The sequence below is a fragment of the Portunus trituberculatus genome, chromosome 36, assembly GCF_017591435.1.
Source record: "Portunus trituberculatus isolate SZX2019 chromosome 36, ASM1759143v1, whole genome shotgun sequence".
Lineage (NCBI taxonomy): Eukaryota > Metazoa > Arthropoda > Malacostraca > Decapoda > Portunidae > Portunus > Portunus trituberculatus.
The window spans coordinates 7308055-7374093 of NC_059290.1; the positions used below are offsets into that span (position 1 = coordinate 7308055).

The 66039-nt window shown below is 41.6% G+C and overlaps 4 protein-coding genes and 2 long non-coding RNA genes across 12 annotated transcripts in view; 2 read left to right on the forward strand and 4 right to left on the reverse strand.

Moving 5' to 3' along the window:
• The window catches only part of LOC123513462 (probable ATP-dependent DNA helicase HFM1), a 236435-nt gene extending 230553 nt beyond the window's left edge, over positions 1 to 5882 (reverse strand). The window contains exons 1-9 of the mRNA XM_045270625.1: positions 5804 to 5882; positions 4556 to 4989; positions 2367 to 2449; positions 2047 to 2130; positions 1824 to 1961; positions 1466 to 1599; positions 847 to 945; positions 489 to 607; positions 106 to 192 (exon numbers count right to left, since the gene is read on the reverse strand). Of these exons, the coding sequence (XP_045126560.1) occupies positions 106 to 192; positions 489 to 607; positions 847 to 945; positions 1466 to 1599; positions 1824 to 1961; positions 2047 to 2130; positions 2367 to 2449; positions 4556 to 4935 (1124 nt within the window). The 5' untranslated portion in view covers positions 4936 to 4989; positions 5804 to 5882. The remainder of the gene's footprint in view (positions 1 to 105; positions 193 to 488; positions 608 to 846; positions 946 to 1465; positions 1600 to 1823; positions 1962 to 2046; positions 2131 to 2366; positions 2450 to 4555; positions 4990 to 5803) is intronic.
• Positions 5883 to 9001: 3119 nt separating this feature from the next.
• Positions 9002 to 56902, reverse strand: LOC123513562 (protein melted-like). 6 transcript variants are annotated; one of them, XM_045270797.1, is made up of 22 exons: positions 56766 to 56902; positions 55069 to 55130; positions 33001 to 33099; positions 28405 to 28565; positions 24883 to 25027; positions 24173 to 24347; positions 23826 to 23989; positions 23451 to 23630; positions 21864 to 21966; positions 21525 to 21678; positions 20558 to 20823; positions 19941 to 20237; positions 18845 to 19048; positions 18349 to 18480; positions 17823 to 17968; positions 17508 to 17643; positions 17164 to 17303; positions 16813 to 16941; positions 16507 to 16635; positions 16252 to 16377; positions 14920 to 15060; positions 9002 to 13460 (listed from the first exon to the last, which is right to left on the reverse strand). In XM_045270797.1, exons 3-22 carry the CDS (start codon positions 33046 to 33048, stop codon positions 13299 to 13301), a joined length of 3138 nt encoding a protein of 1045 aa, XP_045126732.1. In that variant the 5' UTR covers positions 33049 to 33099; positions 55069 to 55130; positions 56766 to 56902; the 3' UTR covers positions 9002 to 13298. The 6 variants fall into 6 exon arrangements, with proteins under 6 accessions (XP_045126732.1, XP_045126735.1, XP_045126731.1 ...); XM_045270800.1 differs by lacking the exons at positions 55069 to 55130; positions 56766 to 56902 and adding an exon at positions 39533 to 39584 and having other exon boundaries at positions 17823 to 17926; XM_045270796.1 differs by lacking the exons at positions 55069 to 55130; positions 56766 to 56902 and adding an exon at positions 39533 to 39584.
• LOC123513463 (lysine-rich arabinogalactan protein 19-like) lies at positions 48740 to 50874 on the reverse strand. Its single transcript, XM_045270626.1, has 2 exons — positions 50785 to 50874; positions 48740 to 49357 (listed from the first exon to the last, which is right to left on the reverse strand). The coding sequence occupies exons 1-2, from the start codon at positions 50872 to 50874 to the stop codon at positions 48740 to 48742; spliced, it is 708 nt and encodes a 235-aa protein (XP_045126561.1).
• On the forward strand, positions 51404 to 55211 carry LOC123513570. Its single transcript, XR_006677398.1, has 2 exons — positions 51404 to 51824; positions 55081 to 55211. It is a non-coding gene; the product is annotated as an uncharacterized LOC123513570 (long non-coding RNA).
• Positions 56006 to 60394, forward strand: LOC123513571. Its single transcript, XR_006677399.1, has 3 exons — positions 56006 to 56051; positions 56403 to 56579; positions 56823 to 60394. It is a non-coding gene; the product is annotated as an uncharacterized LOC123513571 (long non-coding RNA).
• Positions 60395 to 62385: 1991 nt separating this feature from the next.
• LOC123513568 (mitoferrin-1-like) overlaps positions 62386 to 66039 on the reverse strand; it is a 3709-nt gene continuing 55 nt past the window's right edge. Inside the window, exons 1-4 of one of the 2 annotated variants that reach the window (XM_045270819.1) lie at positions 65616 to 65763; positions 64220 to 64442; positions 63991 to 64047; positions 62386 to 63850 (exon numbers count right to left, since the gene is read on the reverse strand). In XM_045270819.1, the coding sequence (XP_045126754.1) occupies positions 63126 to 63850; positions 63991 to 64047; positions 64220 to 64436 (999 nt within the window). In that variant the 5' untranslated portion in view covers positions 64437 to 64442; positions 65616 to 65763 and the 3' untranslated portion in view covers positions 62386 to 63125. Of the gene's footprint in view, positions 63851 to 63990; positions 64048 to 64219; positions 64443 to 65615; positions 65764 to 65841 lie in introns of those variants that run through there. The other variant, XM_045270818.1, reaches the window with a different exon arrangement.

The window sequence follows — 66039 nt, forward strand, 5'->3', positions numbered from 1 at the left end:
GAGAGTAGAATGGTCTAGGTATCTACTTGGGGTTCTTTATCATTCTGTAACACCAATTTCCTGAAAATAAGAGTTAAAGCACAATAGAAGAATGCATTGTCTTACTTGTGAAAGACTGCAGGAGCAGGATCATCTGAAAGCCAGGCAGCCACATCCTCAACATTAGGAATTGTTGCTGACACTGCCACAAACCTTGGAGTTGCAGAATATGTGTTGGAAAATACAAAACAACCTGTCATCTATGCATGAATACCAATGCTAAACATGTTATAAGCAAAATTATAATCTATATTCTAAATGCCATTAGCCTCAGGTAACTCAATAAAATTAAAGTGTACAGTACATACAGCAATACATCACAACCCTAACATACATAGTAATGACATAAATATTTGGTGGATGCAGTACAGGTACAAGTCCTGACTAGGAGTAGTGTACTAATCATAGCAATGGTAGTAGTAACTGGTAGATGATGGCACACAACACACCTGAGCCTGGGTGATGCATCTGAGTTTCCATGTGAGGGCCTGGTGGCTCGGATGGTCTTCATGCGGGACACCACAGCCTCCAGGGTTGGCCCACGACCCTCATCACTCAGCACATGCACCTGCATGGCACCACCAAGAGCAACATGAAACACACTACATACACTGATGTCAACATGAGAGATAAATGATTACTGTGCTATGCATATCATATATAACAATAATGTTTTCAATTACATGTGTAATATGGATGACCAGCAACAATATTTTGTACACACAAGTTGTAATATACAAGAACATGAATAACAATTTTATTGTATGTTACTAAGTTCTAATTTATGTTTGGATACATGAGGCTTACTTCATCAATGAGGAGGAGAGACACTGCCTGCATGAGGGAGGCATGGTCCCTCCAGCGGCGGGTGAGAAAGTCCCACTTCTCCGGCGTGGTCAGTATCACCTGACAGAATACAACATGAATACAGTAATGCTGTCTGACACTAACATGGCAGATGTGACAAATACAATAAAGATCTTTTACAACAGTTCACTTCACTTCAATTCACAACCTTACATCTGACTGTCAGTATTGATTTCATTAGGGCTATTTACCTGGTGATCTGGCCCTCCTGACTGAATCTTGGCCATTCTCTTCTATTTCCAGAATATCCTCCTATTGCTTCTATACTTCTATGTAACTTTACCTCAAATTTTCTTCTGACTGTTGCTGTAATTGATGATCTCTGTTCTTCTAAATCTATCAACTGTGGTGTTCCTCAGGGTTTTTTCTCTTGCCCCAATGCCTTCTACTTTCTCTCACCCCCCATTCTATCCACCTCCCTTATGCAACAATTAGCCAATAAGAATATGTAGTTACTTAACTACTATACAGATAAACAACACAGGATACCCAGAGTGAGACATTAAAACAACTTATACAAACTGAGAACCATAGGAAATAGATATAATAACAAACACACCTGTGAGTTCTTGATGACAGTAATGTCATCATGCTCGGTGTCACCAGTGATCTCAGCACACGTAAGATTGAGCAGTGCCAGTCGCTGTCGCCAGTCCAAGTACCTCTCTGTCACCAGTGCCTTCATGGGTGCCACTAATCACATGCAAAAATGCACCAGTCACCAAAGAATGTCATACAGAATGCAATGATAATGGTATGAACAAATTACATCCAAGAAAAATGCAGTGAGTTAGAAAAACTAAACCACACCATACTAATCTCTGGAATCCCTATATATGATGCAAGGAACTTCCTACTAAGCATGAGACAAAGGTAAGTTTAAGCCATAGAGTATAGCAGTGATCCCTAATACTCACTGTACACCACCCTAGCTGGCTGGGGTGGAGGATCACTGGGATGATTACGGTCTCGAGTTATGAGGAGCCGCACCAAAGCTAGCTCCATCACCACAGTTTTTCCTGAGCCCGTGGGAGCTGACACCACCACTGAGCGATCTGAGGAGACAGGAAACATCATGAACTGTCCAGTCATGCAAAATACTTCACTGACACTCACAAAAATACAAAGCAAAGTTCTTACCAGACTCAAACACATCAGGAAACACTGTGGATTGGACAATGTTAAAGAAGGGAAACTGGGAGAAGAGGGACCTGTACTGGGCAGCTGACCATAATGTTAAGAAAAATGTGATGGAAAACTCCCTGGAAATCAATATATATATAAGGTAGGAATATATGTATGTGAAAGCATAAACAATGAAGAAAATCATCACATGTACAGCCCAGTTCACCACTTCTTGCAAATTTCACTCATTGCTATGTAAGCATCCCTTCCTAAACTATATCACTCATCTTCATCCCCCATCCCTCTTCCCATCCAAAGATACGTAAAAAGGATACGTATTTCTGCCACAGGCCTCAGCATGCCACTATCTGAAGTATTTCCCTGCTGGTTTCCTGAAGCAGAAGTCTCCCTGCCACTGCTGCAAAGGGATGCAAAAAGTAGAAAAAAAAGTTAAAATATGTACAAATATGTAGTTGCCTACTTGTTGAAGCAGCTTTCTACCTTCATTCTCTCTCTCTCTCTCTCTCTCTCTCTCTCTCTCTCTCTCTCTCTCTCTCTCTCTCTCTCTCTCTCTTAATTACTTCATTAAAATTGTAATGCAGGACAGCCTCTACTGTTTCACTGTTTGTTTGATCTGCTGCAGTCTCTGACAAGACAGCCAGACATTGCCCTACGGAATGAGCTCAGAGCTCATTGTTTCCGATCTTCGGATAGGCCTGAGACCAGGCACACACCACACACCGGGACAACAAGGTCACAACTCCTCGATTTACATCCCATACCTACTCACTGCTAGGTGAACAGGGCTACGTGAAAGGAGACACACCCAAATATCTCCACCCGGCCGGGGAATCGAACCCCGGTCCTCTGGCTAGTGAAGCCAGTGTGTGTGTGTGTGTGTGTGTATTTACCTAGTTGTATTTACCTAGTTGTAGTTTTACAGGGCCTGGGCTTTATGCTCGTGTGGTCCCGTCTCCATATCTACACTTATCCAATTTTTCTTTAAAACTATGTACACTCTTTGCTGATACCACTTCCTCACTCAAACTGTTCCAAGTCTCAACACATCTTTGCGGGAAACTAAATTTTTTAACATCTCTCAGACATCGTCCCTTCCTTAGTTTCTTACTATGCGATCTTGTGCTTCTAAAGTCATATTCTTCTCTCAGGATCAGTTTCTCATTATCCACTTCATCCATTCCGTTAATCAATTTATAAACTTGTATCAGATCCCCTCTCTCTCTTCTCTGCTCCAAGGTTGGTAGATCCATTGCCTTTAGTCTCTCCTCATATGCCATCCCTTTAAATTCTGGAACCATTCTTGTAGCCATTTTTTGTAGTCTCTCTAATTTTCTTATGTGTTTCTTTTTATGGGGAGTCCACACAACTCCTGCATATTCCAATCTAGGTCTTATTTTAGTACTTATCAATTTCTTCATCATTTCCTTGTCCATATAGTGAAATGCTACTCCAATATTCCTTAGCAAATTATATGTCTCTCTGAAAATTCTATCAATATGGCTAACCGGTTGATTATTTTCTTCCATTGTCACTCCCAAGTCCTTTTCCTTTTTTACTTTTTCTAGTTCTACTCCATCTCCCATCTTATAGATTCCCACTGGTCGTCTTTCACTTTTTCCCATTTCCATGACATGGCTTTTGTCCACATTGAATTCCATCTCCCATTTTTTGCTCCATTTCCAGATCTTGTTTAAGTCTTCCTGTAGTATTTCACAATCCTCTTTTTGTTTAATGACTCTGCACAGTTTCGCATCGTCCATAAACAGATTTATGTAGCTGTTCACTCCCTCTGGCATGTCATTTATATATACGAGAAAAAGTATTGGTGCCAATACTGACCCCTGTGGCACTCCGCTGTCTACTGTTCTCCACTTGGACTTCATATCTTTAACTATCGTCCTTATTTCTCTCCCCCTTAAGTAATTCTTCATCCATCTCAATGTGCTTCCTTTTAAGCCACCCTTCTCCTCTAACTTCCATAGTAATCTTTCATGTGGCACTTTATCAAAAGCCTTTTTTAGATCTAAATAAATACAGTCAACCCATCCCTCTCTCTCTTGTACTTTATCAACTATTCTAGAGTAGAAACTCAATAAATTTGTCACACATGACCGACCTTTTCTAAAACCAAATTGGCTATTTGATAATATTTTGTTGTCTTCAAGAAACTCGATCCATTGCTTCTTTATTACTTTTTCACATATCTTGCATATTACACTAGTTAGTGATACCGGCCTGTAATTTAAAGGTTCTTCCTTCCTTCCACTCTTATATATGGGAACCATATACATGTGTGTGTGTGTGTGTGTGTGTGTGTGTGTGTGTGTGTGTGTGTGTGTGTGTGTGTGTGTGTGTGTGTGTATGTGTGTGTGTGTGTATTGTCCTTGTATCCCTGATACTGTTTAATTTACAACATTGCTCTACAAACTTCAGTATGTACTTACTTTTACTGTGTAATGTACGTAATTTACAATTCCACATGCACTCACATGTGAGTCCATACCTGCTCAGACAAGATGCTGAAGTCAGCTGTACTTGGTGACCCTGTGTAGTGTGATTCACAGCCTGGTGCACCTGGTGATTCTGTGAGGCTCCTGTGTAGATCTGGTGGTCTGGAGTGGCCTGATGCTGCATGACTTGACCTGGGTGAACTTGATGACCATGAGCACCAAGTCCTTTCTGGTAAGTCTGGTGATCCCTTGCTTGCTCCTCTTGCTCATCAGCAGTGCACAGCTGGTCCTGGTGGTAGAAGTGGCCCTCTGTCTGGTGACCCTGGGTGAGGCTATGCTCTGGAGTGTAGTGACCATGTACCTGTTGATGGCTCTGTGGTGCATGGCTGAGCCGCTGGCCCCAAGGTTTCCTGCACACTTGCTGGTGCCCCATGGCTGCATGGCAGGTCTTGGGTGTCTGCCAGGATTGTGGAGCCTTGGACCACACCTGAGGACACACGAAAAGTTTCACTGGGCTGCTTTGGAAATGCATGCAACCAACAAAATTTACGATACTGAAAAGGAATTAAAGTATTCTTCTACATACAGAGAAAATGTACAGGTTGATTTGGATAAAGAACAGGCACACATGGGTATCTGCCAGCTATGACAACCTCAGTGGCACATAAAAGTAAACCTGCAAGCTACATGAAAAGCTACAATAAGCTGTTAGGCTTACACATGGCAGTCCCCGAATAAAATATAACTATTCACTTCCATCTATCATGTACATCTATAAATATATGTATATAATTTTCTTTTAAAGTTCCTTAATTACTTAACACTACAACCTCATAACATACCGAGTCTATTTCATTCATCCACAACTCTGACAACAAATTACGAGTACTATTCCTGACTCAGGTTCAGCTCTATTCTTTTCCCATCATGAGGCAGTGGCCACAATGGGACAAAAAAGGGGTGCCGCTGCCGCTTTAGTGTGCGGTCTGCCACAAATATTACTGACTGTATAGTGCGGCTGCTGCGGCATACCTTCCTGCAGGAAATTCGCTTTTCTCAAGTGATGGGTTTTTTTTCATAAAATGTATTTACGTTTTCCTGCATTTGGTTATTAATGGCAAATAGTGACAGTTCCTGTCGAGAAACTTTTGTTTTAATTATTCAAATAAAGGAGTAATTCCCCTACTCTAGGTAGACAGGGTTCTTTAAAGTTTTAATCACGTTTGGTTTTCTATACTTTCTTCACGACACAGCGTGTCTAGCGTATATAGTACAATGTCGAAACACACGTGTTACCTGACCTGAGTGGGCGGGAGCTGCGATGGCTGCTGCGAGAGGCTGTAGTCCTCCTCAGGCGGGGGAGCCACTTCGAAGGGAAACTCAAAAAAGGCACTTTAGGGAGAAGAGATCCATATTTACCTTTAGTATCACAAAGCAAACACAATGACAAACTAAATTTCAAATACAATCAAACATGAGAGAGAGAGAGAGAGAGAGAGAGAGAGAAAAAAAAACTTTACGAAGTAACTAAATAAATGTGGCTGTTTTACCTTTTTGTCTCCATGTTCAGGTTGCACCGGTAATCTCTGAAGGGAGGAAGAAATGTCACATGTGTAGCCTACCTGTACATATCACATTACCCATTATCGCTAAGACACTTAAAAGACATCAGCAGCCACAAAAATATTGACCTTGAAATGACACGAAACATTACTGTAGTACGCCATTGAAAATAAATTAAATAAATAAAAAAAAATAATATATGATAATGCATAAGAAAATGTAGTACGTATCAAAGAATAACAATTAAGTATATAGCTGTCTACTGGATACAAAAGCAATGCATATTATTATCATGCAGTGTTACTATCAATGGATATATAATTGTCTGCGGTGGGAGCGATCACCTCAGTCAGTGACAGTCACAATGCGCCAGTGACACAAGGCAGCGAGGTGACCTACGGCGCAGTGTGTGTCGCCATCACAAGCGTCACGTGTTGTCTGGCGTGGCGTAGTGTGACGGACTGACGGTGTCTGTCTGACACTATCGCAGGAGCTGAGGAGCAGCGCCTTGGGTTCTGATGTTCCTTTAACCTCGTTTTAACGCTTTTTTTTTTTTATATAAAATATGTTCGACTATTACGTTAAACTGCATTTAAACAGTCATATATCATACATCGCTTGCTATTTAACTACAATTTTTTTTTTATCAGATTAAATATAATTCAACATATTTCACTCAATTTTTTTTCTAACTACTGACGGACATGTGTTAATGTTATCCAATTAATGAATAATATGCAAATAAATATCCCAAATATAACTATCATTTTGTTGGCAAGAACATGATTCACGCAGTAGTGGTCTGAAGAATTAATGTCCATACTACATATTGCTGCCATTTATCAAATATGCTGGTAAATTTCTGCAACCCGGTGGTGGGCAGTAGACACATAAATTATGTCTAAGGTACTCTACCAGCCTTCTCGATCCATCATAATAGTAACCATTTGACAAACGAATCATTACTAACTTTTTTTAGACACTCTTTTGGCCGTTCTCTCTAGGGAGGCTTTTTATAAAAATTATATTGTCCTTGGGCAGTAGGGCACTTCTTACATAAAAGGAAAATAAAATCATTATAAATTGCATCACTAGGGGAAAAACGGCAATGGTGCAATTTAATGCAGCGCAATTATTGATCAACAAATCCTTTTCATCACTGCAAGCTCTCCTTAGTCATGGCCATATTTCATACCCCACGAGACTCATTTGGCACTTCATTGACACTTGATACACAACTAACGTTACCCAGTTATAATCTATTTCAAGTTTTATTGAAGGAGGTTATCCATAAATTCAATCTGTACGGGTTTTACTTATGTAGCCTTTCAAGCTTACAAATTATCACGTGGCTGTATGGACACATCAGATAGATTTCTGTATGAACAGCATTTAAAGTCACTTAAAATACAATTATAATACTTACTTATATATATATATATATATATATATATATATATATATATATATATATATATATATATATATATATATATATATATATATATATATATATATATATACCATGTGGGCTTTTCACGGAAATCTATGGGCTATAGGGGATACTTACTTGTGACTTATTCTGACTTACGATGTACACTTGGCGGACTAACACATGAATCTTCAGTGGTACAGTAGTACAGAACATGTGGTTCTTCCTGGAGACACTTCATTAACAAAGTGGTCAGTTCAGCAGCAAATACCCAAGACGACACATTTTCTGTATTGCCAGTTACACCTGCAAAGCACTACAGACTTTCTAGCTTATTTATGAAAACCTGTTGTGGTAAACATTACCATGGTAAATTCAAGTGTTGTAAGTTTTCCTGATTAAATTTTCACTCTTATTGACTCCTTCCAGAGAAATACAAATTTGGAGAATAGTTCTCCATGGCTTTATTTGGCACATTAATGAATCTATGTCTGTCATCATTCTTAATAGCACCGTGGTGCATCCTGGGCCATCATCACTGGTTACTTAGCTTGAGTTATCCTTGCTGCTGCTAATTAATGTTCATTCTACATTCGAGCTGGCTAACTTTCTTCTCCAGTGTCTATTGCAAGCTCTTCACATTGTTGCAACACAGACTCCACAAAGAAAGTTAATCAGTTCCTCCACACAACCACCACCACCAACACAATGAAATGCCAAAGCCACATTACCAATTAAACTCCAGGGAACGGCAATGGCAACTTTACAACACACAACTCCATGAAACAAGACCCATCAACACACAAACAGAAGCTACTGGGAACTTGTCAGACTTATGATGCTCCAGGAGACTATAAGAAAGAATAGACATGCAATATTGAAAGTACCATCACATTCAACAAAATATGGAACAACACACACACACACACACACACACACACACACTGCTTGTCTGGCCACTTAAGCATTTCTCACATCAGGTCATCATGATAGTCTACCCTCTCAGTCCACACAGTAAACTGTATTTATAGTGACAGGAGAATTAAGGTTGATTGACCCAGATTTTAGTGACTACTGATGACATTACCAGTTCAGCCACCAGTGATCACCAAGGCACATGTGACTGTGTTGTCACCTCATGTTTGTGAGTTAATGGATGAATTAGTTAATGGCCTCACAAGGTGGGCACCAAATATCATCAGCTAAATCAGCTAACTTATTATTGAGGTGCCCTAATTTAGCATATCACAGAAACAATGAGCAATGACTCTGAGGGCAGGATAAATTCTTAGCTATAAAAAGCAGAGGATTGAACCCCAGCCAAGATGTAAAGCATGGCAGTGAAGTGATCAGTTATCAAAACCATAACAATCATCATGTTCCTTGGCCAGCTTTGTGACCTCTACCTCTAATCACAGCATTATGATTCTGCCTCAGAGTGTTTCCTTTGGTATGTCTTCCACCATGAGAAACTCAACAACCCAGGTGAGTAAATTACATCAACTTCATGTCATATAATCTGTTATTCTCAATGATACCTTCGCACAGTCAACATAAATTCATGAGCACAGCATTAAAGCACTTTTGTCAAGTAACAATCAATTGCACAGGGAAACAATTTGTGGTTACGGCAAGTTTCCAGGAGATCTGATCCTTGAAGCTGCAATGTTTAAGCAATTCCATATAAGCAGAAGTTACACATAGCCTTCTTAGCGCTGAATATAGCAGCCATTATAATCATGGATATACACACACTAAACATGGTCACAATTCATTATACTGCTTGCCATACTATTTTTTTTCTTACCATAAAACCAAAAACAATAACATTCAAACTTAACTACATAGACAGAGAAGCTATACCTTATAAGCAATCTTTGGTAGTTAATGGAAGTGACAGTTATGGGATAAGGTAACACAGACAGGTCATTCTTACAGCCTTAAACACCACTCCACCACTCACACCACGCCACAAAGATCTGTCGTCACACTCCATGGAACTTTAAGCTGCCGTGCACCACAAGAGGGAGATCTACCGAGTATTGGTCCATCGTCATAACTTGGAAGACATTTCACCTTAAAAACATACATAGCAAGTATGAGTATACATAACAAAAATCTTACATGTACTTACACACAGATATACTCACAGACACTTTTACCATAACATACATGCGCACAGCACAAAAAAAAAAAAAGCACTAAGAGGCTGGTTTGTAAGTCAGCTGCACTACAGGATGGCTACAATCTTAGCAGGTCTGCTGTAAAAATATCACACTTCATATGCCTCAAAGAAAGTACATGTTGATAAGAATCTTATCTTACTTTTGTTAAGTTTCTAATTCCTCCAATGATGAAAACTCAAGATATTTCCACACTGACCTGGGAAGATTACATCACCTTTCAAGAACATGACAAGCAGCAGCAAATTTAAAAGCCCTTACTTAATCCACTCTGTAAATATGTCACAGGGTAGCAAAGTAACTCTGCAGAAGCTAGGACAACAAAAGAGACAACTTTCATCAGAATCTCTCTCTCTCTCTCTCTCTCTCTCTCTCTCTCTCACACACACACACACACACACACACACACACACACACACACACACACACACATTACAGAGCTGCATTACACTTCTTTAACCTTCACAACTTTTCAGGCACTGACCACACTGGCTGTTTTGCATCACTTCACCTTGGATAAATTTTGTCACAAACATAAATGAAGAATCAGATCATTCATAATAAATACTCTCAAGGTCTGGCTGTTGTTATATTCATCTTCATTCTCCTTTAAACATATTCACCCACTTTTCATCTAGCATAAGTAATGGCTCTTTGATTCAATATGTTTAAGTACACTTCCTATTGATCTATAGAAATTACAAACCGACACAGCAGAATGTCATGAAGTAAAGCTTTCACAATGCCTGCATGACAACCTCCACAACTACTACCTTCCCAATGATAAAATAATGGAATGGTATAAAACTTATGGGTATGTATGTAAATAAGTACTCAAGGCACATGACCAGTCAATTCTTTAAGTCTCTACAGTTTGTTTAAAGAGAAACATACACTGACACTTCATTATGAACTGATAATCTACAGTACACATGAATTACTAATCTTGTAAACAAGATGGTGTTACACTCCTCTTCTCACACAAGCTGAGTAATTATTCTACTTATAGAACCATTTCAATACAAATTCCTGGTATACATTTAGAATATTACCATTCAAAGTAAAAGATTCACCTTCTGAGGCACAAATCCAATGTCTTACAGTACTCACAAAATAGCAACACTTTTACATACTTGTACTTTACGACAGTTCTGATACTACTGATCCATGAATGGAACTCATTACTTCCATATTTTCTAACTAACAGCCCATTGCTAACATCACACAACTGACAAGTTACTCTTCTCTATCCATTCTTCACATGAGATTCAGGCACATTTTTCTTGTTCATTCTCTTAAGCTACTACAAATTGCTGAAAAATATCAATTTCACAAAGCAAATCAAGAAAGCAAAGAAAAATCAGCAGCAACATTGTCTCTTTATCAATTTCTTTATTTCTATAGCAATTTTAAATGTTTTATTAACAGCAATAAATTTTCAGAAGATCTTTATACAAAATAAGTATTACAAATAATAATTTAAGTAAAGATGATGGCAAGATGAACATATTAGGTCTAAATTAAAAATGAACATGAAATGGTTCAGGCACTAGAGAGCAGTTATGAAGGAGGAACACAAGAAAGAGAAGCAAATTGTGAGTAAAAAGTAATACAGTAGTTTTAAAGGTATAACAAAGATAAAGCTATGAGAATGAGATCCTAGCATAAGAACACAGAAACTTTAAAATCAGTTTCCTTTGTATACTTCCCTGTGATCATGAAAGCTGAAGATATGATACAATGAGTCAAGAAAAAGGTTTGGACAAAAACTAGCAGGAATGGGACTTGGAATGCATAAAAATGTAAATGGACAGCATTTGATACAGAGAAACTAGTTACTGAAGAAACTAAGCATCACTGACTGGACAGGTGGATCTGCCACATAACAAATGTTGATGAGCCTGTGAGTGACTAACACAAAGGACAGTGAAGGAGCTTCAGTTAATGACAACAAATGTTGGTAATTAGCTCTAATATATGTAGTGGGTTTTTTCCCCCTTTAATTTTTGTCTCCTTTGAAAACACTAGAAAACTGATGTGAAGGATGTGGGATGCACTGGTCATGAAAGGCAAGTGCTGGGCTGGTGACTGAGCCCTGACAAAAAACATTATACACAAGTCTGACACATCACCAATAAGCCCAAGATAGTCAACTGGCCTTGACTGTCCATCACTACACTCTGCTGCTAGAAAACATGAACACTTTACATATCATGCATAATGGATTCAGCTCAATATGTTACAGATGAACAAGTACCTACCACTAATTATTTTGAACGAGATTAATCTGGTTAATTATTATAAATAGCTGCACATGCTCTAGGAACACCTGTACCCTAGTAAGAATAGGAGGAAAGCTTGAACTCATCCACTAGATTCATATGACGTAGCTGCAACATTTGAACAGGATAACATTTTGCTACACCTTCATGACATAATGGCTGTAGCACTCTGGAAAGTGAACTGTACAGTTTTGTGAGTGAACAGTTCTACAGATAGCACTTTTAAAATTCCTCCCATGACACGGCCCCCCAAAAAAAAGAGACAGTAGTGATAAAAACATAAATAAATAAAAAGCCTTACTAATTACACAAATGTTCATTACTTTAGAAATTCTGGCCAAGTTTTGAAGTGTAAATGTAAAAAAAAAAAAAAAAAGAAAAAGCTGAACCCAGAAGTCATTAGGCAACAGAAAGAAAACATGAAGGTTCAAAATCTAAATACATTGTTGGGAAAAAGAACAAAAGAAAGTGAAGAAAATATATATGAAGCACATAGTTTTCAACCCTAAAAATATACAAAAATTTACATACACAAATGTACACATCAATTTGTTTACACCTTGGTAAAGACTCTTTTGTGACTGACTCTATATAGTTTGATATGTAGCTCTTACTTCACCACAAATATAAAAATAGTGATATAATAAATTTTCCTTACACTTATTTATAAAAAAGTAGCTAATCTACTGCTTGAGGTAACAATCAAGGATGTATTGCACAATGAATGAGTGCTAAATTGGCCTGCTCATCAATACAGTAGGAAAGGCACACAATAGATGTCTTTGGATGACCAATTCAGTTTGATTTCATATACTGTATACACATTACTTTCTGCCTGTAAATCATTCAAGAGACAATTTCTCCACTGGATACATGATAGTGAACACATAATGATCCTCAGAAGACATGTTACATATATCCATATTAGATATAAGCCCAAAATACAGCAGTTAAAGAAGGAAGCTTTAAGACACATACCCTGACATGTTGCTACAATAAGGCATTTTCATCACACTTGTGGAAACAATGAAAATATATTACATAAATAGAATCTATATAAACCATTCAATATGACTTTCAAATAGCTGTGTACTCTACAATCTGTAATATCTAAAACTAATCATTCCTCAGGTATCAAACTTTCATGCTATTATGAAAGAACACACACACACGCACGCGCACACACACACACACACACACACACACACACACACACACACACACACACACACACACATTCACACTCTAGAGCCACCCTGCCTGACCAACAGAAAGTACCTACCCTGTCCCTACTCTATATGACCCATACAAAAGGTAACCTAAAGTAACAGGTGCCTTACACAGCCGTGCGGGTGTTGGAGGCGTGGTAGCCGTACATGAAGCTGCGTGGGATGGAGGTGGTGGCCTTGAGAGGGCCCAGATTCTGTTCCTCCCGTGCTTGTGAGTGAGCCACCACAATGGAGAGGCAGCGCACCCATTCTTCTGCATTGCTTGAGTCCTGTGTAAGGTTGTCAGCTTGTTAAATGAGGCATTTTTGTGTCATATCCTTCCCTTCTTATCATCTTTCTCATTTTCATCTAACATCCATATACTACAGTAACTTTGCATTCAAAGTAGTATAGCTAACACAAGATGGCTTTGTCTTGCAGTGGAAATAAGAACTGAATCCTCTTGCTTCGTCCCTTTAACAACACAGAGGCAATACTGTAACAGTATTCTTGCAACAAGGTCAAACAGTGACCAGCCAAGTCATGACAGTATAAGTCACTCTGTACATGTTTTTCCTGCAATCACACTGGGATACACCATGTGTACATGTATCATCAGAGAAAAAAAGATGACCTAAAGCAATTGCATCTTCAGTGTGTTCACATTTTGCCTACCATGTTTAATACAGTGGCCCCTCTACATACGAGATTAATTTATTTCCGGATCGAGCTCATATCTAGAATTTCTCGTATCTCGAACAAATTTTCCCCATAAGAAATAACTGAACACCAATTAATCCGTTCCCAGCCTCCCAAAATCATCCAAGTTAACCCTAAATAACTATAAAACATCTTCCGATTACTAAAAACACATTCAAATAGTAATTGAACATAAAAAATACAGTAATAAGATAAATAAGATGATATTAACAAAATAAATGCAAGTTTATTATGAGCCCTTATCATGGAGGAAGTCGGCGGCGCCTAACAGAGGTGTAAGCGTGGTGGTGGAGGAGTGAGGGAGATAGGTGCGAGAGGAATGAGGGAGTGCGAGAGACTGTTGACAATACGTAAGCACTTACACTTGATAGTTTTTATGGCATCTTTCTGTTTCAATATCATACAGATCATTGATGATGACCAATTATACTGCTTTAAGAGATCACTCACATGGACACCACGCTTATGTTTGTCTATTATCTCCTGCTTCATTTCAATTGACATCATCTTTTTTTCTCAAAGGGGACACCTTTCCATTTCCTTTTTTACAACTCATGGTTAGGGTCACAAAAAAAGCCACAAAAAGGAGACAAATGTGATAAAAACAACACAACACAAGATTGCGGGATCAGGTCTGTATGGTGGGAAACACGTGCTGGCTGATACTGGGCGGTCTCGACCACTCGGCCACCTAGCGGGAGCATCTGGAAATTCTCGTAACTTGGATTTTCTCTCGCATGTCAGTCAAGATTTTTGCTCAAAAGACATCTCATGTCTCGAATTTCTTGTAAAAAGAGTAGCTCGTATGTAGAGGAGCCACTGTGTATGGAAAGCAACTTCAGAAGTGTTAAAAACAAAACATGAGCCTCATCTCATAAACTTTCTTATTTGCTGTGTAATTCTTCTAATGTCTATTGATCCATAACTTAAAAAGAAGATACAAATGAAAAAAAGAAAAAAAAAACACATTTGAAGTGACATCCAATGATGTTAAGTGTTGCCAGAAAAAAATACCATAAGCATACTCACCTTTGCCTTCAGAACAAAAGATTTGTTGTCGGTGAATATCTCAAAGGCCTTGGGGATGTGTCTGCTGCCACCCCTGTTGACCTTGACACTGCGGATCTGGTGGACGTCAATGCCACCTTTCTCCTCCAACTTGTCCTGCTCCTGAAAAAAAGAGAAACACAAAATATTCTCATATCCTCAAGTTATAAACCCTGAACTTTTCCCTCATTTAACCTCTTCTTCCAAGGGTACTGAATAAAAACCACAGATCTTTATTTCACGTACAAACAGCTCCCTTTTTTTTTTATGGTAAGGCCTACAGCGCCTGTAGGCACACTTGAAGAGCATTTAGGAAGCACTGTTCAGCTTCCGCCCATTAGTGGCGCAGGCAATCTTATTTATAGTGGTACACATATTATAGGGCCCAATCACCCCCCCAAGCTCATCTTGAGTGTAACCACCTAGAACCTGGGTATCATGGTGACATGTAGGTAACTTTAAACCACTCAACAAATGGCAGTGTTTTAAGGCTGTACGTGGAGGGATTCAAACCTATGCGTGGACGTCTGCCTGATCCCACACTCACCACCTTATCCACTGCACCACTGCCTCCCTTACTAATGAGACTGTCTTCATACCCTTATTTATAGCTAGAATGACATGTCTCCCTATCCCCACTCCCTCCTTCTTTCTACATTCTTCATACTTCCTGCCTATCCCATCTATCTAAGACTTGCATCTCTCTTTCTCTCTCCGTCTGATAATTAAGATTTCTTAGAGTAGACTAAAAATCCTGATCTCTACAAATATTTGTTAAAATTCTTAATACAGGACAGCCTCTATACTGTGTGTGTGTGTGTGTGTGTGTGTGTGTTTACCTATTTGTGTATTACAGGGCCCGAGCTAAGCTCTCTGTGTCCTGTCTCCTTGTCCACTCCTGTCATATCTCTCTTTCATCTGATTGACACACACTGCATGTGTGTGTGTGTGTGTGTGTGTGTGTGTGTGTGTGTGTGAGAGAGAGAGAGAGAGAGAGAGAGAGAGAGAGAGAGAGAGAGAGAGAGAGAGAGAGAGAGAGAGAGAGAGAGAGAGAGAGAGAGAGAGAGAGAGAGAGAGAGAGAGAGAGAGAGAGAGAGAGAGAGAGAGAAGGGGGGAGGGGGGGAAGCATACCTATGATAGGGGAGGGAAGCATACCTACGATACATGTCGGAGGCAGCTTTAGCCAATGACAGCTGCTATCATCAAAGGATGACATGTCACTTTTCCTATTCATATAGGTAGGAAGACTGCTTCAAGGAGGGAACTAACTGTACCTGGTTTACTACTGTTTGTCATACATCCTGGTATACTCACTGAGCCAGCTCCCCTGTAGGAGAGGTGGGCGCCTGAGAGAGTGAAGTATCTTGTACGCCATTTACGGAAAATCTTCCACTTGCTCTTCTTTTCCTTCAGCTGACCCTCAATGACAGGTGTGTCCTCCTGAGGAAAACATTAGCACTGAACGTGATAAAAGATTCCTCAAGAGCATTACCAACAGAAACAAGAAAATGATTCAGAGTACAATAAGACTAATGAATTACAGAAGATTTGTTCTAAAGGAAGACTCACATCAACAAAGCCTCTGGCACGGTCTGGGTGGTTGCACAGGAAACACCCCCACTGCTGCTCCACCCCATTGTACTCAAACACATCAAAGAAGCGAGCATTGCGCAACTCGTGAAGCAGCATATCCATGTCCTGAATGAGTAGAAAGACTTTATGCTGCTGTATGTCACCTGCCAACATGTATCTATTAAACTACGCTACATCAAATTATCCACCTTCATAAACTTCTTCAAACATTTAAAAATGTTCTAGTCTTCTGGTTTGGTATAAACATACTAAATAAACACAACTTCAAGTGAATCCACCCACCTTGGCGGAAGGGAAAGCAGAGGTAACCAGCGTCACAAAGGTCTTGGTGTCACACTTAAGAATGTCCCAGCAGTTCTTGAGACTGCTGACTTGCATTTCCCGAGTGCTCAAAGCCACACATGATCTTGCCTGAGTGAACAGTGAAACAATTAATAACCACATGTCTGTCTTGCTTTAAATAAAGCTGATATACCAAAAAGTACAATATATGAATCTAGCTAGTACAAAAAATTATCAAACAATTAGATATGGAAGAAAAAAAAAAAAAAAAAAATTACTGCAAAATAAAATGCTAGAATGATGACATTACACAGTAGTGAATTCCACAAACAGAAGGGATGTTTCCTGTACCTGAAGAGCAAGGAACATGAGGTGAATCCATATCCTGGGGTTCCTTGTCTTCATGGTAAAGAAATGTTTGTTGTACAGGCAATGCTCGCCCTTCCCCTGACAGGCAAAGTACAGCTTGGCATGCTTTTTATTCTTGCGTTCTGTTAGAAAAAAATTTCTTTGTTAATGAGAAGTAATGGCAATGTTCCTTCACACAAGACCTCCAAAACAAGGGAATCCTAAAGTTTGATTACAGAGCTTTCTTCCAAGAACTTATAATACAATAATGCACAACAGAACTGTAGGGTCGATAAACTGTATGATCTGTAAGTTGTAGACCTGTTAGGACCAAGTGGCTGACTCACCTTCAATGCCACACCGGACAGGCAGAGGCAGCTTGACAAACACCTTCTGCATGTAGGCCTTGATCTTGTCCAGGTGCTTCTCACAGAAATGCTGCACTGTATCCCTCATGGCAAATGGCTCAAACACACTAATTCTCTGTAGAAGAATGTCATAACCAATGCTAGATATACATCCACACAGTGTCATATTCCATAACTCCATGACAGTATGGACAAAGGTAAACATTTTCTCTATCCAACACAGACATACACATTAACATGCGTATGTCTGTGTTGGATATGTCACACCACAAGCCTGAAGTTCTAGAGTCTGACCTGTGTACATGCGTTGGTGGTGGTGGTGGTGGGATCGTGGGTGATGTGGGTGAGGGTGGTGTTCGATCTGGTAGTCACAGCATGGCCACTGGTGTTGCTGCTCCCTGAAGCCATGAACCATGTGTCACTTAGTGGTCTCTTGCTTCCTATAACTCCCAACATACACAGGTTAAAAAATTGTAACTCCTACTTTTCATCCTAATGTTTATCAGTTCTCCCTCCTTCCCTTTATAATTTCATCTGATTATTCTTAAACTATTGCTTTGAAAGACAAGATTTTAAAACCACTGAGATCAGCCTCACTTATGATGGCAGCAATATAATTCATGCTGAAAAATCAACATTAAACTACAAAGAAAACATAAAATAAAAAGTTACCACAGTGCAAAAGGAAGCCAAGCAACATCATTTTCACATACATGATTCACATGGACACAAAAAAAAGCAAAAGAATAAAACTAAAACTAAGGTAATATGAGCAGACACTCCTTCGCATGAAAAATAACAAAAAAAAAGAGGCATATACCAGAAGGAGAGTGAAACGTGGTGGTTGAGGTGGTGACTGTGGTGGTGACACAAGCAGTGGTGAGAGGGAGGGATAGTGGTGACTGGGAATGCCTGAGGTGGGGCACAACTCCTCCAACACCTGACACGGTCACTGCAAGGGAGGAGGATGATGGCAGAAGGAACACAACACACAGGGAAGCCGCTCTGACCTGACACACACATGAAACACACCTCACCATTGCAGACAAAGACAAGTGCTCTTCTTAGTTCATCATTACATTTCTCAGGTAAGGGGTATACCATCTTAAAGAATAAATCTGTTCAGAAAGGTGACTAATAATGAACTTACTAAATCAATCACTACAGGGCAACATGACTAAAAACATGACCAGCAAAACAGTAATGTAAGCAAGCAAACAATAAACCTCTCAAAGCTCAGTCATCAGAATTCACACAACAATTTTCAAAAGCAACAACACAACAACCAAAATATAATCAGCATAGCCATTTCTTACCTAGTTCTCTGGAAGACAGATGCAGTGGGAGGGAGAGAGTGTGGTGGCCGGGGGTAGCAGTGGTGGTAGGGCTTGGGAGGTCAGGAAGGGTGGCCTGGGACTGGTGAGGACCAACCAGCACAGTGGAGGACGCCCCCAGCTCCCCTGTCCCCTCCCGCAATGTGGCGAGAGAAGAACTCATGCTCTTGGTTGGGCTGACTGTTCCTGCAAGGTTGGCAACTCAAAGTAGTGCACAGTAACTAGCCAGTCTAAGCATCTGTAGCCAAGCAATGTATCATTTATTTGCAATGAGCTAATACATTTACTATATCAAACTATATCAGGGAGGCAGTGACGTAGTGGATAAGGTGGTGAGCGTGGGATCAGGCAGACATCAATGCGTAGGTTCGAATCCCACCACATACCGCTTTGAAGCTATGCCATTTGTCGAGAGGTTTGAAGTTACCTACATGTCACCATGATACCCAGGTTCTTGGTGATTACACCAAAGATACACTTGGGTGGTGATATGGGCCCTAATATGGGTACCACAATAAATAAAATTTCCTGCACCACTAATGGGTGGAAACTAAACAACACTTCCCACATATACTCCCCAAGTATACCTACATAACATAAAAAATAAATAAATAAATAAATAAATAAATAAACAAAAAATTTAAAATAAACATTTTCATAATAATACATCTTCAATAATTGCAAAAAAAGGAATAGATCAATAAAAATACATATAATCCATGAATTCCCAGACCCTGATATATTGAAATTCAGTTTAGCTTAACTGTTTCACACAGACAATTTTTCTCATTCCCAGCTCCACACCCTTTGACCATCTTTTTTATTTTTTTATTTATACCATGTGGGCTTTTCACGGGAATTTATGGGCTAAAGGGGATACTTTTTATGGTACCTCCTATCTCAAAGCCTACCCGCTAGGAAACCGTTATCCCGAGTGAGGAAGCCCAACCTACACTCAGACCATGGACAGGATTCGAACCCGTGCGCTTGGAGACCCCTCAGACCCCAAAGCACGCATGGTTTCACTGTACCACGGCGGATCTTCCTATGATTATTAATAAGATATTACTGGTGTTACCTGGAAGGGGAGACACAGCAGTCAGGTGTATCCCTACTGAAGGAGGAGGACTTGATACCAGCCTGGAGACTCCTATCTGTGAGCCTCCCACCTGTGACCCACTGAGGTGGTGGCCTGGGACTGAGCCATGTCCAAGATGCCCCGAGCTGGGTCCCAGGTGCCCCGAGAGATGTCTGGAGGGCGGGGTGAGGACGGTGATGGAGCGGTTGATGTGCATGCCTTGAGAGGAGCTGAGGCGGGTCATGGACTTGTTGAGTTGAATGGAGGATGACCCAAGACGACCCGTGCTCTGAGGGACTGATCCCACACATTTCATCAATCTTTGTAACATTAAATCACCTCTACCTTATCCCTAGTACTCAATAAAAACTGCTTCCTTACTGAAATGATGTTCATATTTTACATAAATAATCTGCCTCTTCTTAAAATTAATAATAACTTAGGAACAAATTACAATCTATCTACCTTGATACATTAACTTGAAGATAAAAACAAACCATATACAAAATATACCTAATCTAGTTTCTTTCAATCTTTCATACAAATTCTGCATGTGAGAACAAATCAAAGAAAGTGAAAGATCCATAATGTGACAGATAGGGACAGCTGCAACTTACGTGCATTTAGCCGCGGCATGGACCTGTTTGAGGCAGTGACAAGGCGGCTGGTGCTCCTGGAGGTGTCACTGTGCTTCTGGTACTTGTGGCCAAACTTGCTGGGGCCACCAGTCACCACAGAGGAGTGTGGCTGGAAGATACTCAAGTCACGAGAGGCCAGGCTGAGGTCAGTACGGCTTGTCCCTATTACACCCTCGGGCCGCCCGCTGCTGCCACCCACACGCACGATGGTCACCCCGCCTGGAGTGTGGTTGACGTTGGTCTTCCTGTGAAAATACGACAGTAGTCTCTTACTTTCTGTCCTCTGGTTCAATCACATACTTGAGATAAACAATGGAAATGGATGTACAAGGGAGAAGAAAGAAAAAAGACAAAAAAAGAGGTGGGTGTAGGAGGATGTAAGATAAAGTGATAGAAGAAGCAGAAATGCAATGTGTAACCACATGGAGAAGACTCATTCCATACAAAGCAGTAAACAAGCAAACAAGAAGAAGAAGAAGAAGAAGAAGAAGAAGAAGAAGAAGAAGAAGAAGAAGAAGAAGAAGAAGAAGAAGAAGAAGAAGAAGAAGAAGAAGAAGAAGAAGAAGAAGAAGAAGAAGAAGAAGAAGAAGAAGAAGAAGAAGAAGAAGAAGAAGAAGAAGAAGAAGAAGAAGAAGAAGAAGAAGAAGAAGAAGAAGAAGAAGAAGAAGAAGAAGAAGAAGAAGAAGAAGAAGAAGAAGAAGAAGAAGAAGAAGAAGAAGAAGAAGAAGAAGAAGAAGAAGAAGAAGAAGAAGAAGAAGAAGAAGAAGAAGAAGAAGAAAGACAGACAGACAGAACTTCAAAGATGATGAGCTATGAACAACCACTGTTCACAAGTAACACAAATTTGAAAACAATCCAGAAATACCTAGTAAAAGAAGACCCACACACTTGTAAAGGATCTATGACCCATACAATAAACACCCAAGAAATAAGAAGTATGCCACACCTGATTTCATTGTACTCATTGTTGAGCTGCTGGATGTACACCCTGGCCGAGGCATTGGAGCGGTCCATGCACTTATTCACTGCCTGCAGGAGGGACTCAGACTCCACCAGTAGTGACGGGTATTGGCTGCACAACACCTGCACCTCACGTAACACTGGTAACACAAATATAGCTGCTCATGATAGGGAAATTCATATAAAAAACATCATACAAATAGGAGCCATCTTTCCCTAACTGTGAAGCAAAATGATGGTGATCCTAATTCTCAGTAAACATCACCACCATCATAATAATCATTATTGTCAAGCCCCCTTTTCTCCAATTTTCCTTGAGACTCACCCACACCCAGGCTACTGGAGTCCACTTTAGGCAGCTGCTGTGCAATATAATCCAGGGAACTCTTGCCTTTGTCCTTACTGATGCGACCCACAGCTGCCATCACCTGCCACAATAATGTTCAGTAAAGTCACTCACATATATCTCCATGATGAAGTTTATATGATTGTTTAACCCCTTCGCGCCGGATGTTAAAAAAGCCCGCCTGTATGATATACGGGTGGTAGTGCCACGCGCCCGAGCGTGGGAAACTTGTGCAAGCTTGTCATACTTGTTGTCTTTGTGTATTATGCTGCTATTTCTTAGTCACTATGTCGCCTTCGAAGGGGAAATTGGACACTTCTCTCTCGGAGAAAAAGAGAGAGAGAGAGAGAGAGAGAGAGAGAGAGAGAGAGAGAGAGAGAGAGAGAGAGAGAGAGAGAGAGAGAGAGAGAGAGAGAGAGAGAGAGAGAGAGAGAGAGAGAGAGAGAGAGAGAGAGAGAGAGAGAGAGAGAGACATTTGCTAATATTAGACACAAGCGGGACGATGTAGCTTATCTTCGAGAGGAAGAGGGAGGAGAGAGAGAGAGAGAGAGAGAGAGAGAGAGAGAGAGAGAGAGAGAGAGAGAGAGAGAGAGAGAGAGAGAGAGAGAGAGAGAGAGAGAGAGAGAGAGAGAGAGAGAGAGAGAGAGAGAGAGAGAGAGAGAGAGAGAGTGACATTTGCTAATATTTTAGACACAAGCGGATCTTTCGAGAGGAAGAGGGGAGGGAGGGAAGGAAGGAGAGAGAGAGAGAGAGAGAGAGAGAGAGAGAGAGAGAGAGAGAGAGAGAGAGAGAGAGAGAGAGAGAGAGAGAGAGAGAGAGAGAGAGAGAGAGAGAGAGAGACATTTGCTAATATTTTAGACACAAGCAGGATCTTTCGAGAGGAAGAGGGGAGGAGGGAAGGAGAGAGAGAGAGAGAGAGAGAGAGAGAGAGAGAGAGAGAGAGAGAGAGAGAGAGAGAGAGAGAGAGAGAGAGAGAAGAGAGAGAGAGAGAGAGAGAGAGAGAGAGAGAGAGAGAGAGAGAGAGAGAGAGAGAGAGAGAGAGAGAGAGAGAGAGAGAGAGAGAGAGAGAGATGGGAACAGTCTATGCCATTGGGTAATTTTAGACACAAGGCGGGATGCATGTAGCTTATTTTTTGTGATTGGTGGAGACAAGGATGGTGGGAGGAGCACTAGGATTTCAAGGACAGCATACGGTATGTGTAGTTGGTATCCAATACACTATACGGGACAACTGAACTGAAGAAAGCTCAGAAAAGAAATATGACGTCTACATAGGCGTCACCGTATTTGCTACTGGGGCTTCATGACGCCCACATTGGCGTCACCGTAGTGAAAGGGTTAAGGAATGAGTTAGGGAATCAAAATGATGAAAGAAATCAAGTTATGCCAAACTTTCATTTCCATAAGTTCTGCTGTGGTTTTATAACAAAAAGTCTAGTTTTTAAAAAATCCAGAAGTAGTATTCAAAGCTAGAAATAATATTGCAAGTAATTAGGGTTCCTTATACTTCATCACAAAATAACTGACAAAAGAATTTCCTGAGATTTGATTTACTGTCTATTGTACCTGCAGGGCAAAGGCTAGACAGTGAGGCTGCTGCTCCACAATGCTCTTGAGTCTGTTGATGTGCTCAGAGAAAGGGTGAGGCCGCCAGGCACACAGCTCCACAAATATCTGCAGCGTGGCAAGAGAAGTGCCACTCAGACTCAAGCACTCCACCAGCTGTGGCAATGAAGGCTCCAGCAACTGAAAGGAAAGCATTTATAATCATTATTCACAATCAAGCATCACCATTTTATATCTCTAATCAAAATACAAAACCAATTCATACATGGTTCCAAAATCATTGATATCCTGACTGCAGAAGTCAATTGCCCTTTTAGTTGTGACATAACATCTAAAAGCAAGGAAACACAGAACCTAAAGTATCTGCTGCCTTACCGCAGGCCTGTTCTTGGCCACCAGAGTGAAAAGCATAAGGAGACCCAGCTTCTCATTAGTATCACACTGAGGCAGGAGGGACACCAGTGTCATCACATGATCATGAATTGGCTCCTTCTTCACTGCATAGATCTGAGGCAGCACTCGGGACAGGGAGTAGTTGCCTGAACCACAAGAAATGGGTCGGTTTTCATTGACAGCATCAATAACGATAAAAAAACTTTTTCCAAACAGAATGTGGCAGAGATTCTAAAGTCAATATGATGAAATGATCCAGATAGAAAGTAAAACCAATACTTCAGAGAAATTATATAGACAGAATACAGAAGCTTTCAGCACTGACATACCAGATATCACAGAGTCAATAATGGGCTGGATGTGTAAGGCTAAGAGATCAGCTGCTTCAATGGCTGCCAGGGAGAGGTAGGAGCTCATGTTGCGGCTCAGCTCACGGTTCCCTTTGTGCAGGAACTTGACTGCCACGGGGAGTGCCAGAGCCATCACCTCCCGCTTGTGGTAGTTCTGCCACCACAAGACACAGACTAGTTAGTGTTGCGAGTCATATATTATGTACCCTTCTTAAAAGTATCTGGGAATGAATTTGCTACTTTTTTATACAGCAATATAATGACCAATATCCTCTTCACTATGTCTTTTTCTCTCATCTACATCTTTATATGCTTACTTCAACACATTATGGACAACCTAATGTTTCCATCAGGGATCTAATCACTATCTTTAATGTAATAATCTGCATGCCATGCCACAAGTGAATGAAATGGCCACTTAGATCAAATAACCATGTGTGAAAGTGTATTTTATTACTGCTATTATACTCACAAAACTTACATTTGTACCAATAAAATCCACAAAACAGCAAAATAACTAAGGCTTGTAACATGTCCACTCACCATATGAGCTCTCTGGTTCATACTTGAGAAAGGCTAAACTCCAGAATGCATGGAAAAGATAACCTCATTAAATCATATCAACACAACTGAAGGTCAATGCACATACTGACACTCAATGCAGAATCCCAGAACATAATAAGCCTCACCAGGAATATACAAGAGACTACATCAGAGGCTATCTTGGCATGTGGAGGGTCGTGGTCTTGGGAAGACGGTCGCAGGTTGTGGTTGAGACAGGTCTGCAGCAAAGCCACCAGGGCTGCAGCATGCTGCTCGATGCTGCCTGTCTCCCTGGATACCCAATAATAGGAAATGAGTAAAAACTATGGACATGACAGACTAACTGATTTAGTAATTGAGTATGTCACTATTCAGCTTAGCATAGTTCCCCCAAAAAAATTTCACTTTACTCCAAAGATAAAAAAATATCTTCACAATGGTTCTATTAACCCCTAAAGGATTGGAGGCGGTTATATTTTCCGTCCTGCGGGGACCGGCTGTCTCACGCTAAGCCCCAGAAATTGCCTATATTCACCCACTCTCTACGCTCAACCTACATTACATGAATGATTTAAATATACTTTGTACTAACCATCAAGTCTTCCTCTTTCCAATGACGCCATACATAAGTGTCTATGTGCCATGGTTATGGAGATGCAGCGAGTTGAATATGAGAAACTTTTGATGTTTGTCATTGAAGTGTCTGATTTCTCTCAGTGTCTTTGTCTACGGAGTAAGGAAAATGGGAGCTCGGCACTCTCTTTACGTAAGATAAACTATAATAAATGCTTTTCCACACTATATAACCTCTCATATGTGTAGCTAGTGGACCTTTTCATGTTTAGTTTTTTTGCCCTGCAGTAAAATGTGAGGGACATTATAGCCTAATTTGTGTAGTAGATATTGTAGTGAACCACACTACTACTGCTACTACTACTACTGCTGCTACTACTACTACTACTACTACTACTACTACTACTACTACTACTGCTACTGCTACCACTACTACTACCACCACGCTAATCCGGCCCAGGTGTGGAACTACCTAAGCCAAGCCAGGTGCAGTGACCTGACCCCAGCTGGACGGTGTGAGGTCACGGGCCGGATGCTCAGCCGAGGACTCCCAAGTCAGCACCGAAACTCCGGGACATATGCACCGCTCGACTCATCTCTGCTCGCTTTTGTGTACACTAATAAACAGCAGTAATGTACATCTCTAGTTTACCTCTCCATCTGTGTCTTGGCTAGTCAGAGAATATTACATTTGGTGACCCCGAGAGTGTAGCCTGCGTGATGGAGCAGTGCAGTGCATTCTGTGACATATTGCGTGTGCCGCCCTTCACCTATGATGTCGAGGCCTGGTTCCTGCACCTCGAAGCTGTGTGGGCCGGCGCGGACCTCCAAGATCTCCAGCGATACCAGGCGGTTGTCCAGGCACTCCCCTCAGAAGTGGTCGCTCGTCTGTACAGTGTCCTCTCCAACCTGCCGGAAGCAGACAGGTATGGCGCCCTTAAGTTGGCCATCACGGGGGCTTTTGGGCGGTCCCGCGAAGCCTGTTTCGCCGCACTTGACTCAGCTCGGTATGACGGCGGCCGCCCGTCAGCACTCCTGGCGAGGTTGTCCGCCCTGAACAGGGCGGCAGGGTTCCCGTGGTCGGAGGAGATGGTGCGCCACAAACTCTCCTCTCTCCTGCCACAGCCTGTCCGTTTCCAGCTGGCGGCTGCCCCACAGGCCCTCTCCTTGGAGGAATTCTCGGCCCTCGTAGACAGAGTACACGAGGCCCATGTGGTGTCGCCCCTCCCAGCAGACCCCCGCCCTGGCCTGCCTGTGCCCAGTCAACGCCGCAGCCCCGACGGACCAGCCACCCGCACCAGCAGAATCTCTCTCTCTCCACGTCCTCCAGCAACAGGCGGCGGTGACCTCAGGGGCTCGCCGTAACCCATCCCTGGCTGCAGTGCCCAGCTCCAATGAGACCCGCCTTGCTTCGGTGGAGGCCTCCCTGCGGTGCCTGGAAGCTCTGCTCGCCCGCTCTCCTACCCAGACGGACGCTGGGGGCTGATTTTCCAGGCCTCTTAGAGGCTCCTGGCTACTCCCCTTATGCCTTGTTTTTTTTTTTTTTTTTCCCTTCTTTGGGGGAGGGGGGGTACTGTAGTGAACCACACTACTACTGCTACTACTACTACTACTACTACTACTACTACTACTACTAGTACTGCTACTGCTACCACTACTACTACCACCACGCTAATCCGGCCCAGGTGTGGAACTACCTAAGCCGGGCCAGGTGCAGTGACCTGATCCCAGCTGGATGGTGTGATCAGGGGCCGGATGCTCAGCCGAGGACTCCCCAGTCAGCACCGAAACTCCGGAACATACGCACCGCTCGACTCATCTCCGCTCGCTTTTGTGTACACTAATAAATAGCAGTAATGTACATCTCTAGTTTACCTCTCCATCCGTGTCTTGGCTAGTCAGAGAATACTACAATATGGTAGAAATAATAAGTACGTACATTTATTATTTTTACCTTAAGTTGAGTTGAGTTGAATATGAGAAACTTTTGATGTTTGTCACTGAAATGTCGGATTTCTTTCAGTGTCTTTGTCTACGGAGTAAGGAAAATGGGAGCTCTGCACTCTCTTTACGCAAGATAAACTATAATAAATGCTTTTCCACACTATATAACCTCTCATATGTGTAGCTAGTGGACCTTTTCATCTTTTTTTTTTGCCCTGCAGTGAAGTGTGAGGGACATTATAGCCTAATTTATGTAATAGATATAGTAAAAATAATATATACACTTATTACAACCTAGTATTTTTTTTTTCTTTATTTATTATCAAGGACAAAGCACAACTAATAATTAGAAGAACAATAACGTATACAAAAATGTTGTACATACAGAGGATGTCAAAGCATGTGCACATTCATCTGAATCTGCTATGGATATTATTTGAGCAGTATCTTTCTCACTATCCTCAGTACCAGAAGTATCATCGTTCTTTGTGCACTCATCTCTTAGCTGAAACTCAAAATCACCCAATAGGTACAAGGAGACTTTTTTTTTTTTCATGTTCAAGCTTTATTGCACTTTGACAGGCGCAGGTGTTGTCTAGTGCAGCCTCGTATTACTCGTGGCGTTGAAGTGGCCGGGCTGTGGGGAGCAGTCACGGAATTGGAGACATCGAAATCACTGATATCGCTTTTTTCCATGATAAGAGCGTGGCAGAGATTGAATGAGCAGCAATAAATGCTTGCAGGCAATGTTGTCATAGAATGTAACAGGGAAAAAAAGCAAAAACTAGCTAAACATAGCAGAAAATAGGAAATCAGTTATAACTGAATCCATTCCACCGCCAGTAAATTGGCTATAACCACCTCCAGTCCTTTAGAGGTTAAATATTCATGGATATATATGTACACTAAGTATAGAAGTCTTGTCTTAAAAACCCTTTTTGACTTATGAAATATAACATCCACTATTTAACATACTTTTCTAGTTTCAATAAGGAAAACTTGGCAAAAATATAATTATTATGCAGAGAACCGACTCATTTAGTGTAACACAAACAGAATAAAAAATAAAAATAATTTTTAAAAAATGCAAAAAAGTAAAAACACCACAAAAAGCTGCCCCTCCTGAAGTCAACATTCTCTGGCAGCCTGACCTGATGGCTGAGGTGACCCTGGTGATGCATATCTCCACAACACTCTGGTCGTTGTCATTTCGTGTGTACTCGGGTAAGCTCGCTATTTCCAGGATCTTGTTGACTACATCTGTCAGGTCGTTCACTATAACATGGTCCGGCACATTGAACAAGTCCCCAGCCTGGAAGAAGGTTAAAGCTGTCACATTTCAATTCTTGCTCATTTAAGAAACATAAATTAGAATAATTACCAAATATCATTTCCACATAACATTACCCTAGAGAAAGCTAAGGAAAAAAAAATGAAAAGCATAAGTACAGGCAACCCCCGCTTAACGAAGGTTCACACAACGAAATTTCGCTACAACAAAGGTTTCCTTTTACTACCATCTGCTCATTTAACAAACACCAAACTCGCTTTAACGAAGTTTTATCCTGGTAATTTTTTCCAAGTTTGAAAGGCCCGCCGTATCACGCAAGCTGACAAGCTTTTGAATACACCAGCGCCTCTCGTGGACAACATGCACACCACTCACTGCCCCTGTTCAAAACAATAACAGTGTCACCAGCAGCTCGTCTTCCCTCGCTCAATTTACCACCAAAACGCCCTGCAATGTCACCTAGCGTTGCTAAGAAGACCAGGAAATCTCTTACTCTCGAAGTGAAGCTGGATATCATTCACAGACACAAGAGAGGTGAGAAAACTAATAGCATTGCTCACCACCATCTTGACTCCATCTACTGTCTCTACTATTTTCAAGTCAGCAGAAGGCTGGTGAGACCATATCTTCCTTGCAAGCTAAGAGAACCACCTGAACTCGTGACTACAATGGATAAAATGGAAAGTCTTGATGTGATACAATGATGCATCCTTTGTTTACATTCCACAGGTTGCCGGTTAGTGTCTTTCCCGTTTCACTCTCCCTCCCTTCATAAATTTAAGATCATCAACATTATAAAGTTACGTACATACATACATTAGTGTACATTATAATGACTTAAATTAAACTGCCTAAATGTTTAACTTCATAATTTTTACTTTCACTAAACCTTTCACTGTACTATGATGCACTCTCGCTTTGTTTACTCTCAATGGAAGTTCAAGTCAGGGGTTAAACTTGTTATAATCTGTTCGCTTAACGAAGTTTCGCTTAACGAAGGTTTTTTAGGAACATAAACCCTTCGTTAAGCGGTTGTTGCCTGTACAAGTAAAAAATTAATAAATAAAATAATTAATAAACAACAAATTCATACAAATATTTCAATGGTTTCTACATCAAACTCTCAACTTCCTAACACCTCAAAAACATGAATGGTAAAACAAACCTAAATCATTCCACATTCTTCTCTACATAATGGCAGTGCAAATGATCACTTGCTGTACACCTTATATGAATCATGTCAAGGGATAAACTCTTCAAGCATCCAAATGCTTGCCCGGACAGACAGATACAAAAACAGTGCAATACCCACAATAGTCAAAACACTCAACTCTTGAACACTGACTGTATTTGAGGCGTTCAGAATAGTAGTGACATAAGTGCCAAAAATAAGAAATGGAGAAAAATGCATTTAAAGTTTTGTAACATTCAGAATGCAATAACTTTTTACTGAGATGAGGTAGAAAGCTCTAGTTTTTTGCAACCACTGTAAGCAAAATGTGATTACGTCCTGAAGTTGCTCATTAACTGCGCTTTTCTGTATTTTTGGAACAAAAATTTATAATAATACTAATATTAATAATAAATAACCTCCACCCTTAAAAAAATAAATAAATAAATAAATGTTACTGTGTAAAGCTCTTGTTGTGTGTGTTTGTGCATGTGTGTGTGTGTGTGTGTGTGTGTGTGTGTGTGTGTATTTTTCTTCATCTAGATATACGAACGCCACTCTTATGTTCCTCAATAAGTTCAATACTTCTCCAATTATTTTGTTTATATGTCTCTCTGGCGATAGGTCATTGGTAATTGTCACCCCAAGGTCTTTTTCTTCATGACTGGTTTTATGTCTTCATTTCCTATCTTGTACATACTCCTGATTCTTCTTTCACTCTTGCCAAACTCTATTTTCTTGCATTTTGTCGTGTTGAACTCCATTTGCCATGTACAGCTCCATTTCCATATTCTGTCCAAGTCTTCCTGGAGTAGTTCGCAATCTTTGTCACATCTCACTTTTCTAACAATTTTGCATCGCCTGCAAATAGGCTCACATAACTGGACACCCCATCCACCATGTCATTTATGTAGACTGCGAACATTACTGGTGCCAACACTGATCCCTGTGGAACTCCACTCTCCACCAATCCCCATTCTGATGGTCTGTCCTTAATTATTGTTCTCATTTCTCTTCCTACCAAAAGTCTTCCATCCATTTTAGTAAACTGCCATGCACTCCTCCTACCATTTCAAGTTTCCAGATCAGTCTCTGGTGTGGTACCTTATCAAAGGCCTTTTTTAAATCCAGATATATTCCATCAGCCCAACCATCTCTTTCCTGTATTACATCTATCACCCTCGAATAGTAACATATCAGGTTTGTCGTGCATGAACGCCCTTTCCTAAAACCAAATTGACACTCACAAAGTATGTCATTTTTCTCCAAGAAGTCTGTCCATCTATTCTTCACCACCCTCTCACACATCTTAGCTACCACACTTGTAAGTGACACTGGTCTATAGTTCAATGGGTCTCTCTTGTTACCTGATTTATAGATTGGGACAATGTTAGCTCTTTTCCAGTCTTGGGGCACTACGCCTTCCCTTAATGAGGCATCAATTACTTCACAAACTTTTTCTGCCAATTGCTCCCTGCATTCTCTTAAAATCCATCCTGATACCCCATCAGGTCCCACAGCTTTTCTCACTTCTAAACTCCCCATCATGTTCTTGATCTCCTCCACAGTTACTTGAAACTCCTTCATAATCCCTTTCTGTTCCATTACCAGTGGTTTGTCAAAAGCAGTCTCCTTTGTGAATACCTTCCGAAAGCATCCATTCATAGCCTCTGCCATTTCCTGGGATCTTCACTGCATACTCCATTTACTTCTAAACTTTCAATACTTTCTATTTTTGATGTTGTTGTTCACATGTCTGTAAAAAGCCTTGGTTGGTCTTTACATTTATCAATTATATCCTTTTCTTGTTTCTTTCTTTCTTCTCTTCTAATCAACACATATTCATTTCTTGCTCTTTTGTAACTTTCCCACTGCTTAATCCGTCTTTTCCTTCTCCACCTCTTCCATGCATCCTCTTTTCTTGTTCTAGCCTTTTCACATCTATCGTTAAACCAGTCCTGCTTTCCAACTTCTATGTTGTCTTATTGGTACAAATTTTTCTCACCTTCTTTGTATATTTTTATAAATTCCTTCCACTTTTCATTTGCTCCTTAGCACTCTTGAATTTCATCCAATTTGTCTCTTGAAAGAATTTCTTTAGGTTTCCAAAATCTGTCTTGGCATAATTCCATCTTCCCACTTTATATTCTTCATTTCTTCTAGATTTCTCTTCGTCTATCACCTTGAACTCCAAAACTGCATGATCACTCTTTGCTAAAGGGCACTCCACCCTCATCTCCTCAATGACCATTGGCTCTGTACTAAAGACCAAGTCCAGTCTTGACGATGCTCCCTCTCCTCCAAACCTAGTATCTTCTTTGACCCACTGAGTTAACACATTTTCCATTGCCAGTGTCAATAGTGTATTTCCCATGTTGTCTCTGATCCTTCCATTGACCAGTCCTCCCAACACACCTCTTTACAATTAAAATCTCCCATCATTATAGTTCGTTCACAGCCACCCAACATTTCTTCCAGACATGTTCCTGTATCACTTATCATTTCTTCATATTCCTGTACTGACCATGCTTTATGTTGTGTGTGTGTGTGTGTGTGTGTGTGTGTGTGTGTGTGTGTGTGTGTGTGTGTGTGTGTGTGTGTGTGGAAGCAACAGTGGTGGGCTCTCATTGGCTGTCGTCAGTCATGTCAACGCATCCCTGCCTCCCCACTGGTCACTGAGCAGCCCGGGTGGAGATAAGTTGGTGTAAAATTCATTGTGCACTGTGATGTCGATACGGTCAATTAATGCCTTCACTACTAGCAGAAATTTCACCCTTATTGCCATAATACTTCTGACGGCACTGATGCTAGTCAAACACAATAGGAAGAAGATCATGCTATACCACAGCTTGCTGAGACACGCCAGGGTGTAAATGCAGACCTCCCATTGCCTGCCCGAGGCCATACGTCATTATTGAGTGAGCATGAGACTTTTTTTTCTCGACAGCTGCACGGCCATGCATACCCCTCCAAAGAATGGGAATTTTGACCAAGTTGTGGGTCAAATTTTGACTTGGACATTGCAGATTCGGAAAGCTGAAGCCGAGACGAAAAAAATGCAATACAAACTTCAAAATCGACCAGGGTGGCACTTACGTCACTACTATTCTGAACGCCTCATTTGTGCTTAATTTTAAGTATGTAATATTGGGATATTTCTCCCTGTAAAATGTATATTTTCAACTCCCAATCTGTTTATGTTTAAACAAACCATTTATTATTATCATTATTATTACTAAATGTCAAAGGTTGTCCATGTCTAAACACTAACAACGTATCACTCACCTTTGATAGATCCTTGTGTGAGAGAACTTGTGTGAAGAGCTCGTGCATTGTGACAGAAAACCTGCATGTCCCCTCCTGGCGGTGAACATGTCAGATGTGCTGCAAATAAAACAAGATACAGGCAACCCCTGATTAACAAATGTTCACACAGCGAAATTTCGCTACAACAAAGGTTCCCTTTTACTACCATCTGCTCGTATAACGAACACCAAACTCGCTTTAACAAAATTTTATCCAGGTAATTTTTACCAAGTTTGAAACCCCTGCTATATCACGCAAGCCAACAGGCTTTTGAATACACCAGCGCCTCTCATGGACAAAACGCGCACCACTCACTCCCCTACCTTTCCCCACTCGTAGTTCAAAACAATAAGTGTCCAGCAGCAGCTCGTCTTCCCTCGCTCAACATGCCATCAAAATGCCCTGCAACCAGCCCTACAATGTCACCTAGCATTGCTAAGATGACCAGGAAGTCTCTTACTCTTAAAGTAGTGTAGTGGTTAGCACGCTCAACTCACGATCGAGAGGGCCGGGTTCGAGTCCCGGAAAGCGGTGAGGAATATAGGCAAGCCTCTTAATGTGTGGCCCCTGTTCACCTAGCAGTAAATAGGTACGGGATGTAACTCGGAGGGTTGTGGCCTCGCTTTTCCGGTGTGTGTTGTGTTTGATGTGGTCTCAGTCCTACCCGAAGATCGGTCTATGAGCTCTGAGCTCGCTCCGTAATGGGGAAGACTGGCTGGGTAACCAGCAGGCGACCGACCAAGGATATTATTCACAGACACATAAGAACATAAGAAAAGAGGGAAGCTGCAAGAGGCCGTCCCTGTGTGTTTAAGGGGACCGTCCAGTGGCCATGGTATCGAAAAATCTGAAAAATATCGAAAGTCCCCAAAACACCATTAAAGCATCCCCAAACATATGGCAACATAATGATGGAGTATTTTTTGGAATACGCTAAAATATGTGGGGTATTTAAACTTTAAAGGGCCCCTGCCATGCCCACCACAGCCTGGGGCTTCCCCCCTCCCCACTCTCTGTACCATAAATGATGATGATAAGCATGGAAAAAAAAAAGCCATGGAAAGCGGTTTCTTTGGTAAGGAAAGGTGGGCACTGGCAACTCAGTACTAAGGTGTACACAGGAACACACCCTCTTCTCTTCCATTTCAGTGTCCATGTGACTGCGATGGGAGGAGGATCTATTGAGTATCTCGCCTATTATTTCACACCTTGCAAGCCACAATCTAGCCTATTTTACCTCAATTTTTTGCTTTCGAGCGACTAATAACTACAATCATTGTAGGGGCAGCCAGGTGCCATATGAGTCTTACAGAATATTCTAAACATGCCTAAAAAGCATATATGAATCACATGGTGGTGTATGAGCACGAAATATCCAACCCAAATAAATGTACAGGCTCATAGAGGACCAAAATGACATCTCTGGTTTTTTTTGCCTTTTTCTCAGTTTCCACTTTTTATCATTCAAATCGTATCTTCTCCCACATTTCTCAACAGATTTTCAATTTTGAGATATCATTTTGAAGCTAAATGAAGCTGCTACATTTCCACCTCATAGAAATTGGAATTTTTTTTCAAGTGCCACAATAAAATTTTATATAAAAAAAAATCAAAAAAATTCAAAAATTCATAATGGCCATCAAAATAAAAAAAAAATCAAAATTCTATGAGGTGAAAAGTTTTGGTATACGACATACTTCATATCCATACTGGCAAAATTGAAATATGTCCTCTGGTGTCAAAGTTTATAGGAAAAAATTTTTTTTCAAAAATCTTTTTTTTTTTCATGTAATTATTTATGGATCGATTCCCTTGTAACTACTAAACTAACATCATGTAATAAACATCTATCAGCGAAAAAAAATTACTCACATACCTCTTTATTTTTTATTTTTCAAAAACCTCACCAGACGGTCCCCTTAAGTTACCTAATTCTATCTATCATCCCCATCCATGAACTTATCTAACCTTCTTTTAAATTAAGCAGTTGCTTAAATGTTTAACTTCATAATTTTTACTTTCATTAAACCTTTTACTATACTATGATGCACTCTCGATTTGTTTACTCTCAATGGAAGTTCAAGTCAGGGGTCAAACTTATTATAATTGGTTCGCTTAATGAAAATTCATGCAACAAACGTTTTAGGAACTTAACCTGTTCATTAAGCGGGGGTTGCCTGTACTTTATACTTAATGTTTTCTGACCGCTCCACATTTTTATACACAAATCATGCTGAAAAAAAAGAGAAGGAAGATTTGGCTACATCAGGAAAGAACCACAAAATTCATCAGAAAGTCATTTCAACTTGGCCAGCATTTGAGTAAGTGAATACGGCACCTGACCTCCACCAACAACTGGAAGTTTTAGTAAACAAGCAAATTAAGTCAATGATCTAAATTTACCTGGGCTTTTGTGGCAAATGTACCAAGTTGTTTTGCTTGTGTGTCATTCACATTGGTCAAGTTGGCAATGGCCTGAGTTTATCACGGATCACCTTTACCAACGTAATCCTGTCACTACTTGGAGTCACACCAGAAAGCCAAGCCATGTAAATAAGTACAATCAGATAACCTAACTCACAGCATCTTCCAACAAAGCAGCACGATACTCACATATAGTGATGAGAAACTTACGTAATGTACAACATGTTTGTGTAGGTTTTACTTGAGGTTGGCTTTAGAGTATCCACAGCAGCTCTTTAAAATGTGATAAGTACCTCACAAATTCCAAGTCCATATAGATCAAGCTCATGTGAAGGCAATGAGCGTAATATATACTGGATGTCACATCTGTCAATCACAACACAAAAAAGTAAGGACCTGAGCACTGGAGGTTGGGGGCAGATCAAAGGAGTTGCAGCCCCTTGTTAGGTTAGAGAGCCAATATTACGTCACATTTGCTACTCCAGCCTCTAAATATTCCTGAAAAAAGAAATCCTGCAGACCTGCTTCACAAGCAAAATCAAATTCCTTTTAGGATCCTCCACCTAAAAACCTTACTTTCCCATCAGGTCCACAAGTTTGTTGAAGCTGAGAAGAGCCAACAAAAAGGAATACCAATCAACTCAGCCAATGACCAAGTTCACCCATTTTGTGCTCCTCCTAGAGCTTAACAAGCAGAGTGTGACATCTTGTCTATTTGATACATTGTCTTCTTAGTGCTCTCCAATCTGAGAGGAGACGCATCTGGAAAGTTACTAGTTTAGCCACATCACTGAATAATTTCATGAACAAGTTAAAAGCAACTTGTCCTATGAGTATCTTTCTATTTAGATGATTACATCAACCTTCCAAATCATTATCTGTACGGATGCTTCTATCACACACACCACACACTAGGATGCTACATGTCAGATTAGATTAAGGTGTTTCTTTACATCACCTTGAATACTTACAGGGATCCGGGAGGTGTTTGTTTGTGAAGAGTTCTTCCAAGATACTCTACAGGGTCACAAGGCAATGCCAGGACTTTTCTGAGACTTTTATGCATCCAAACATCATTTGTGTAAGCTATCTGTAGGCCTAATTTTTTGAGATTTTTGCCACACTGACTGTCCTCAAAGAAAGCTGCATCCTTGAATTATAACAACTGGTAGGATATGGGAATCACATTCCAGATTTCTTACCAAGATGAGGATCTTGATCCCTCATCAGTCTCTTCTGCATCTTCCAACCAAAACTACTGGAGTACCGCTGGAGGACTGCAGGACAGTTGGCTAGTTTTAGATGCAGAACATAACTCACATAAGAACAATACTCATAAAGACGATGACCCAGGAATTGTTCAAGCAAATGTTTGAAGGACTAGAGAGATTGAGCTGACACGACTATTTCAGGTAGAGAATTCCAGTTGTTGATGACCCATAATGAGAAGAAGCGACTTCTAACATCAGTGGAATGATGAGGCACTAAGATCTTCAAACTGTGGCCCTTGTTCTACTCAAAGTGGCTTTAGAAAACTGAGGACTTAAAACTACTCAAAATCTTCCATACTTGAATCAAATCAGCTCTCAGCAATCTACCCTTAATAGAGAAAAATTTCAGTCTAGATAATCTTTGAGTATGGTAGGTCATCAAAACTTTCAACCTTTGTAGTCCACCTCCTCTGAAGAGATTCCAGCAAGCGCACATCACCCAGGAAGCCAGTATTCCTAACTACACTACCAAAGTCAATAATAGGCCGAACATGTGTGACAAAAATCTGATACATGAAAGGTGATCTGCATAAGGTGCCTGTAAGAATGTTGCTGGCAACACCATTAACTTTGCAGCAAATTTCACAGATGTGAAGATGGAATTTCAGTGTTGAGTTGACTAGAATACCAAGGTCTCTAAGAGAATCTTAGTAAGGAATGGAGTGATTTCCTACGAGGTAGACTTGGTGAGAAGATGGAATGTGTCTTGAGAAATGTATATAAGCACATTTGTCGATGAAAAAGGAAAGACCCCATGATAGACTTCTTTGGTATAGCAACAAGACATCATTTTGCAAAGACATAATAGCATCACAAGCATTTGATTTCTTTGATGGATCGTCAGCAAATAAAACTGATTTGCAACTAAGATGAGCGGTGACATGGTTAATATAGATCAGAAACAATAGGGGACCAAGGACTGAGCCCAGAGGAACACCACTAGGAACATCACATACATGATTAGAGGAGTGATGAACAACAACTTTCATTTTCTAACTAGTAAGAAAATCACAGATCCAGCCAAGCAGTGGATTTCTGATACCAATTTGAAATAATTTTCATTATAAGACTTGGTGGTTCACATCAAAGGCCTTACTGTAATCAAAAAGTAGAAAATCCACATCCAAGCCTTGGTCATGAAGAAAACAAACAATCATAAGTAAGGAGAAGTTGATCAGAAACAGAAAATCCAGAACGAAAATCAAATAGAAATACAGAGAGCAGGTTAGTACTGTCCAGGTAACCATAAAGTTGAGAGGTAATGAGCCTTTCCAGAGTTTTAGAACAGATAGAGGTTAGGCAGGATATCAAAATGTTAGAAGCAGTTCAGAGAAGAGCAACTAGGATGATACCAGCATTAAAGCGCCTGGAGTATAGAGATAGATTAAAGGAATTAAACATGTTTTCATTTGAGAGGAGATGTATAAGAGGAGATATGATAGAGTTATTTAAAATGTTCTCAGATACAAACTACATAGATGTGAGATCTTTCTTTACCTTAGAGGAGGGAAATAGGACTAGAAATCATGGCAGGAAGATATAAGATATCATGCAGGTTAGATATAAGAAAATATTTCTTTAGTCATAGGGTGGTAGACTTCTGGAATGCATTGCCAGAGACGGTTGTAAATAGCACTAGTTTGACAATGTTTAAAAACAGATTAGATAAGCACTTAAATTTATTAGATTTATAATTATGTATAGCAATGCATGATAGTTTTTATAAGAAATTTACTATAGTTAAATAAGACATGATCCCCATGTATGGGGACCACAAATTGTAGAGGATTTTGCTGCAGGACTTAGCCCTGTTAATGGGCCAAATATTTAGAATTAGTATATAATGTATTGTGTACTTGTAAGTGTATCTTTAAGTACTGATGACGAGGTCGCTGTGCGACTGATACAGGATAACCTAGATGGGCCCTGGTGGCCCTTTGTTATCCTATTATTTATGTTATGTTATGTTAGACTTAAAGGCCTGTAGTTCAAAGGACTGGAATGTGAACCCCCTTTAAAAAGAGGCATAACATTAGCAAATTTCCAGGCAGAGGGAACCTTCATAGAAGAAATGCTTTTGCAGAAGATTAGATACAAAGGATAGAATAAGGTAGGGGCACACTTTCTGAACACAATACAGGGGAGGCCATCAGGACCATAACTAGGAGATGATTTAATCTTATTTAAAGCTACCATAATATCACTTACTGTGAATTCCTTGAAAACAAGAAAGAGAGTCGGCATATGATTTCCTCAAAATCAATCCATAGTCATTTTCCTTTTAGTAAGCATTACACTGACAATGAAGTTACAGCTAAGGGTACACGTTGGTACAAAATGGTTCAAGTTGACTCACCAAGTGGGAGGAGTTAGCAATAGTGAATTGTTCGAGATGGCAATGGGACGAGTTAGATGCACACGACAAAAAAGTATCCAAGGAGATGCTGTGAGAAATATTTACTGCACCATCACATCAGCATAACCGCCGCGCAAAACAAAACAAAACACATTGAACTTTTTACATTCCTGCCCGCCATGCAGCAGTGTCCCGTGACTGATGGAGCCTCGGCACCTGGGACACATCACCACGCTGGCACAGGACGGAGTGCAGTGCAGCAGCTCAGGAGGAACCAGGTACAGTTATTGCTCAGGTTCAGTGACTTGGGGTGAACAATACCGCTACCTCTCCTCACCACTTCACATCCCTACTCAGGCACACTCCTCACGCTGCCACACGCACTGCTGACACTCCTGGTTCATGCAGGGGCTCTCAATATCCACTAATCCATGTCATAGTGTAAAATAAAGTCACTTACTTAAGTTACAGTGGATACTGCTGGCCTCAGACGTGCCATATTGTCAACAAACATCAAATGAGCATTTGTAATTATGTATTTTGAGAATCATATTTAGAATACCAATAGCATATCTACATTTTGTATGCAATTTATTCTTACGTTCAACTATCAAAACTGGATAGATGAGATTTAAACTTTAAAGTCATATCGTGAATTCGAAAGTGAAGAAGACGATAGCTGGTCATTTGACCAGCCGCACCTGTTGAGCCGCCCACCTGGCTTACACTCATTGATAAATTTGTAGTTTTCTGCCAAATTAACATTACATATGTTGACTATTCTGTTAAAGATGACTTCCTTTATATGTTACTCGTGGCGGTAATGTGTATATATTTTCCTAAACACAGCTCCTCACGTTTCAGACATGACCTGGAATAAGTAGAAAGCATACACTCCCTTACCTGGGCATCTTACCTGGCTGACCTTTCCTAAACACCTTAGCACTAACAAACAAATAAGAATCTAGAATAGCTCCTCACCTCCAATGCACTCTCCTATTCAGATAAATCCCAATATGGATCAAGTATGGATAAAATGGAATATAATATTCATTGCACTTACCAAGGTATGCATTTGTCCCAATTAGATTAAGGGATATCAATCACAGAGCTAGGCACGGAGGACTTGTTTAAACATAGATAAACAAAAGTCAACAAAAATAATTGGCAGGCTACAGGAATGGAGGCAGTTATACTGTAGGATATCGATTGAGTTAAGATACCTACATACTTCAGGATGTTATAATTCAAGTAATTACAAGACGAAAATACTCCTTCGCACATTACTTGTTTTGCTTCAGTTTGCAAAAAAATAACGTACAAGTTGAGCATTATAGTCGTGACTCTTAATGCGATATGCTCCCCATGCGCGGGCCGTCCCCCACATCGCCCCTTAAAACGAGAATATAAAAGTTTTTATTATTCTCGTTGGCCCCGACCCTTCTTCTTGGGACCACTTTCAGCTTCGGATCCCTTGATAGGTCTCTTTCTGTCCGTCGGCCTACTCAGCTTGTGGGACGGACAGAGGAACACGGGCTTATCATCAACAAGTCGCCTAAATTATATATGACGCCTATCCTCAATGACGTATTTCATCTCTTTTACTATCTTCCTTTTTCTTTCTTCCTTGCTACCATACAGTCCCAGCATAGTGAGAATGCCTTTCCCTGCTTTCTGTCTATTCTGCCACTCCAATTCACCTATGATTCCTACTTAACTCTCTCTCTCTCTCTCTCTCTCTCTCTCTCTCTCTCTCTCTCTCTCTCTCTCTCTCTCTCTTACTATAAAGTGTTCAGTCGTCTCTCTCTCCCCTGCAAAAGTTACATTTTCAATCCTCTTCGTAGTTATTTCTTGCTTCACCTTCTAGCGTTCCTGTCCTTGTTCTAACAATTAATCTTGATCCCCCGTCTCATAGGTATACATGACAGTGAAGTGCCTGGATCTCTCTTTCCTCTTGTACCATTTAAGTGTAAACTTACTCTCCATTCCTGATATGTATCTGATCCTGTCATTCTCTTCTATTTTCTTCATCACCACCCAGCTAGTGGAGTAGCAAAGGAGGGGGGGGGGAGAAAGGGCGGAGAGGAAGGTCCACCCAGGTGGCATCTGCGAAACTTTTGGTCCTCACAGTTGTCGTGTGACACGTCATTAGGCCTGTGCGTGCTATTGATACTTAAGTCTAAGCCCATATTCTTGATACACACAGGCCTATGATTAGAGGCGGATTTAGGAATTTGGGGGCCCTAGGCAAAGGTAGGCATGGGGGCCCTCCTGCACTTAGAGATGCACCAATTGTGAAATTTTGGGCCAATACCGATGTTTAAAGGGGGACCCCGTTTTCTTTTTATATCCCAAGGAATATACAAGGAGAAAGTTGTAGTGTGGGTTAGAGTTTAAAGGACAGCGACGGTGCTGCCATCTGTTAGATGGCTAATAATTTCATAGAAAACGTTTTTAGGAGTAACTTTTTTTTTTTTTTTTTTTTTTTTTACCATGTGGGCTTTTCACGGGAACTTATAGGCTAAAGGGGATACTTATTAAGGGTACCTCCTATTTCAAAGCCCACCCGCTAGGAAACCGTTGCCCCGAGTGAGGAAGCCCAACCTACACTTAGACCGTAGACAGGATTCGATCCCGTGCGCTTGGAGACCCCTAGGATCCCAAAGCACGCACGGATCCACTGTACCATGCTTCTCCCCACCCATATTTTTCCCTGCATTCTCACGTGGTTATGAACTTACAAGACAAATAAAACATGTTTATATATATATATATATATATATATATATATATATATATATATATATATATATATATATATATATATATATATATATATATATATATATATATATATATGCGTTTTCTGCCCGCCTCCGCCTGGACCACACCAGTTTTAAGGCGCGATGTGTCTCGTTTTAAGTGAGCTCAGTGCTCACTTGCACTGCTTACGTCTGTCTCCTGACCCCTTCTGCCCTTGGTGTAGAACTACCCCTGAGGCCATGGAACATTTCCTACTTCTACTCTCAACATACTGCACTACGCCCACGGTTCTCCGCCCTGGCCATCATAACACTGGACATGCCCATCCTCCTGGCAGCCTCAGGCGTCCACCCCTCCTGGCAGCCTGCTGTCCTTCACCTTATTCGTGTCTTCTTGAGAAAGACCGGCCAGATATCACACCTGTAATATCCACACAGGACTATCCCAGGGTTCATAAGGGTTGATTCACACCATAGGTTCGATCGCGCTCCGCTCTCGCTCCAGTCTCGGTCCAGTCCAGTAATGTTTAATGCATTTCAATGTAAGCATTCACACTGGCGGTAACAGTTCGCTCTCGGTCCGCTCTCGCTCCAGTCGTGATACATTCAAAAGATATCTTGACTGGAGCGAGAGCGGAGCGAGACCGGACTGTTGCAGCCAGTGTGAACTAGCAACGGTCCGCTCCAGTCATGATTCAGCCTTTGTATGGGGAAATGTTTCTGCCTTTCATCCTATAAAACATGGAGAATCAGAAGAAAACACTACAATGGGATCATGCAAAAGGTAGATAAATAATTAGGGAATAAAATTTTATTTATCACTGATATAGGGATAATTTTTACAGTTGGCATATATATATATATATATATATATATATATATATATATATATATATATATATATATATATATATATATATATATATATATGAGTACACTGGAAAAAAATATGCAAAAGTTAATTACATCTTGTGGTTTTCATCCTCAATTTTTTAGAGTATTTTTTTTTTTCAAATGTTCCAATGTTCACAAGTAGTTGATAAATTTAGTCTCATCATCAATATGATGAGGATATAAAGTATGGAACTCTCCTTCACTCTTTCTATCTTTCAGCATAGGATGAACCCACAATCTACTTTTTTGCTTTCTTTCTTCTTCTTCGTTAAGTGCAGTGGCGATCACTGCCAAATTGGATGGAGAAAAGTCACACATCCTCCGTCACTGGTGGTATGACTTCCATTAGTGTTGAAGGAGAGGAAGGGATGGGACCGATAGCGGAGCGAGAGCGGACCGGACATGTGAATGCACCAGGACCTTGACCGGAGTGAGATCAGAGCGAGAGCGAAGCCAGACCGGACCGATAGTGTGAATCAACCCTAAGGATCCATAGATCTCCGTGGCCTTAACTTTTGGATCCTTATGAGACCTGGGGTAGTCCTGTGTGGGGTATCACAGGCGTGGTAGATGGCTGGTCTTCCTCAAGAAGGCACAAGTAAGGCGAAGGACAGCAGGTTGCCAGGAGGGGTGGACGTCTGAGGCCACCAGGAGGGTGAGCAGGTCGAATGTTGTGATGGCCAGGGCAGAGAGCCGTGAGCATACTGCGGTGTGGTGAGAGTGGAAGCGTGGCATTGGAGCAGAAAATGTTCCATGGCCTCAGGGGTAGTCCTACACCAAGGGCAGAAGGGGTCATGAGACAGATGTAGGCGGTGCAAGTGAGCACTGAGCGTGGTGTGGCCCAGGCAGAGGCGGGCGACGGCTGCTGTGGTTTGCACTCCTTCCCGTGACAGACTGACTGTTTGAATCTTGTAACAGTGCTCATCCTCCCCCGCTGATGGACCACCCCATCCCTCACCCCCTTACTACCTTCGACCCGTGCGCCATCTGTTAGAAGCTAGACTTCCTAATCAATTCCTCCAGCCCACTCATTGAACCTGTATATCCTTATAGAATCCTTGATACATCCATAGGGGGCTCTAAGACACACTTAACAGGACAATATTATTCCCACCCACAAAGTAGTAGTTTTCAATGCCTCAAAAACTCAATTCCTCCATCTATCAACTCGACACAACCTTCCAGACAACTATCCTCTCTTCTTTAATGAGACTCAACTGTCTCCCTCTTCCACAATGAATATCCTCGGTCTGTCCTTTGCTTTGCTCATAATCTTAACTGGAAACTTCACATCTAATCTCTTGCTAAAACAGCTTCTATGAAATTAGGTGTTCTGAGGCGTCTCCGCCAGTTTTTTTCGCCCCTCCAACTGCTTACTCTGTATAAGGGCCTTATCCATTCCTATATCGAGTACTCTTCACATGTTTGGGGGGATTCCAGTCACACAGTTTTACTAGATAAGATGGAATCAAAAGCTCTTCGTCTCATCAACTCCCCTCCTCTGACTAACTGTCTTCAGCCTCTTTCTCACCGCCGGAATGTTGCATCTCTTTCTATCTTTTATCGCTATTTTCATGCTAAATGTTCTACTGATCTTGCTAACTGCATGCCTCCCCTCCTCCTGCAGCCTCGCTGCACAAGGCTTTCTTTTTCCTCTTATCCCTATTCTGTCCAACTCTCTAACGCAAGAGTTAACCAGTACTCTCAATCATTCAGCCCTTTCACTGGTAAACTCTGGAACTCCCTCCCTGCATCTGTATTTCCGAATTCCTACAACTTGTCTTCTTAAAAGAGGGAGGTATCGAGGCATTTGCTCCCCAACTTTGACGCTTTTACACTTTTTAGAGAGCCAGCACTCAAGTGGGCCTTTTTTTTCAATCTTTTTTTTTTTTTTTTTTGCCCTTGGCTTGTCTTCTCCCTTACGTAAAAAATAAAAGAAAGAAAAAAGATTAAAAAAAGTCGGTGTGTGCCTAGCCGCGCTTGCGGGTAGTTATTCGTTTGCTGTACTCTAATGTGTTGTGAATAAACCAGGAAAGAAGATGCCTCTGTCTGTCTTTCCTGCCTTGAAAAAGCACCTGAGTGTAGCTGTAAGTCCAACGCCCATGATATCCTGATTACGGCCCACGAGACCTTGCAGAGACGGAAGGTGGGTACCACATGGACACCTACCAAGTTTAAAGTGATCTACATCCCAGTGGACAGCAACGGCAATATTGGTGTCGGGAGTAGTGTAACAATAACGAGTGACTGTCGGGGGAGATGTGAGAGGCTGCATAGAGATCACAGGTGAGCAAGGGGACGGAAATGATACCTTACTGTTAGACTTTACTTTAGATAATTAATTAAAGACACTGAACGTAACGGTGAATTCATTTATCGTCATGGCATTACTGAACTACTGACCCCAAGGACGTGTGAGTCATGTATTCTGGAACTGGTCTAAGCTGGGTTAAGGACGAGAATATAATGATGAACAACTCCATGAAAAGAGTACGTACAGGTTCCTACGAGGTAAACGAGCGTACGACTCACCAAAATAGAGTGCTCTGGGTAGCAAGCTGCTGTCTGCTGTGACTTGATTGTGTGTGTGTATTTACTTAGTTGTATATTATAGGGTTAGAGAGAAGCTCATAGTAACCTGTCTCCATATCTACATTTATCCAACTTTTCCTTGAATTTGTGCACACTTTCTGCTGCTACAATCTCTTCACTCAACTCGTTCCAAATGTCCACTGCCCTATGTGGAAAAACATTTTTTTTTTTTTTTTAATGTCCCTTAGACACTAACTTTTCATGATTTTCTTGGACATGTCCTCTTGTTCGTCTATCTCCATCCTCCGCCAGTGATAAGAGGTCTTGTTTATCTATCTTTTCCATATGGTTTACTAACTTATAAATCGTTATTGGATCTCCTCTTTCCCGTCTATCCTTCAAAGTTAGTAGTTCTATTTCCTTCAGTACTTCTTCAAAGACAAGATCCTTTATTTCTAGCACAGTCTTTGTAGCGGTCCTTTGGATTTTTCTTTTTTTATTTTTATGCAAGAGAGAACACTGTCAAGGGCAACAAAATGTTAAAAAAAAAAAAGGCCCACTGGAACTGCTTGGTTCTCTAAAAGGTCCAAAACAGTCATCCAAAAGCCAGGGGCAAATGTCTTGACACCTCTCTTAAAAGAAGTCAAGTCGTAGGAAGATGGAAATACAGAAACAGGTAGTGAGTTCCAGCAGAACTTATCAGTGAAAGGTATGAAAGATCGAGAATACTGGTTGACTCTTGTAATAGAGGGTTGGACAGAATAGGGATAAAAGGAAGAAGAAAGCCTTGTGCAGCGAGGTGGCAGGAGGAGGGGAGGCAAGCAGTTAGCAAGATCAGTAGAGCAGTTAACATGAAAATAGCGACAAAATATAGAAAGCGATGCAACATTTCGGTGGTGAGAAAGAGGCTGAAGACACTCACTGAATCAGTCAGAGGAAGGGAGTTGATGAGACGAAAAATTTTTTATTCCACCCTTTCTAATAAAGCTGTATGAGTGGAACCCCTCAAAACAAATGTTGCAGAAGTTAATGAAGAAAAAGTCAAGGGAGATGTCAAGACATTTTAGGTTGCCACCAAGAGAGCAGTCCGACCTGGGGACATTTCTGGTCCCCTCCCAGAACGGGACTCTGAGGCTGGATTTGGAGTCGCCATTTTGAATTTTTAGTTTTATGTGAAGGTTGTGTGTGTGGTAAGTGCATGTAGTTTTGTGTGAAGAAGGAGAGTTGTCTTTAGAGTGCAGGCTGTGACTGCCTTCTTGAGTTGTGAAACACAAAGGAAGAGGTCCAGCGAGATCACAACTAGTTTTAAAGGAAGGTTCACAGCACTCCCTAAACTAGTGATATTAGACCTCGCTGGCAGTAAATTATCGTTTCGGTAGGTGTCTACTACCTCCTCCTAGTTTTCTGATGTCCTTATGCCTGTATGGTGGTCTCACCACTGCTACATATTCTAGTCTAGGTCTTATCATAGTGTTTATTATCTTTTCCATGATACTCTGATCTATATAATTGAATGCCACCCTGATATTTGCTAGTATCTTGTATGTTGAAACAAATAACTTATTTATGTGTCTGTCCGAAGTCAGGGTGTCTTGTATAATCACTCCCAGGTCTTCCTTTTCACTCCTTTTCATTATAATCTCTTCTCCCATTTTGTATCCCACGTATATCTTCTACTACTTTTACTTATTTCCATTACATGGCATTTCCTGGTATTGAATTAAAATTTCCACTTTTGGCTCCATTTCCAGACCTTGTTAATATCCTTCTGCAATTCCAAACAGTCTTCGATGTTCCTTATCACTCTCAAAAGTTTCGCATCGTCTGTAAATAAATTAATGTAGCTACTCGAACCCTTTTTGTATATCGGTAATATATACTTGGAACATAATTGTTGAGTGTATGTGTATGTGTGTGTGTGTGTGTGTGTGTGTGTGTGTGTGTGTGTGTGTGTGTGTGTGTGTGTGTTAGCTTGTTTAGTCCTTTACAGAGTCAGTTATACACCGAAATCGTGACTTTTAATAGGAACGACAATGACAGTAAATGACAACAAGAGGTGGAGAAGGTAGTAGACACCTATTGAAACGATAATTTACTCCCAACGAGATCTAACAGCCCTAGTTCAGGGGATGCTGTGAACCTTCCATTAAAGCTAGTTGTGATCTCGCTGAACGTTTCCCTTTGTGTCTCATAACTCAAGGGGCAGTCACAGCTTGCCCTCTAAAAACAACTCTCCTTCTTCACTGAAAACTACATGCACTTACCACACATACACCCTTCACTTGAAAATCAAAATTTAAGAGAAAAATGGGTACTCCAAACCATGCCTCGGAGTTCCCTTCTGGGGAGGGAACCAAAAATGTCCTCAGGTCGGACACCTCTCTCAGTGATGACCACAAATGCCTTGACACCTCCCTCAACTTTTTCTACATTAACTTCTGCAACATTCGCGGTCTTAGATCTAATTTTCAATCTGTAGAACACCACCTCTCCTCTACTAAACCTCATCTTCTTTTCCTCATCGAAACACAGCTGTCTGAGGTAACTGACAGTAGCCCCTTCTCTGTTCCCTCCTATTTTCTCTATTCTTCTTTTCGTTCCAAAGCTGGATGTTGTGTCTATGTACTTGTGCAACGACTTAACTTGCTCTCGTGCCCAAGCTCTTGAATCTTCTGAGTTTTCCACCATCTGGCTTCGACTCAACAGTCACTCTCTAACTAAATTCATCTGTGCTGTCTATCTCTCCCCTAACTCTTCTGATTATAGCAAATTCTTCGACTATTTAACTTCCAAAGCGGAGCACATTCTGTCCCTCTACCCTTTCGCAGAGACTTCCATTCATGGAGATTTCAACGTTCACCACCAGCTTTGGCTTTCCTCTCCCTTCACTGACTATCCTGGTGAACTAGCCTTCAACTTTACTATCCTCCATGCCCTAGAGTCTAGACCAACTGGTGCAACACCCTACTCGTATTCCTGACCGTCTTGGAGACCTGCCCAACATTCTTGATCTCTTTCTCACCTCTAGTCATTCTGCTTATGCTGTCACCCTTTCACTATCTAGCCAGGACACGGATGGAGAAGTAAACTAGAGATGTTCGTAGTCTGCAATTTATTATAGATATACAATAAGTAGAGGTAATATGAAATGAGCGGTCGTGTAGGCGAGTGTGTGTGTCCTGGAGTCTCGGTGCTGACTCAACTCAAGTGGTGACTGAATAGTAGTAGTAGCAGTAGTGTAGTGGTGACGGGATGAGCGGTCGTGTAGGCGAGTGTGTGTGTCCCGGAGTCACGGTGCTGACTGAACTCATGCGGTGACTGGATAGTAGAAGTAGCAGTAGTGTAGTGGTGTTCGCTACACACTGGAGTCAGTCAAGCGTGCATGTCTGGTGATGATTGTAGTAGTAGTGTAGTAGTGTTCACTACAGTACCCCCCTCCCCTAAAGAAAGGAGGAATGGCATCGGCTGCGCTCAGGAAATCACTCTGTGTGCTTGGGCGGAGATGACGGCGCAGGTAGGGGCTTGGTGTCAGGGACAGGTGGAGGCTTGGCGTCAGGGGGTGGCGGCCTGGAGTATGGGAAGGCTTGTCCTCGGGGGTCCGCGGTGCCTAGGCGTCTGTGGTGCGGGGCATCTTGGTGTCGAGTGTGCCTGTTGGTCTGGGGTCTGGGGTGTGGGGCTCCTTCACCTCGGGGCTGGGGGCCTTGGGGTCTGCGGCAAGGGCTTTTAGCCTCAGGAGGTGAGGGGGTGGCGGTGGACTGGGGCGCCGCGTCGGGAGCAGGCTTAACCTCGGGGGTCTTCGGGGAGGGTGTCTTGGGAGCGCGGCGGGGAGGAGGCTCTGGGGCCTTGTTACTGTTCACCGGGGAGTGGGGTGAGCGCGGGGGCCTGCCAGGGGGCCTGTGCAGCGCGGGGGCCGTGGAGGTGGGCCTAGCCGGGGGCGCGCCTCGGGCTGACGTTCTTCTTGAGGCAGCGGCCGTCTTCGTCGCCCGCGGCGTTCTTGTCCGGGGTGCCGTGGCCACGTGCTGTGGGCGGGGGCGTGCGGGGTCCACGACACGGGGGCGAGAGGCTGCCCCATGCTTGGGGGTAGCGGAGTCGGTGGGCTGCGGGGGTTGTGTCGAGTTGATAGATGGAGGAATTGAGTTTTTGAGGCATTCAAAACTACTAAGTAATATGAGACGAGTGGTCGTGTAGGCGAGTGTGTGTGTTCTGGAGTCTCGGTGCTGACTCAACTCAAGTGGTGACTGAATAGTAGTAGTAGCAGTAGTGTAGTGGTGACGGGATGAGCGGTCGTGTAGGCGAGTGTGTGTGTCCCGGAGTCACGGTGCTGACTGAACTCATGTGGTGACTGGATAGTAAAAGTAGCAATAGTGTAGTGGTGTTCGCTACACACTGGAGTTAGTCAGGCGTGCATGTCTGGTGATTGTAGTAGTAGTGTAGTGGTGTTCACTACACTGTCCTGTCACCCACTCTTTTTCTATTATTCATGAATGACCTTAACCAAACCTCTTGCCCTATACACTCCTACGCTGATGATACCACGTCCTTTCAGAGACGACCAACACTTCAGGAAGTCAACAGATCACGCAGGGACGCCACAGAACGCCTGATTTCTGATCTTTCTAAGATTTCCGATAGGGGGCTGAGAAAACTTAGTAGTTTTCAATGCCTCAAAAACTCAATTCCTCCATCTATCAACTCGACACAACCTTCCAGACAACTATCCCCTCTTCTTCAATGACACTCAACTGTCTCCCTCTTCCACACTGAATATCCTCGGTCTGTCCTTTACTCATAATCTTAACTGGAAACTTCACACCTCATCTCTTGCTAAAACAGCTTCTATGAAGTTAGGCGTTCTGAGGTGTCTCCGCCAGTTTTTCTTGCCCCTCCAATTGCTAACTCTGTACAGGGGCCTTATCCGCCCCTGTATGGAGTTCTCTCTGCATGTTTAGGGGGTTTCCAGTCACACAGTTTTACTAGATAGGGTGGAATCAAAAGTTTTTCATCTCATCAACTCCCCTCCTCTGACTGAGTGTCTTCATCCTCTTTCTCACCGCCGAAATGTTGCATTTATTTCTATCTTTTATCGCTATTTTCATGCTAACTGTTCTACTGATCTTGCTAACTGCATGTCTTCCCTCCTCCTGCGGCCTCGCTACACAAGGCTTTCTTTTTCCTCTCATCCCTATTCTGTCCCACTCCCTAAAGCAAGAGTTAATCAGTACTCTCAATCATTCATACCTTTCACTGGTAAACTTTGGAACTCCCTCCCTGCATCTGTATTTACGACTTCCTACGACTTTTCTTCTTTTAAGAGGGAGGTATCGAGGCATTTGCTCCTTAATTTTGGCTGACGTTTTTCGTCTTTGTAGAGAGCTAGCACTCAAGTGAGCCTTTTTTTTTTTTTTTTTTCTTTTTTTCTTGGCTGGCCCTCTTCCCTACATAAAAAAAAAAAAGACTGTCAGGGAAGATATGAAAGGCTACATAGCAAGGCAAACAGGTGCACAAAAATGGTACTGTACCTTACCGTTAGACTTTGCTTTAGATCAGTGATTCTCAACCGGGATTCAAAACACCTCGAACGTGTCAGGTAGTACTGTACCATGTATATAGTCATGAGAGCAAATAATATGCGTGAAAAGGGGTTACTGCGCTTTAAGGAGACACCCGTATACCATATATATAGGGGGTTCCGTGGAATAGGAAAAATTATTACATGGGTTTCTCCAGGGTGTAAAGGTTGGGAATCACTGCTTTAGATAATGAACTAGAGACACTGAACAAAACGATGAGCGATGATAGGGCAACATAGCAGAGAGAGGAAGGGAGGCACCTATATATCGGTCGATGAGAGGGATAGAGAATAGAGATAGTTAAAGTTGTGTGGATGTTAGGAAATTGCTTATTTTTGTCTTCATACACATTCTACTCCTCCTCCTCCTCCTCCTACTGCGAACTTTAAATTCTCACCTCTATTTTCCTCCTCCTCATTCCTAAAAGCAGTGCAGTCATCAAGTAGGTACTCTCTCTCTCTCTCTCTCTCTCTCTCTCTCTGAGTGTGAGTGTGTGTGTGTGTGTGTGTGTGTTAAGGCGGGTTCACACGTGCCAATTTGTGACTGATATTTTATGTACGTAGAATTTTCGACTAACAATCGGTGCCTAGCGGCTGTAGAAAGCAGTCGCAAAACAAGACTAACATGTTGGTCTTGCTAGTCGATTTGTGACTTTATTTACGTCGTGACGTCACGGAGTAAGCTCTGAAAATATCAGGAGCAAATTGGTACGTGTGAACCCGCCTTTAGTGTGTGTGTGTGTGTGTGTGATAGTGCCAGGCAGGGCAGTGCGCATACAGTTCTTCATTACATGACGTGTGATGACGTCACGCTGTTTTTCCGCTAATATAATCAACCGACTCTCGTCTCTCAGTTTGTGGCCTACGAGAGGCCAAGGCAGGAGCACGTGACCCGTAAATAAGCGGAACTTCACTTCCTTGGCGAGAGTGGTTTCAGCTGGGAACAGGGTGAGGACTGAGGACCTCCATCAGTTTACGAGCGGCTAGCTGTGACTGTGAGTATTTGTACTCATTATGAATACTATTAGTGCACTTTTACTGTGAGACAATGAAGATTGATGAATATATCTTGTGTTTATACGCATGGCTCCCCATAGTCTGCAGACTAGCAGGACTGGAATATCTAGAAAGGATCAGCTTGTGTCGGTTAAATACCTTTATGTACACGTACATAAAGATAATTAACGCGCACGCACGCAAACACACACACACACACACACACACACACACCGCGTAGTGTGGTGGTTAGGACGCTCGGCTCACAATCGAGAGGGTCCGGGTTCGAGTCCCGGGAAGCGGCGAGGAAAATGGGCAAGCCTCTTAATGTGTAGCCCTTGTTCACCTAGCAGTAAATAGGTACGGGATGTAACTCGAGGGGTTGTGGCCGCGCTTTCACGGTGTGTGGAGTATGTGTTGTGGTCTCAGTCCTACCCGAAGTTCGGTCTATACGCTATGAGGTCTGAGCTCACTTTGTAATGGGGAAGACTGGCTACGTGACCAGCAGACGACCGTGGTGGTGAATTACACACACACACACACACACACACACGCCTACAAGTGAGGGAAACACCTGGACATTTAGCTAAATAGTGATACAGGAATTGTCATGTGTTATGACAGCAAATGGGTGGGATGAGGTGACAGCAGGACGTCCATATTTGTCTTTTTTTTTATCTGGTTCTTTTATTACTTAGTTCAACTCAAAAAGTGTCATCATATGGAGCTGCAAATGTTATTTCTAATATTTGCCAGGGAAATCTATCCGGAATTGTCTAGGTTTATTGCGATAATTTGTAAAAAAAAAAAAAAAAAAAAAAAAAAAGATATATGGGCCTTTTCTGCTGGGCTCGCCGGCGCCGCCGCGCTGCTAAGGCACGCCCACCACCGTGATAGCTATCGGCTGTGCTTGTTCCAATATTATTTCTATTACTCTTTACTTCCTTATTTTGACTTATAAATCAATTTCTGCGGCTTCTACGAATAATTGTTGACTTGTGAAGTGTGTTTGTTGCTTCAGTTTATTGAGGTATATTGAATAAGCTGTTCTTTTGTGCGTAATTAACGGTCAATTTCGTCTTGATGTTTTTTTATCCTCGTTCATTTTTTTTTTTTTTCACCCGCTAGTTCAGATATTATTGCTTCAAAAACTCGTTCATGATGTTAAAAGTATTAAACGCTCGTGTTCAGTTAAATATATGGATGTTAGAGTTATTTGTAGATATATTAAAGAGACGAATTATACGTAATTATCTTTTCTTCTTCGGCTTGGCAAAGTAGTTTCTATTTTTTAAGAGTGTGTCTATTCCTGAAAAGTCAGGTTGGTGGATTTTGAGTGTTTGTTTTTATGGTGTTTATGTTCGTTTTTTTTTTTTTTCAAATAATTCCTTAAAAATGTTATTAGCCAACCCAAGATTTTTTTTTTTATTCCCATAGCTGGTTAAAAACATATGCCCTTTCAAAATTGAATAGGCATTCCAGCTTGGGTGTGTTTTTTCTAAGACTTTTTTTTTAAGCGGTTACGTATATATGACGTCATCCTGGAGGCGAACGCACGAACTCGTCACCAACTCGGACTCAACTCTCGAACTCGGACGATTCGGCCCCCAGGAGTCGGGATTTCGCATTGTCTCCGCTTTAACATGGCAATTCCAGAACCCCACCACGGAATTGTAAAATGGTATAATGCGAAGGCGGGATACGGTTTCATCACGGACCAACGAACGGGGAGAGACGTCTTTGTACACGCCACAGGACTCTCGAGATCTCTTAAGAAGACTCTGCCAACGGAAGGGGACAAAGTCCTTCTGAAACTTTGTGAAGGCGCAAAAGGACCCGCGGCAAGAGATGTGGCTTGGGACGGACCACCTTATCGTCAACCAACAAAAAAGAAGACGAAGACAAAGATACCACACAGAACTGATGAGAAGGAAGTGCAGGCAAAAATATGGGCTTGCATATACACAGCCAAGGCCATTGCAGGAGTGGACAACCGCCGACTACAAGACCTACTTCCGCTACTCCTGCAGCACAACGGCCTTCCTGCTATTTACATTCCCAGGACTGCCTTTGACGTCCCCCACCGCTCCATGCAGAGGCCAACACGTCGAGCCCCTCCAGCTGACCACCGTAGGGAGGCGCTCGAGGTGGACGAGCACTGCCAAAACCAAACAACAGTTGAGGTGGAGGGAGTTGAACCAAAGGTGAAAGAAGAAGACGAAGATGAAGAGATCGATGTCGAACACGTTGAAGAGGACGACAGCATGGAGTACGGTGACGAAGATGAAGAACAAGAACGTGTGCACGTCACAACAAAGACAGGAACAGTCGACACACCTCAGCCCACCCCACGGACACGGGAGACTAGATCGTCGCCAGCCGCAGTCAAAAGAACAGCCCAGTCACCCACTGCAGACCGGGAGAAAGCTGCAAGAGAAAAACAAACAATGCGCGCGGCCCTGGCAATGTTGGAAAATCTTAAAAGAGCCAACCCACACGTCATATTTCCTCCCATAAACATCAAGATAGACGAAGATACGGCTCTGCCAACACAACAACAAGAAGAGTGGACGACAGTAAGATGACACAAACAAAAAACAAATAAATGACCAGCATGGGGACAGCCCCCCACCCTTCTAGCTCGCTCTGTACTTCTTCCTTTCACCCAAACTATCTCTTCCCTAGCTAGCTAGATAAACTCTTCTTTCACCGATCTGTCTATCCCTCCTAAAAATAAAAAAAAAAAAAAAAAAAAAAAAAGACGAGCTGGGCTAAGGCTAGTCAAGGCGAGACGAGGCGGGGTGGTGGCGCAGGGCTGGCGGGAAGGTGAGTGTGTAGCCAAACACAACCTTCTCCCTGCTGCCTCTAGTGTGTGTGTGTGTGTGTGTGTGCCACACTGACCTTGTCATGCTGCAGAGTGCACTGCCCAGTGGTGCATGGACTTGGTTGTGTTATCGCAGTCACGGTGGGGAGGTTTCACCTCAATGTGATACCGATCTTAATTATTATTTTTTTTTATCAACAGTGATATAACCTAATCTAATCCAAGCCAATCCGTTACAAGTGAGCGTTTTGCCACGAGGGAGTCAGCCACCCTCATTACCTCCGCTCTCTCTCTCTCTCTCTCTCTCTCTCTCTCTCTCTCTCATGAATAACCTCACAACTAAATAGATATACCGTGACATACATAATGCCAATACATTGAGATGAAATGCACTTGACCGTGTAATAAGTATTGCTTACCGTCTATTCCAGCTTCATCGTAGCCACCGCCGCCACCACCATCAGCGCTAACGCCCCCACTGCTGGAAGAGGAGACACACACATTTAAAAAAGTCTGCAAATTTGTCAATGTAAGCAAAATTCTAATAAATTGATAACTGTAATAATCAATTCTTAACCTATCTCTAGTCAACGGAGCTTTAAGTAACTGTACAGAGAGAGAGAGAGAGAGATGGGGAGTATGCCTCTCCCAGTCCCCTCCCCACTCCCTCGAGTCTGTTATGGCCCGACCTTCCTTCCTTTTAAGTGAACTTTAACTGAAACAATAATCATAAATAAGCAAATTGGTGTGTGTGTGTGAGTGTAGACATTTTATTTTCCCTCTTGTCCTGCCTCTTCTTCCTCTTATTCCTCTCCCCCTCCTCACTACCGTTTCTTCCTCTCCCTTCTCTCCTTCCCTACTACCTCCGCTCCCTCTTATTCCTCCTCTTTCTTTTATTTCCTATACTGCTAAGTGTGGGTGACAAACAGGGATGGTTACAGCACGGAGAGAGGGACTGGTGAGCACGTGTCACTACATTATATGGGTTTAGTAACGTAATGGAAAAAAAATTACGTTAGGTAATAGACTTAAACTAACAGCTACTTATATAAGACTAACGTACACATCACGGTTGTTTAATTGTTTGTGAAGTGCATTGGAACTAGCATAATCCGAATGCTTGTATAGGCAGCGAGAAATTCAGATTTAGTACTTTTATTCACAATCCATATACGTATGCAAGACTGAAAAAGACATAAACCAGTACCCAGTCTCATCACGTAAAGGAATACGGCAGTCATAAGGAAAGGAGAACAAAGTATGGAAACGTTAGGTACTTACGAATGAACGTCACGGAAGCCTGAGTAAGCATGTAGTGTTTCTGGGAAAGTGTAAATGAAGTGCATGGCAAGGTCTGCGAGTTATGTGTGGCGGCGAGTAAAGTCTGCCACACTTACGAGCAGTAAGTATATGGTTTTTACTAACTGTCTTATCCTGTAGTTATCATATGGTCATTTGTACATTATGGCATTGTTTGTTATGACGTCTTATATTACCAATGCTCGATAAGTTATGGGTTCATTCATCGTCATGGTTAATACCGAACTGTTGACCCTAGGCACGTGAGTCGTGGGTACTGAACCTAGTTAATTGAGGATGCTGAGAGTGTTAAGGACGAGAATATAATTATCTAAGCCATGACAAGAACTTAGAATTAGTGTGTTCCGTGAGTTAGGGTACGTACATATTTACATATTTCAGAATGTGATCGTTAAAGTAATTCATATTCGAAAATACTCTATAGGTATAATAGGTACTTGTTATGCTTCAGTTTGCCAGAAATCAACTTGCAAATTGAGTATAGCCGTAGCGCGATGTGCTTCCCTGGACGGGCTTCCAATGATCCTCCACCTTGCCCCGTCCCACCGCCCGCTGCCATGGCCTGCGCTACGTACTGTACTCACTAATGCCACGCATTACTGAGTGTAATGTAAGTAGTTAAGCCAATACAGGGGCAGTCAGCAAATATCAAATTATTATTATTACTGTTATTTCATTTACTTATTTATTTATTTTATCTTATTTTTCTCTAATTCTTTATTATTTATTTATTTGTGTGGTCTGTGACAAAATTTAACAACTAACACAGCAATACAGTGGTTAATTGGCAGCTCACCGCTTCATGGCCTGGTGGTTGTGTTCACTATTATCATACTGTGCCACCGCACATCAGTCGCTGCATGGAATCGTGGACGCCTCACAGCAGCAGCCCAGGGCACTGGCGGCGTGCTGCTGCAGCGTGTGACGCTGGTTTGTTGCACAATGGTTCAGATCAGCGAGGCCACCACCTGCTCAGCCTGAAATCCGCGGCCTCTTCACCAGCCGCTAGGCCAGGACTGCCCTCCTCCTCCACCACACGTCCATAGACTTTATGCAGCGGGTGCTAAGGGAGGCACTTCCACGTTGCTACGTCACAACTGCTCGCCCGGCCACAGATGCTGCCTAGTGCCTACAGCTCTGACGACGGCGAACAGCACACCTCGCTACTCCACCGGCTGACTGGTGCCTGCTTTGTGTATTTGTAAATATGTATGTAGGCTATGTATTTATGAATATATTTATGTATGTATGCAGTGTACTTATACACAATAAACCTCTGATAATTCTAATAAGTTATGACAAATTGTGCATTGTTTCTTGAATTATTGTACCCTCATGTTTGTGTGTTTATTAATTGCACTGATGCCACGTGGGGCTTGGCATTGTATTGTCTTCTGCACCATACTGTCTTGAGCTGCGTAACAATCTTATCACGGAACGAATGATATCATGCCATTGATGTCATCACGTGAATGTCATGACCAAATAGTACTCAATGTTACTGACTGTCACAAACATCTTCACCGTACCAAAAAGATACACACTGTTTCTCTTCGGCGGGTAGGCGACAATCACTGACATTTTCTTTACTGACAATAACAAAAATTGATTGATCATTTGCTAATTGTTTCCGGTAAGTCTTTGACTGCGTGCATTACACACACACACAAAAAAAAAATCATTAAATGTCGCCCGGCACGACCTGAATACTTTTAACGAGGCGTGAAGGAAGGAGATGGGTGAGGGAGGCCCATCCAGGTCCTCCGTCAATTTCTCGCAAATTAAGCAAAACGCAGCATATGTGTATAGAATATTTTCGACTTTGGAATTAATTGAATTATCAAATCCCGAAGTGTGTACATCTTAATTCAAGGGACACCCTGTGTCTGTTTGAGTACGGCTCGCCACAATTAGTATGTGAATAGATTTATTAAGTTGACGATGTCGAGATAATTGCATGAAACATATGTTTCATGCAATTATCTACGATTAGATATAAACGGCACGATCTTTAAAATATACGTGCTATTATACAAGAGAGAGAGATCAGCAGCCCCGTATTCTCTTACTTGTCACCACCGCAGCACCAATGAAATAATGCATGCCTGTGGGACACGTAATGCACTGATACCTTGCAACCACTAAAATTAAACTATAACTTACTCACTTCGCCATATTAACTGCTTTAAAATCACTTTCATTCACATTTCATGGTGTCGGTTTTTTACATTCAGCAACGCAACAAAAACCATGTGCATTATAGATCACAGGTGTATGGCGTGATTAGGCGTCGTGGTGAAGGTCTCTCTCTCTCTCTCCAATAGTACATGCAGTTAACTTAAAATCTAAAAGTGGATAAGAAACTACTACTTCTAGAAAATGTAAATATATTTCATTTAAATAATCTTTATGTACATATGAGATTAACAACAATACTGGAAAAGAATAAACCTCCCTGGGCTTGAAGCTTCTCCAAGGGTATTGAAGAATCCTGTCTGTATACTGCCCAACAGTCCACCATTTTCATATTACATTCAATTGCCAATTGTTTCTACAACACATGCAATTCAACTGAACTGTACAAGTCGTTAAATATGAGAATGTAGCAACTAAATTAAACTGCATGTTTTTTTTTTTTTTTTTCTCTCTCTCTCTAATTACTGAAGCACCATTCTATTTTCAATGCATTCCAAAGTTTTGATTTGCAGCTTAATAATGATTCTGTACATAAATGGCACTGTGTTACATAATATTTCTAATGGTTTGAAGTGTGCTGAGGTGAAGACTGTGGACAGTATACACACACTATGTTTCCACTGGCCTGCATAGTGGTGGTAGTAGTAGTAGTGGTGGTGGTGGTGGATGCTGTTGTTGGTGGTGGTGGTGGTAGTGTTCAGGCTGCTCACAGGTGATACAGAGCTGCTGGCAGGCCAGTCTTCACAGAGCAGTTTTTTATAACCCAAGTGTTCCCAATTAGAGATACTATTGCATTGGAATACATGTGATATGTCTTCTTCTATGACTATACATAAGATAACAAGAAAAAAACATATCACAAAGAAAAATTGGATGCATTAGTTACAATGTCACTAATATTACCTATTGATTTTTTTTTTTTTTTTTCATCAGTTGATATCAGACAGTAGTGCATACTATTACTTTCTCTTGATTTCTATGTCTGGCTCTTTGATGTTACAGCCATTATTGTCTACACCTGTAGTGACAGTGCACTAGGACAAACACTTTACAGAGGTTCAAATGGTTAACTACCACTTGTCTAGACTGCTAGGGAAGGAGGGAGAACTCAAAAGAAACATCACACCTCCAAGGCTAGAGGAATGACTAAAGATTACAATAACCCTTCAGAAACTTTTCTTCTTACAAACAATTAATATAATTTCTTTCTAAATGAGAAACTTTCACTTATCTGAAGTTCAATGACATATAATGGTGTTTTCATGTGGCATGAGCTGTTGAGAAGTACCAATTGAACTGCAGCAGTTATAACTCACGACAAAATCAATGAACTTACACTACATTTAGAAGACGACTCATACTATTGTCATACATCAATACAGGTGCTTCTGACAAGGTAAATTGGGAAGCATTCCACTATATAAAGATATCAGTTACTTAACATACTGTATATCATATCCTTGCATTATATCCAAGACAGAGTTGAAACTCTCAACCCAAAAATAAGAGTGCAAATTGGCCAAGTATACTGGACTCACTGGTTGACAAGACCATCAAGCATAATGCAGAAAAGCATACCAGTTCTTGCAATAAAGGTAAATTAAGACATGACAATAATTCCCTTTGACCTGAATACTTCAATTCATAGTACCATCAAACTAAATGCAAAAGCGAAATATTTCATAACACTATAATGCTGTGCTAAACCCAACACCAGCAACCATGAGTGCAACATAAATACAGCTAGAATTGTTCAACATGAGCCTTGGATCAGTGTACCATAAGAGGTTTAACCATTTCTTAGTATTACTTGACATAAACATCTAAAAACAAGTGTTGACATGTTAATTATGACATCAAGCAAGTCAACGTATCACAACTGGTGAGGCAACAAGTTCTCCAGCATACTACAAGTGGGTGAAAATGCTGGAGACCACAGAAAATTTTGCAAAAACAGCAGGTCTCGCTTGCAATTATCACAATTTCAGCACCTCCTGGAAACATTCTAAGGCTGTTGCCCCTGCAACCAGCTCTATAAAAATATGTACATTAAAATATGTACATTATGGAAACTATGAATCTGTGGTTTTCATTAGGTAGACAGGATCACAAACTGTTAAAACTTGTTACCTGTTTCTGTTCTCTCTCTCTCTCTCTCTCTCTCTCTCTCTCTCTCTCTCTCTCTCTCTCACACACACACACACACACACACACACACACACACACACACACACACACTCTCTCTCTCTCTCTCTCTTAGTTTTCATATTGTTCCAGGATCTATATATTTTCAATCATGATGACTTGAATCCTACACATCTGACAGGGAAGGAACACATTCACTGTTACATTATTGAATCAGCTTCTTGAACCATAGCCTAGTCAATCCTTTCATTAAGCAGTGCATTCCTAATTCATTTTGCTTCAGTTTCCACTATTGAGAAATTGACTAGAATGCATTCAAGAGAATAATATCTTCTTCACTCCTTCCTTCAGTGATTACATTCTACATCAATACAGTCAGAATCTTCACATCTACACAACAATCAGCTGCAGATTGAGTACTTAACTTTGGTATTACTTTTCATTTCACAAAATCTTTGGCTGATGCAAGTTTTACACAAAGTGTGGTTTCAAAGGCTTGGTATCTTCATGCACATAATAAAGTTTGTGTAAATGAGTTAAATTGAAAGTGAAATTATAATCTAGGGAAGATCAGGCTCAGAGTTGTTAATGCCTCAGCTCAAGACAATCACACGTCTAGTCTCACAATGAGCAGCCCATCAATGATCATACCAAAGGTGTCATCACTGACAAAGGACGCAATGATACCATGAGCACTATTCAAATAGGGAGGCAGACACTTCTCACAAAATGCAATATCAAGATCGCTTTGAGGAAATACAGTGATACAGCCAGTCAAATCACTCATTCAAAAGATTTCCTAAGCCATTCTATATTGCTGCCTCAATCACAAGCAAAAACTATTACAAGGATCAGAGGTGAATCAGATGGTACGAATCCTCACTGATAAAATGAACGTGTGTTGGAGGGTTTAGAGTACTGATGATGATATGACAGTAATGATGATGATGATGATAAAAAAAATATCATTATAGAAACAATAATGATATATCTATATATATCAAGCTAACTTCCCCTTAAAAGGAAGGTAGCTGAAGCAAAACATTTATGTACATACATTCACATGTAGTAGTAGTAGTAGTAGTAATAATAATAATAATAATAATAATAATAATAATAATAATAATAATAATAATAATAATAATAATAATAATGATAATAATAATAATAATAATAATAATAATAATAATAATAATAATAAATGGTAATAATGACAGTCCTAGCTTTTTCATCAAATCAACTGGGGTACCGCAGAACTATTACTCTGCACCTCATGCCTGTCCAGAAATAAGCTGACAAGACAAGCACACGTGGCTCCTACAACTTTTTAACTTAAAGTGTTGGGATGTAAAAGTATCTTATAGGGTGTGACCAAGATACTTGAGAAGAATTCTAAACATTTAAGTGTTGCTGGAAGACTGTTGGATGGAGTCTACTCATTTCACCAAAGCAGCAAGTGTGTATGGCAACTTAAAAGTGTGCCTGTGGAGGTGTGAGAAACAATGTATATTAGTACTGTGTAAGCATGGCCACAACCTCTGTAGGAAGATAACCTTGTGGAAGAGACAAATAGATAACAATGTGATAGCTGAGCATGTTAAGTGTGTGTGTGTGTGTGTGTGTGTGTGTGTGTGTGTGTGTGTGTGTGTGTGTGTGTGTGTGTGTGTGTGTGTGTGTGTGTGTGTGTGTGTGTGTAATTCACCACAGTTGCCTGCTGATCACCCAGCCAGTCTTCCCTATTACGGAGTGACCTCAGAGCTCATAGACCGATCTTCGGGTAGGCCTGAGACCACAACACACTCCACACACTGGGAAAGCGAGGCCACAACCCCTCGAGTTACATCCCACAAATATTAACTGCTAGGTGAACAGGGTCTACACATTAAGAGGCTTGCCCATTTGCCTTGCCGCTTTCCGGGACTCGAACCTGGACCCTCTGGATTGTGAGTCGAGCATGCTAACCATTACACTACGCGGTGTGTGTGTGTGTGTGTGTGTGTGTGTGTGTGTGTGTGTGTGTGTGTGTGTGTGTGTGTGTGTGTGTGAGAGAGAGAGAGAGAGAGAGAGAGAGAGAGAGAGAGAGAGAGAGAGAGAGAGAGAGAGAGAGAGAGAGAGAGAGAGAGAGAGAGAGAGAGAGAGAGAGGAATGTCTATTAGAACACCGAGATGTTTGAGAGGCAGCAGTTACATGTTGTCATACTTTACATGTCCAGAAAACTTTTCCTTCTCTCCATGACATAACAGTTGGGTTTTATACAGGTATCTACTTGTAGGTATGACAATGACACAGAAGATTACAAGAAAACAGCTATGATCAAGCTTCAGTTTCCTCACATGCAAAGTAAAGAGTGCAGTGAAGAAAATCCTACAAAAGATGAGCACTGGGTATTGTGTACACAACACAATATACATGTGACTTGTTTCTATGGGACACATATTTGCCTTACAATATATGCCTCAATCTACCCCTTCCATCCTATATATAAAGAAAAGTAAAGACAGATGACTGACTTGCATGTACTCTTATGCATAGGTACTGTTATGATGATTAATACTGAAGATGAAGTGAGAGATGAGAATGGTTATGTTTCTAATAGTGTTTTCAGAACCATTTGCACAATTGTACTCATCACACTTGTTTCTAAAGGAAAATTGTGTAGATAAAGCTTCTGACTGCAATGAGAAGAGCATCATCAACAAAGTAGTCAAGAAGTTGTACAACTCTCTCCTCAAATGATATTAAACTGAAGGCACGATCTGGACATTTAACAAAAGATTAAAACAAATGTCTTTTAGTTGTTACACTCTATCTATTGCTATTTGCCAAGAAAGTTGTCATCTGCAGCTGCACAGCTCGCTGTCAGGGCTGGCATATGAAGACTCCGAAACCTTTCAACAGTTTTATTTGTGGTGTGGCCAAGAGTGATGCGCTTTTCCCTTCCATCAGTCATGTTTGTACTGGATGACTCAAGTTCACTTCGGCTTTCTCTAACAACACTGTCTTTCCTCAGTTCACTGTCCCAGTGTGGAGGCCCACTCTCATTTCTACTAATTTTTGACAACTGGTGTTTGAACAACTCATAAATGCTCCAGGAGATGGCCGTTCCTGGCATTTGGTACAGAATGCGAGCTCGTATACCTTTGAAAAACCCAGGGATACCATTCATTAAATATATGGTCCTAAGAGCACCAGTTATGCCCACCACTCTAGACTGTTGTAACTGGATGAGCGCAGATGTTTCCTGAGTGTTGAGAACAGTCTTGCACATATCCAGGGGCGTGGTGCAGGCGGCAGCCACTGCTCCTGCTGCGGCGCCTGCTATTATGTGTGCTTTGGGGTTGTATTCTCTCTTCTTATTGAGGATACTCTGGAACTTTTCATAAGTGACAATGTGGATGGCATGGAAGGGAACATTCATGGCCATCTGTGTTGTGAAGGAACGGTAGAATGCCTTTATGCCTTCTCTTTGGTACATCTTACTTATACAGTCAAAACAGGATGAGTATGGACTGTTGTACATCTGCATACGTTGTTTGATGACTGAAAAAAAAAAGGCCACATAATTCAGTCACACATTTTGCCACTTTCTTCAAAACAAATCTAATATGGCAAAAGTGATACTGAAATATAAACATCACCTAAAACTAATATACAAAGAATGAAACAGCAAGAGTACATACCATCAGCAGGAACCATGACAGCATCATGAAGGATCGTTGCTCCACAGCCAGCACCAGCTGTTGTAAGCATAAAGCATTATAATTTTGACTCAATAAAACAATTCTTACTAAAATACAAGATCTATTTTTTCAACAACTGGAAAATGTGAAAAAGGTAATGATGTCTACAAAGAGTAATACCATATAATAACATGAAAACAGTGAAGTGTATGAAGCAACAATTACATACCATTTACTAAATGGTTCTGAAGTTCATTATTTGAGCTAAATCTTGATTTGATCCCTTCATATGCTGAGAAGTAAAATGCATGTGCTGGTCCTGCTCCAATGATAACAGCACTAACTCCACCCAGTGGCCGCATGACACCCTCGGAGCTCACCATCTTGGTCAGACCTTCCCGGATGGTGCGGTACGATGCCTCGGGGGAAGGGGCCAGGCTCTGCATCCGTGTCTGTGTGTAACGAAAAGGAAAAACAAAACATTACTACTTCTTTGTGGCAAGTCAAAATCAAGAGCTTTCATAACCTACCGCCACATCAAAATGACTGGTACCCAACAGCACATCACCCATCTGTACAGCTGCAGACCATGTAGCACTGTATGCACAAAAAATACAACGTACAAGGAAACACAGCAACATGGTTGCCTGCCAAGTGGCACTCTGCCATGATGCTCATCCTCACTTTCTTGACCTTTTAGTCTATGGTATACACCTCTTACTCTAGTAACCTGCCAGCACTGCACACCCAGCCCACCCACACACACGTCCTTGACCCATATCCTTGCATCCCCCCATTTTATCCACATCATTGAGTAGGATGTAAATGTTTTCTCCTACCTACTTACTAAGCTTTGTCAAAACTGAAAATTTCTCACAATAATGTTCAATACACCTGGTAAATCAAGTGAAAGTTAAGTGATTGCAGAGCTCAGTAAATATTCTGCAGCTTGTAAATCACACAACTGGATATACTGGTACTATTTTTCCAAGCTATAAAAAAACACTTTGCCTTAGAACACAAACCAGATTCAGTGTGTTGTGCCCACACACTATGTTCAACCAGTGTGTAATCCACCACACTACTCCCTCTCATCCTCACGGCTCCGCTGCAAAGAGGCCACTCAGGACCACACTGTCAATAGGATTAGTCACAACAATGGGAAGCTAACACAATTACTGGCAGGGTCATCTTTGCCAGCCCTTGCAGTCAAGTGTGTCTAGGGGTAATCCTAAACCTTCCAGTCTGTTCATATTTCACCATCAAATTATTGACTACTTCAAATATCAAACTACATCTGAAGTGGTTTGTCTGCTTGGACCGAGACAGATCTGCTCTCCCGGCTTAAAATCCTCAATTTCCGGACGTGCCCCGTGAATCTGTCACGGTGAGGAGCTTGGGAGAGCAGTGCTTGGTTACTGTTCACCTGGCCAACCCTGCAGAGGAAACGGTCTGTGAAATACAAGGGTAGCTCCAGGGTAGTCTACAGGTGTGGTAGTCAGTTAATGGTAATGTTAGCTGAGGGCTTGTCAGGACGAAGGGCTGACTGGCTTCTGTACTGTTAAGAGCTTCTATCATCCAAAATGACATACACGTCTTATGGTCCAAGCTAATCACGACCAAACCTGCTCCCGGCTGAACAGCACCACGGCACGGCGGCGACCCCGAGGTGCCTCACTCCTGGCGGCGGTGGTGCCCCGGCGGTGAGCTGATGCCACACTGCACCCTTACCATGGTCTGTTCACACCACCCTGTCCACCCACCACCTCACGCCCTCACCTGCCCCTGCGCCTTGCCCTCTTCTCTCCCCACACACCCCATCGTTCCCCAGCAGCACGCCGTGGACCTCACCTTCACGGAATCAATTGGGAACATTACGCAATGTTCCATTATTCCTGCCACTGCTCCCGCCGTCATGTGCACCCCCACGTCACTCGTAGGCAAGGACTCGTACTCGTCAAACTCCATATTGTGTTGTTTTCTACACTATTTGTCGTATATATCACTTATTCTCAAGGATTCGTTTCGCTTTATGCAAAGTGAAAGTAC

Excerpts from the sequence above, each read along its gene's own strand:
- LOC123513562 (XM_045270797.1), bottom strand. The coding sequence starts at position 33,048 with ATGCACGAGCTCTTCACACAAGTTCTCTCACACAAGGATCTATCAAAG. Across the intron at positions 21,967-23,450 it reads GTCTAGCCTTTGCCCTGCAG|GTGATGGCAGCTGTGGGTCG; the intron begins GTACAATAGACA and ends TTATTGTGGCAG. Across the intron at positions 16,636-16,812 it reads CTGCTTTCCCTTCCGCCAAG|GACATGGATATGCTGCTTCA; the intron begins GTGGGTGGATTC and ends CTACTCATTCAG.
- LOC123513463 (XM_045270626.1), bottom strand. The coding sequence starts at position 50,874 with ATGACTATATACATGGTACAGTACTACCTGACACGTTCGAGGTGTTTT. Across the intron at positions 49,358-50,784 it reads ATCTAAAGCAAAGTCTAACG|CCCACCGACTCCGCTACCCC; the intron begins GTAAGGTACAGT and ends CAACCCCCGCAG.